At 34.1% G+C, this 70551-nt stretch overlaps 8 protein-coding genes and 5 long non-coding RNA genes across 13 annotated transcripts in view; 6 read left to right on the forward strand and 7 right to left on the reverse strand.

Moving 5' to 3' along the window:
• Nucleotides 1-829, forward strand: part of Der-2 (Derlin 2) — a 1856-nt gene extending 1027 nt beyond the window's left edge. The window contains exons 3-5 of the mRNA XM_075298493.1: nucleotides 1-77; nucleotides 147-310; nucleotides 380-829. The exon at nucleotides 1-77 is cut by the window's left edge and continues 280 nt beyond it. Coding sequence (XP_075154608.1) covers nucleotides 1-77; nucleotides 147-310; nucleotides 380-566 — 428 coding nt within the window. The 3' untranslated portion in view covers nucleotides 567-829. The remainder of the gene's footprint in view (nucleotides 78-146; nucleotides 311-379) is intronic.
• A 2292-nt stretch (nucleotides 830-3121) lies between these two features.
• On the reverse strand, nucleotides 3122-7981 carry LOC142228155 (protein phosphatase PTC7 homolog). The gene is made up of 5 exons (XM_075298492.1): nucleotides 7303-7981; nucleotides 6933-7112; nucleotides 4365-4681; nucleotides 4162-4300; nucleotides 3122-4100 (listed from the first exon to the last, which is right to left on the reverse strand). Exons 1-5 carry the CDS (start codon nucleotides 7535-7537, stop codon nucleotides 4051-4053), a joined length of 921 nt encoding a protein of 306 aa, XP_075154607.1. The 5' UTR covers nucleotides 7538-7981; the 3' UTR covers nucleotides 3122-4050.
• A 404-nt stretch (nucleotides 7982-8385) lies between these two features.
• On the forward strand, nucleotides 8386-10468 carry LOC142228153 (uncharacterized). Its single transcript, XR_012720083.1, has 5 exons — nucleotides 8386-8703; nucleotides 8768-8873; nucleotides 8939-9464; nucleotides 9530-9893; nucleotides 9958-10468. It is a non-coding gene; the product is annotated as an uncharacterized LOC142228153 (long non-coding RNA).
• Nucleotides 10469-11528: 1060 nt separating this feature from the next.
• LOC142228154 (uncharacterized) lies at nucleotides 11529-12074 on the reverse strand. Its single transcript, XR_012720084.1, has 2 exons — nucleotides 11799-12074; nucleotides 11529-11731 (listed from the first exon to the last, which is right to left on the reverse strand). It is a non-coding gene; the product is annotated as an uncharacterized LOC142228154 (long non-coding RNA).
• A 4080-nt stretch (nucleotides 12075-16154) lies between these two features.
• Taf5 (TATA-box binding protein associated factor 5) lies at nucleotides 16155-18598 on the forward strand. Its single transcript, XM_075298494.1, has one exon. It carries the CDS (start codon nucleotides 16456-16458, stop codon nucleotides 18511-18513), a length of 2058 nt encoding a protein of 685 aa, XP_075154609.1. The 5' UTR covers nucleotides 16155-16455; the 3' UTR covers nucleotides 18514-18598.
• Nucleotides 18599-18958: 360 nt separating this feature from the next.
• On the reverse strand, nucleotides 18959-20996 carry St4 (Sulfotransferase 4). The gene is made up of 5 exons (XM_075298496.1): nucleotides 20846-20996; nucleotides 20553-20787; nucleotides 20287-20491; nucleotides 19533-19662; nucleotides 18959-19480 (listed from the first exon to the last, which is right to left on the reverse strand). Exons 1-5 carry the CDS (start codon nucleotides 20934-20936, stop codon nucleotides 19104-19106), a joined length of 1038 nt encoding a protein of 345 aa, XP_075154611.1. The 5' UTR covers nucleotides 20937-20996; the 3' UTR covers nucleotides 18959-19103.
• Nucleotides 20997-21086: 90 nt separating this feature from the next.
• On the reverse strand, nucleotides 21087-23412 carry gkt (tyrosyl-DNA phosphodiesterase glaikit). Its single transcript, XM_075298495.1, has 6 exons — nucleotides 23249-23412; nucleotides 22756-23175; nucleotides 22601-22703; nucleotides 22146-22535; nucleotides 21401-21992; nucleotides 21087-21344 (listed from the first exon to the last, which is right to left on the reverse strand). The coding sequence occupies exons 1-6, from the start codon at nucleotides 23331-23333 to the stop codon at nucleotides 21213-21215; spliced, it is 1722 nt and encodes a 573-aa protein (XP_075154610.1). The 5' UTR covers nucleotides 23334-23412; the 3' UTR covers nucleotides 21087-21212.
• Nucleotides 23413-25533: 2121 nt separating this feature from the next.
• Nucleotides 25534-26028, reverse strand: LOC142231706 (uncharacterized). The gene is made up of 2 exons (XR_012720876.1): nucleotides 25805-26028; nucleotides 25534-25747 (listed from the first exon to the last, which is right to left on the reverse strand). It is a non-coding gene; the product is annotated as an uncharacterized LOC142231706 (long non-coding RNA).
• Nucleotides 26029-31319: 5291 nt separating this feature from the next.
• Vamp7 (Vesicle-associated membrane protein 7) lies at nucleotides 31320-35150 on the forward strand. Its single transcript, XM_075298509.1, has 5 exons — nucleotides 31320-31539; nucleotides 31823-32038; nucleotides 32101-32329; nucleotides 32401-32468; nucleotides 34725-35150. The coding sequence occupies exons 2-5, from the start codon at nucleotides 31835-31837 to the stop codon at nucleotides 34875-34877; spliced, it is 654 nt and encodes a 217-aa protein (XP_075154624.1). The 5' UTR covers nucleotides 31320-31539; nucleotides 31823-31834; the 3' UTR covers nucleotides 34878-35150.
• LOC142228164 (uncharacterized) lies at nucleotides 32475-33131 on the forward strand. The gene is made up of 2 exons (XR_012720085.1): nucleotides 32475-32822; nucleotides 32891-33131. It is a non-coding gene; the product is annotated as an uncharacterized LOC142228164 (long non-coding RNA).
• Marc (Mitochondrial amidoxime reducing component) lies at nucleotides 34958-36624 on the reverse strand. The gene is made up of 4 exons (XM_075298508.1): nucleotides 36418-36624; nucleotides 35747-36357; nucleotides 35399-35685; nucleotides 34958-35331 (listed from the first exon to the last, which is right to left on the reverse strand). The coding sequence occupies exons 1-4, from the start codon at nucleotides 36422-36424 to the stop codon at nucleotides 35217-35219; spliced, it is 1020 nt and encodes a 339-aa protein (XP_075154623.1). The 5' UTR covers nucleotides 36425-36624; the 3' UTR covers nucleotides 34958-35216.
• Nucleotides 36625-48770: 12146 nt separating this feature from the next.
• LOC142230418 (mitochondrial amidoxime reducing component 2-like) lies at nucleotides 48771-50104 on the reverse strand. The gene is made up of 3 exons (XM_075301063.1): nucleotides 49403-50104; nucleotides 49049-49341; nucleotides 48771-49000 (listed from the first exon to the last, which is right to left on the reverse strand). The coding sequence occupies exons 1-3, from the start codon at nucleotides 49976-49978 to the stop codon at nucleotides 48886-48888; spliced, it is 984 nt and encodes a 327-aa protein (XP_075157178.1). The 5' UTR covers nucleotides 49979-50104; the 3' UTR covers nucleotides 48771-48885.
• A 6015-nt stretch (nucleotides 50105-56119) lies between these two features.
• LOC142228109 (uncharacterized) lies at nucleotides 56120-56516 on the forward strand. The gene is made up of 2 exons (XR_012720070.1): nucleotides 56120-56219; nucleotides 56295-56516. It is a non-coding gene; the product is annotated as an uncharacterized LOC142228109 (long non-coding RNA).
• Nucleotides 56517-70551: the final 14035 nt, after the last annotated feature.

The following is a 70551-nucleotide window of genomic DNA, read 5'->3' on the forward strand; positions in this document are numbered from 1 at the left end:
CATTAATGTTGGTGTATGTATGGTCTCGGAGAAACCCTTTAGTTCGCATGAATTTCTTCGGCGTTATGAACTTTCAGGTGACCAACTAGACATCCACATAACTCGCGGTATAAAGCTAATAACAATACATTTTTGTGTAATTTTAGGCTCCTTATTTGCCGTGGGTGCTTCTGTGCTGTTCAATGATATTGGGGAACACTATTTGGGTGGATATAATTGGTATGGGTGTTGGTCACATATATTATTTTCTAGAAGACGTGTTTCCATCACAACCAAACGGCTACAAATTTATAAAAACACCAAATTTCTTGTATGTTATAACAGTATTTGTTTTCATAAATTTATATATTTTACTGAAGCAAAACTTTATCCATTACAGGAAAGTACTTTTCAATGAACATATTGATAGGAACTATCAGCCACTACCAGAAGATCGTCCAGGAGGATTTAATTGGGGAGGAGATGAAGGTCAGCCACTTAGGCCGGAAAATAATGATGGCAATGCAGAACAAAATGCTGACGAAAATAACGATTTAAGAGCACCCAGGCCAGACCAGAACCAGTAGAATTTGAGAAAACAAAACCCGCCGTGTCTTTACGCTGTACATCATGAAATAATCCAAAGTCGTGCGAAGATGTATGCCCTTTTCAAAAACGAAAAGTTCTATCGGTGCATATTGATTAAATACTAATTAGTTTCGCAATATTTTTATTGGCCATCATTGCAGACTTGTTGCAAGAGAAAAGTAGTAGGGGGAAGGTCAAAATAGTTATGTAAATATTTAAGATTTATGGCACAATAATAAAACTTTTTTATTTAAACCAAAAATTATTTTCCAGGATAAGAGTAGATATTAGAGCTCGACTGAAGTGGATATTTTTGACCGAAGATCATGTTCGGCAACAAGGGTAATATTCGGCCGAAGACGATTTCTTTGTAAACTATATTTGAATTTGTTTCGAGAGATTTCCTTACACATTACCATAATTTATTGAAAGGAATAAACATTGCAGTTCATGTATGATACTGCGGTTGCAGGACTAAATATTCAAAATTAGATCATTTGGCTCGTTCGTTATATATCTGTAAACTCAATTAAAATAGTTTTAAAATTTGCATCTCTTGAGACTTTTGCATGTACAGTAAAATCGAGGTTAATAATGTATTTACCTATTGTTATCTTTTTGAGAAAATACTTTTAGCTTTCAAGACATAATTATTATATATCGACTAGTTTAAGAATATATCGCTACGCTATTAGTTGTATATATGGAAACCAATATTTTTAAAATAATTTTTTTATTGTTGCTGTTTTTTGATTTCAGCTTAAAACCATGCATTGACTAAACAACAAGTGTAGCTTAACCAACAGAGGAAAAAAATGTTTGTCCAATTTATTTGGGCAAAGCCCTATAGACTGCAAGATGGTTGGATGGACGCACGTTTCGGAATTACCACATTCCTCATCAGCATCCTCTACTTGCAGCAAAACTATCAACCAATTATCAGAATAAATTCAGGCAGTTCATTACACCCAACAATGAACCACACTTGAACCTTCCCAAAAAAGGTTTTGCATGATAGCCGGCTTATGCCGAAATAAATTTGTACTAACATATCTCTTTTCATATGCCACTGTCAAATCATCGATTTGTTGTAGTTGGCTGGGTTTATTTTGAGCGTGCTTCCTCTTTTTTCCTTCGTTTTGTTTTGTTATTGTTGGTTTTGTTCTTTAAGCATTGTTGTTGTTTTTTGATTTCAGCTTAAAACCATGCATTGACTAAACTACAAGTGTAGCTTAACCAACAGAGGAAAATAATGTTTGTCCAATTTATTTGGGCAAAGCCCTATAGACTGCAAGATGGTTGGATGGACGCACGTTTCGGAATTACCAATATTTTTTTTACAACTAGCTGCATCTGTCTTGACACCAACGTTAACAAATTGAAAATCGGCGGTTATTCAGCCTCATCACGAAGAAGGTCCATTACGAATCGATTTTAGCCGAATGCCGATTCTTCGGTCGAGTTCTGATAAATATACCAATTCTATCATCATAATATTTAATTCCGCAGGTACAGGCACTCGAAGATATTGAAACAAGTCATGAATGTAAAAACGCCCGTTCATATTTTTCGGTTTGCTAGTGCCACCCCTGCGTGATGCAAAAAAACGAACTTCCATGCAATTATTACTCAAGTAATAATGTTCTACAAGCATTTATTATTGTTTGATCAAATGTCTAACTCAGGGTAGATTACTTATTAGTTAAACCTTTTTGTTTCTACTACTTGAATTATATCGTCTTGTGTATTAGGAATGGGGGCCGTTTAGTGATTTGTATTTATTTATTTCTAAGGAATTAAATTTAATTTTTTTAGCTTGAGGTTACGATTTATTATTACTGTGTAATACGACATTTAGACCACTAGGTCTTTGTGTTATATTGAACGAATAAAAATATAATTCTTTCGGTTGTGTTCTTGGTCTCATCTCAAGTTTTCGAACACAAAATGTAAATAAAAAGTGTATCTTGCCGTATCTACTAGTCTGCAAAAATAGCCCTCTGTGCAGCGATGAGAAGAACGACGTTGTGAAGAAGAAATAAGGAGATCGTAGCCCAATTCGATCAATTTAACCGCTGCGAAGTGTGATTCGTATAATACAGAGCTGTGATCGTTTACCCTTCTGAAGTTAATTGGTGTGGAACACACCTTGTTTCTCAGGGAAACCCATGGTTATCGAACAGCCTTCGCATTCTTCGGAGTGCGTTCTTTGGGGGGGTCTCCTACTTCGAAACGGTATTTCAATATGAGATCATTGATTTTTAACCACCGTGGAGGTTCCCGCTTCCCAGCACCTGAAGTTGCTCATCAAAACCCGATGGCCGATTACGTGAAATCTCATTAAACCAATGTTTTATAGTACCATCGAAGAAGAAGATAAGACGCCATCCCTCTCTTAGATAATTTACATTCTCAGATTGAATCATTTCCCTTTACGTTGTAATAAAATTTTCAATAAAATAATTATATAATAGTACTACTTTGTAGTTTTCTTTTAATTTAGTGGCTAAACTCGAGCCTAGTACCCACCTCATCGAAATAAAAGATCGTTACGTTTTTCGTATAATTATTTAGTTTTACATTTATTTCCATTATTTGGTTTATAATTAGCCAATACTTCGCGTCCAATTGACACATGGCGGCGCAAAACCATGTTAATAAATCCGGGATAGAATAATAATTTCAGTCCAAATTGATCGGGTCATTATTTATTATTAACTATAATTTTATAAACATTCCTAAGACTTACTTTATAATGCATTCACTCATTTAAATTAGTAGATATTTTCGGTAATTGCAATATGTTTCTTAATCCCAAATTAATATTTGACTATCCGCACTCGCAACTTCATATATAATGAATTTTTGGAGTAATAGCACATCTCTAGAGTTAGTTGTTTGTTGATTTAAAATAGAAACATTATAACTTCGTTAGGCCGTGTTACCACTCGCGAATACCTCTACATTAATTGATTTATTTATTTCAGCACCTGTCGGCCATATTCCATTCCATACCCTCGTGTGTTGCATATATCAATATGTATTAAAAAACGTGAAAACGCAATTAGATGTATGTATAAATTATTATAATTTTGACGAGTATGATTCTAAGAAAATGACAGGACAAGAGGATAAAAATAACAATCCGACTTAATCAAAGACCTGAGGAATTGCTCTAACACAAACAAGAATTAAGTAAAAAAGATGAAAATATGATAATAAAATATGAATGATGGAGGCAAAATGAACAAAGAGAATGCATTGATAGGACCTATTGACTATTGTGACTAATATTAGGAGAAAACGATACAGATTTATCTACGCTTAACCTAAAGGGCGCAGAAAACTAAAAATTATTGTTAAAGAAAAAGGCCCGCATTATCGCACGCATATTAGTTACTTGCTTTCAGGTATTTTTTAGATCATAGAGCCAGTGGGTTTTTGTAAACTTAAAATAAAATAGTATAACATAAAGTTGTTTATCTACATTGCTACAGTTGCGAGTACCACAGTTATGTCGTCAGGTTTTCCACCTAGAATAGATAAATGACGTTGTTATTTGTCCAAATAATTTATGGAGCTAGATTAATGTACCTGTTGCGTTGATATTATTACGTCTGGCATTTATTGCGAAAGGTGATATGAATTCACTGTCAAATGACAATGAGCGAGCCATCAGCGCCAGCGAGTTGGCAGTCATCTGTAATTTGACAGGATCTGTTACACCTTCAACCTGAAAATAGTTACATAAGAAATATAATGATTGTTAGCCAATGAAGGTCTTAAATAACACCAACCTCTTTTAAAACATCCAGCAATAGAGTTTCGGGTACATTATCGAATACGCCATCAGTGGCAACTAAAATAACATCGCCCTCCTTTACAGGGAAACTCAAAGTATCTGCCGCATCTGGGCTGTCACTTAAAACATTATGATCGTGGCCCGGTGGTGGTAAGGACAGCTGGAAGGGTGTATTAAAATAGTGCTGCTGCTCTTCTGACTTGTGAATAATTTCGCCTTTTCGGACTACTATGAATCCACTGTCTCCAATGTTAGCTGTATAAACAGTGCTGTTCTCCCTATTTAGCACAAGAACGCAAGCCGTACTGCTTCCTTTAGAAAAAAAGAATTCATCAATAAGGACTTTGCAGATAGCCTTAATAAACATATATAAAATTATTTTGTTCACATTTCGTTCTCTTTTCTAATTGTTTTAAAGGCCTGTATTTTTGAAAAATTTTAAAACTTATTACTTAGGTTAGGTATAGTGGCAGTCAGGCTCACTTAGACTATTCAGTCCATTGTGATACCACAGTGGTGATCTTCTCTCTTATCACTGAGGTGGGATAATACACCGCTGAAAAACTTTTTGGTGTTTGGTCGAAACTGGGTTCGAACCCACGACCCTGTGTATGCAAGGCGGGCATGCTAACCATTGCAGCACAGTGGCTCCCAACTTAGCTTGACTTAACTTGAAAAATTGATACATGATAATCTCTCATCTTTTCTAAATAATTCGAGTTTCTTGAATGATTACCAGTTTGGTTTTCGTAGGGGTTGTGGAACAGAGGAGGCTGCTGTCAACGTTCAAAATTGCATATGTAGTGGATTGGATCAAGGTAATAGTGGTATTGCTGGTGTTTTTTATGACCTCAGTAAAGCATTTGATCTTATCGATCACAATGTTTTGACCCAAAAAGTGAACTTTTGCGGTGTTCGCGGTCGCGAACTCTCGTTAATGATGAGCTACTTAGAAAACAGGACGCAATATGTTCAGATTAATGAGCAAAAGAGTATAGGAAGGAGTTTGAGATATGGTGTGCCTCAGGGCAGTATTCTAGGACCGCTTCTCTTTTTGATTTATATAAACGACATTGGGAGACTGCAACTTTTTGGCAAGATGTTTTTATATGCGGATGATATTTGTATTCTATATCCATACAAACACGAAACTGCACTTAGGCCCCTCATTGAAAGAGATGCGTCCTTAATTATTGAATACGCAAGGATAAATATATTATTTATTAACCCAATAAAAACTAAATTGATAAGGTTTCGACCTAGATGTCGTTTCAACAATGATTTTAGCATTTTTGTTGATGGGAACGAAATTAGGGAAGTGAGTTCGGTACGATATTTAGGCTTACACTTTCAAAGTACTCTCATTTGGAATAGACACATAGAGTATGTCAAGTCTAAGATTGCTCCAGCGGTTGGAATTTTGTACAAGTTCAGACACAGATTTGATAAACGAACTAAACTTTTGGTTTATCAGGCATTAATACAAAGTCATTTGAATTACTTAGCCATTTGTTATGCATGCAAGAGATCTACGGAACTTAGAAGTTTGCAAACGATGCAGAATAAGGCTTTAAAGTCTGTGGGAAATCTACCTTTGAGGTACTCTTCTGTATCATTATATAGTGAAGTGTTTCCCAATATATTGCCCATTTTCGGAATTCATAGCTTTCAATTGTATGTATATGTTTATAAATGTCTTCATTCAATAGGACACCATACAATCTCGTTTATGCCTAACTACCACATATTCAATACTCGTAACAGAAGCCATTTAAGAGTAGCGTTTTGCAGAAGTGAAACCACCAAACAAAGAATTGAGTATTCCGGAAAGTCAATTTTAATGCTTTGCCTTGCAATATAAAGTCCATCTCAAGCTTATCTCTTTTTAAAATGAGAATAAAAGATTTTTTGTTAACAAAAGTTGATGAGCTCCTAATATAATTATTTATTGAGTTTTATATATAAATTGTACTTTTGTATATATCTAAATTAATATTTAGTCATATAATTCATTCAATAACAAGAAATATTTCAATATAAAAAGTATATAAATATGTTGCCAATGAGCCTCTAAAATGACATATGGCGCTGAGGCCAATTTTTATTAGATAATGAAATATTATAACGTTTTCATAAATAAATAAAAAAAACAACTTTTAGGCTATAGGCCTAAGGTTTGTTCGGTAAGTTTTAAGTTTAAATGAAAGTTTGGCTCGCACATTTTTGTGTTCATATTTATAAAACAATTATCAGCTTTTATTTACTAATCGACTCTTATTTTATAAATCAAAACGTTCGTCCCTATCTTAAAACAAAAAATATGATAGGCTCACGCGTTTCGAAATCAATTATTTACAGAAATAGACTGTATCATTTGATTTATAAACTCCCGTGTAGACGTTTAATAAGCCTATGACTATTCAATGTTAATTGAATAGTATATAGGCTTATTCATGTTATTATATGCTTTAAAATGAAAACGTATAGGTATTCTTATACAATATATCTGTTGTTTTCTTGTTTATGGCATACTATAAATGTAGAGTAGAATATTTATACGCACCTAGTATTGGTTTCTTTTGCTCCAATAATTCGCAGTAGCTATATGCTAGGAGATTAACTGGCCTTTGCGGGTTAAAGTTGACACAGTGAACGAGGCGTTCGCATGTCTTCATGAGGAAGGAAGAAAATTCGCCAGGATCTATGCCATAACTTCGCCATCCACCTACACCATCAGCAACACCTTAAATGAGTTAAATGTTTAAAGTAGCAATTATCCCAGAGTTAAGGAAATGTCAAAATTAGTTCAATAGTGCATGTTGCACACACATGTTACATACACACATGTTAAAAATTACTTGTGTGTATCCATATTACAGAATGATGCTGCACAGACATGCCAAAGAAAAACTTCCCACGTGCATTGGACTCACCTAGAACATCAGATGTCGCAGTGGAGGTCTTAAACCAGGAATCCTCCCCATATTTTCCTGGCTTATATTTGGAAGTGAGGAAATCTTTTGGAAATCCACATACCACGGAAACAAAATGCGGTCTTGTTTTAGTAGGCCCTGCAGATGCTGCATTGGATGCTGACTCCAATAATGTAGAAAATCCATTGCGCAATGCCCGCGATATTACCCTTGAAGTCCAGCTGAGTGAATGCATTGTTGGGTTGGTTTGTGTGTATCTGTTCACTTAGTGGCACGCACTACTAAGTTGCATGAATAATGGAGGTTCCTAAGGGTTTTTCATCAAAACTGTGCCACAGTGTATTGTTAAAAAAAATTAAAAGAAATCGATTGGAAATCCACTATTTTTGCGTTTTACGGTTTATTTTTATCGCGAGATTCTCTTTGACGGATCTAATTGATTTTACGTCAAAGTCACAAGGTAAACGAAGATGATGAGGAAAAAGAGAGGAATGGAATTTTTCGTTATTCGTTCTGGTATCTTCGGGGTAATATTACACTAAATTTACAAGTCCTGTAATCCTCCAATATTTTACATCTTTTTTATATAATCAATCGAACACAATGTCGTAGTAATTTCTATTCGGGAGAAAGATATAAATTTTCTTCTTAACCACTCATCAGAGATGGGAAATGTGAATTTACAAATTCTACGAACTAATGGCTACCAGTGTTTCCGTTGTACGCCTTAATTCGTATTTTACAATCTTTCAGGTCAACACACAATGAACACGCTGCTTAATTCTTCGCTAATTTCTAATTGAAACGTTCATAATTTATGAGTGTGCGTTGATAAAAAATTGGCAAAAGTGCGAAATAGCTTCGAAATCTGTTGTGAAAATAGTGCCATGCGTAGAGGCAAATTGCGGGCACAATCAGCACTGCCGACAAAAGAGAGTGCTACGATTGCCTTGATTGCTCCTTTGAAATCTTTTCTGCCCGCTGAAAAGATGTTGGCCACACTATAAGTTGTCGAACCGTGTTGAAATACTTCGTTTTCAATCAAATTAGCATACAATTACCCAATAAACACAGGATGAGCGTTTTTCAAATGCAACAATTTTTCAGTTTGAGGGTAAATATAATTTTCAACATAAATTCAACTTGACTTGAAATAGCTCATCTGCAATACATCTTCAAATTGTTTGCGAATTACTTCCAATTTGCCAAAATGTTGACGAAATCTTTGAAAAGGTGTTGAAGATGATATGAGAAAACTTTGACAAAACACTACCCTAAAATGCAACGAAAAAACCATGTGGTTTTCAATACTTATTTGTGCAACGAAGTTCGTGGTCAATTGCAAGAAATAAAAAAAAATGGAAAATTTTAGACAAATAACCAAATAGTATATAAAAATAGGTAAGTGAAAATAAAAAATGAAATAAAACTTTAAGGAAGTCACTAAATGTATATCTCTTTGCAGAAAACTAAAATTATGGATTATACGTTCTTGAAAACATTAAAAAGCTGACCAATGAAAAAAAGGTGGACAATTAACTGGAACTGCTTCAAATAGTTTATAATAATTGGTACGTCAATACGAAAAATTAAATCAACACTTTAAAGAAGTCACTAAATTTAAATCTCTTTGCAGAAAACTATAATCTTTGGATGCTACATTCTTGCAAACAATAAGAAGCTGACCAATGAAAATTGAGTAGCTTATCGACAAGAAAAAGTTTCCAGAAACATTACAAGTGCAACCAATTAAAATTGTTAAAAACAACAAATTGTTGAAATCAACAACTTCTTGATGAAAATGTGCATCACATCGTCAGTTTAATTCATATGCTATTATCAGTTTAAAATGGATAGTTTGTGAATTCCTTCTGCTGAAAATCAATTCTCACACGCGGTCCAGTACGTTCCTAATTTCAAATTGCTCGCATGTTAATAAAAGGAAGGAACCAAAAGGAAGGAAATCGAATTATAAATGCAAAAGTGTTTACTAATAATGTTTAAGATATTTAAAGTTTTGTTGTTTGTTTTTTTTTTTGTTCTTATTTGTTGACGAAAAAACCACATGGTTTTCAATACTACTTTGGACAACAAAGTTCGTGGAAGAAATAAAAAAATGTGGAAATTTTTTAATAATCAATTGAAATTGCTTATAATAATTGGTAAGTAAAATTAAAACACGAAATGAAAACTTTAAGGAAGTCACTAAAATCAAATCTCTTTGCAGACAACTAAAATATTTGGATGCTGATTCTTGGACACATTAAGAGACTGGCCGATGAAAAATGATAGTGGCATATCGAGAAGAGAAAGTTTCCATAAATCAAAGTGCAACCAAAAACACGTGGTATTTATTCTTTTCCATATCAACAACTACTGGATGATAATTCGCATCACATCGATAGTTTAATTTACATCGCATCATCGGTTTAATTTGTTATTTTGTGAATTGAAATTGCTGGAAATTTATTCCAATTATCTAGTCATCAAGTTCCTGAAAATTGCCAGTATTTTAATAACAACAATTTTGTAAAACCAACGTTCTTGAGGAAAACACGAAGTACGTGGTCAGTTGGAAGAAATACAAATTGGTAAGTCAAAATAAAAAGTGAAATGAAAACATAATGGAAATCACAAAACTCGATTGTTTTGCAGAAAACTAAAATAATTGGATGGTATATTCTTGGAAGATGTTGGCCGATGAAAAACCGATGAAGGGAACAACAAAGAAAAGTTTTCAGAAAACTTACAAGGTGCAACCAATTAAAACAAAGTGCAACAATTCCTATATCAAGAACTTCTGGATGAAAATGTGCATTACATCAATTTACATCCCGTCATCAGTTTGATATTTTATGATTTCCTCTTGCTGGAATCTATTCTAACACACAAGCCAGCAAGTTCCTCGATAGTAATTATTTCAAATTGCCAGGATATTAATTAATAGTTATTTGACACCAACATTATGGAGGAAATGGAATTATACATGTAAAAATGTTTAAGATATTTAAAGTTGTATTCATAGTTTTATTTATTAATACGTTTAATAAGATAATTACATTTTGATTGGTATTATATTATTATTTTTATATATTATTAATGTTATTTTTAAGATTATTATATTTGTTAACGAAAAAAATAATAAAATTTACAAAATCTCTAGAAATTTAGTATTGACTTTCAGTTAGAACTAGGATTGACTTTCATACAAATTGTGGTTTGAAAGTATTCGCAACAATGCTATTTTTTTATTTTTATCACATTGAAAACTGTTTGAGAAATTATTGAGTAGCGATGCATTTCAATTTGAGGATTACAATTGAGAAGTTATTGCTATTGTGTTGAATTTTACTGTTGAGGGTAATGTCTGTTTTTTGTTGAGAACGCGATTTTCTCAACAATTTCTCAACTTGAATATTACCCTAATCCTTTGAAAAAATGTTTGAAAAATTATTGAATTTTAGTATTTTTCAAACGTTTGTGTTTATTGGGTAGAGTTTAAAAATATCAGTTTGTTCTGGAAAAAGCTTTTATTGTCAGTCAATGAAAAATTTTATTTGAATTACATTAAAACTTTTTCTTTTTTCAATTCTTTCTAATTTGGAGCGTTTCATTTTGCTATTACAAGATGTACTGGGCGACGCAAAAGAATCTCGCGGTATACCCCAATTCAGAGGGGAAGGATTTGATGATTTGCAGTTCCGTCTGAAAATTCACCTGGACTCGCAAAACTTATTGGATGTTCTAACCGGCATACCTCCAAGTGATGCAGCTGTCTTAACGGAATTCAGGAAGAAGGATAAGAAAGCAATGGACCGAATCGTAAGCATTGTCCATTCGGATTGTTTAAGCTTCATTCGCGATAAAGAAAGTGCCAAGAATATGTGGGGCAGTCTTCTATATGAATGACGTTTTATACACTCCAGATCTGAGAGATAATTTATTATCTGTCCGAAAACTAGGTTAGGTTACCCTGCCAACATTTTTTGAATTTGGGGGCGCTTCTGAGAATCCCCAGTACGTCGAAAACAATCATATACGATATCAAAAACTCGTCGGAAAAGCGCCGTCACTATTGAGAAGTTGTACCACGCCAAGTTACTACAAAAAGGTTTCGCATGAGTGCAATTATTAGGTGCCTTTATAGATCAATTTAGAACGACGCCAATAAGAGACCCTCCAAACAATCAGAAAAAGCACATTTTAAGATAGTGGTAAAAGAATCATTGTGGTCGAGTAAAACACGTTTGTTTAGATATTTATTAATTTGATTAATCATTTACAAATTCTTAAAAATATAACATTTATACCACTATCACATCACATTTAACATAATTTTTTGCATTAATGATGATGTAGAGTTACAAGTAGCGAGTTACATGTTGCAGCGTCTATCAGCCAGTGTTTTTATTCGATGGAGGCAGCGTGTCTGTAAAATATTTGAAAAACAATCACTTTATTCCATTTGGAAAATCAAAAATTGTTCACCAATATACCTTTCACAATTTTAAGCGTAAAATCTATGTTTTCAGAACTTTATTTTCGTTTTTATTTAAATAAAGTATAACAAGCTGGTTGCGCTTGGCGTTTCACAAAAAATAAAATGGCTTTTGTAAAAGTAGTGATGGCAAAATACTTTCATGTACATTTTGTACTTTTTGATATGCTTCCCCCATCACAGTTCGCGATGGTTGTGGTGACATTTACGAGTCTGTGGTAGCGATGAGGATGAAATGGAACTTTGAAATGCTGGCAGGGTTAGGTTATGGGCAGCCCGATGTATCAGGCTCACTTAGACTATTCGGTCCATTGTGATACCACATTGGTGAACTTCTCTCTTATCACTGAGTGCTGCCCGATTCCAAAACATTTCACCGTTCACACAGGGTTGAGAAAAATAAAAGAGCTTTCTTGAAAAACTGTTAAATATAATTATCTAAATTTACAAAAAAGTCCAAACGTTCAACAATACAACAACACTACACATACACAAAATGTCAACTTAAGTGACCTGTCATTTCAGTTTGACTTTCTAAATATCATGGGGTGTACACACGTTTGCTCGTGACTTTACCTTTAATTAATATGCCTTGCATGGAAACTAGAAATTCATATATATGCAACGTATGTCCAAATAATTACCGCGAGCGCAAAGGGAAAAAATTTTATGTTATTTTCACATGTCCATTTTCTTAAAAGCCTTTGTTTATTCCCAAGGCCAAGGCATATTAATTAAAGGTAAAGTCACGAGCAAACGTGTGTACACCCCATGATATTTAGAAAGTGAAACTAAAATGACAGGTCACTTAAGTTGACATTTTGTGTATGTATAGCAGGGATGGAAAATACAATTTTTAAGAAAGTACAAAAAAGGTATTTTTTGAGCGGAAAGGTACTTTTTACTAAATTTCAACAAAAAATTCACTGGAAGATTATTGTCAAGAGACTGAATTTTAAAGAAAATAAAATTTTGAAAAAAATTTTCTATATAAATAAAATTTTGCAAAAATTTTCTATAGCCGGCTATCATACAAAAACCTTTTTTTTCGGAAGGTTCAAGGCATATTAAAGAGGTAAAGTCATGCAATCAGGTGACTAATATCGACATTCATCTTGTCAAAGACTTTGTTTACGTTTAGTAGGTTTGTTTACATTCTTTGTGTACATAAATATTGTTTTTATTTACATTGTGTTACAATACAACAACACTACACATACACAAAATGTCAACTTAAGTGACCTGTCATTTTAGTTTGACTTTCTAAATATCATGGGGTGTACACACGCTTGCTCGTGACTTTACCTTTAATTAATATGCCTTGCGGAAGGTTCAAGTGTGGTTTATTGTTGGGTTTAATGAACTGCCTGAATTTATTCTTATAATTGGTTGATAGTTTTGCTGCAAGTAGGGGATGCTGATGAGGAATGTGGTAATTCCGAAACGTGCGTCCATCCAACCATCTTGCAGTCTAGAGGGCTTTGCCCAAATAAATTTGACAAACATTCTTTTCCTCTGTTGGTTAAGCTACGCTTGTAGTTTAGTCAATGTATGGTTTTAAGCTGCAATAAAAAAACAACAACAATGCTTAAAGAACAAAACCAACAATAACAAAACAAAACGAAGGGAAATAAAATTTTGCAAAAAAAAATTCTATAGAAAAAAAATGTGCAAAATTTTTTCTATAGAAATAAAGTTTTGCAAAAATTTCCTATAGAAATAACATTTTTACAAAATTTTGACAAAATTATCTATAAAAATAAAATTTTGCAAAAATTCTATATAGAAATAAAATTTAGACAACATTTTCTACCGAAATAAAAAATGGAGAATATAGAATCGCATTCTTTTTTCGACTAAAACATTCTTGAAGTTCAATAAAATCCTGTTTTTGACTATATCTTTCACAAAATCGAGATTTTCTTCCCACATGAACATGTCTGTTTTGCCATATTTGTAAAAGACTATTAGCAAATAAAGTTGATAAAGACTTTCTCAAAATATTAAAATATTTTGTCAAAGCTATTGTACCATAAATCTGATATCGACTCAAAAATGTCTACACAAAAGGTACTAAATCATTAGCGGGGGTACTGCGGTACTGACCGGGGTGAAAAAGTATTGAAAAAAGTACTTTAGTACTGCATTTTCCATCCCTGATGTGTAGTGTTGTTGTATTGTAACACAATGTAAATAAAAGCAATATTTATGAACACAAAGAATGTAAACAAACCTACTAAACGTAAACAAAAGCTTTGGCAAGATGAATGTCGATATTAGTCACCTGATTGCACGACTTTACCTGTTTAATATGCCTTGGTTTATTCCTTTTTTTCTATGAAACTTATTTTAATATTTTGACATATCCCTGCCAGCATTTCAAAGTTCCATTTCATCTTCATCGCTACCACAGACTCGTAAATGTCACTACAACCATCCTACTGTGATGGGGGGCAGCATATCATAAAGTACAAAATGTACTTCATACATGTATTTTGCCATCACTACTTTTACAAAAGCCATTTTATTTTTTGTGAAACGCCAAGCGCAACCAGCTTGTTATATTTTATTTAAATAAAAACGAAAATAAAGTTCTGAAAACATAGATTTTACGCTTAAAATTGTGAAAGGTATATTGGTGAACAATTTTTGATTTTCCAAATGGAATAAAGTGATTGTTTTTCAAATATTTTACAGACACGCTGCCTCCATCGAATAAAAACACTGGCTGATAGACGCTGCAACATGTAACTCGCTACTTGTAACTCTACATCATCATTAATGCAAAAAATTATGTTAAATGTGATGTGATAGTGGTATAAATGTTATATTCTTAAGAATTTGTAAATGATTAATCAAATTAATAAATATCTAAACAAACGTGTTTTACTCGACCACAATGATTCTTTTACCACTATCTTAAAATGTGCTTTTTCTGATTGTTTGGAGGGTCTCTTATTGGCGTCGTTCTAAATTGATCTATAAAGGCACCTAATAATTGCACTCATGCGAAACCTTTTTGTAGTAACTTGGCGTGGTACAACTTCTCAATAGTGACGGCGCTTTTCCGACGAGTTTTTGATATCGTATATGATTGTTTTCGACGTACTGGGGATTCTCAGAAGCGCCCCCAAATTCAAAAAATGTTGGCAGGGATATTTTGAATAGGGTATGTTATTCGGGGTATATTCCAAATTAGGTGGGTTTACATTCTAAAATTGACGTGTTTTGGAGGAAAACTTGTGTTTTGAACTTGTTTTTATAATATGGCGAAAACAACTCGTTTTGAAGTGCTTATAAAGGGAAAACATTTCAAACCCAAAAACATGCTTGGTGAGAACGCCGTATTAGAGTTTAAAAATATCAGTTTGTTCTGGAAAAAGCTTTTATTGTCAGTCATTGAAAAATTTTATTCGAATTACATTAAAACTTTTTCTTATCAATTCTTTCTAATTTGGAGCGTTTCATTTTGCTATTACAAGAAACCGCATAATCGATACTGCTTCTTGTTGATGTGATCGATAACACATTTGTCAATTATTTAGTCATCGCCGACAATTCGTATCGATTGACCACATTATAAGATTCTTTATAAACACAGACATTCCGTCCGGAAAAACTTATGGTCTGTAAGACGCATTAGTCCGCACTTCGTGCCATATCCCAGATATTGAACTTTTATTATATCCCTTTATGTCTTTGTACATAACTTATAGAGTGGCCAATATCTGGATTTTGTATTCAATTTTAACGATGAATCGCATTGTTATGCGCCGTCATGATTAAATTTTATGGTGTTTTCTTTTCTGAAAAAAGTGCTTTGCCTTCATTTTGTCTGTACAGAATGCGCATTTTTAAAATGTTACCAGAAAACTAAAAAAATTCTATCATTTTAGCGGGCAGAAAAGAATTCAAAGAAGGAAACAGGGCAATCGCAGCACTCTCGTTTGTTGGCAGTGCTGAAAATGCCCGTAATTTGCCTCTATGCGTGGCGCTATTTTCACAACAGAATTCGAAGCCTTTTCGCACTTTTGCCTGTTTTTTTAGAAAAGAACCTAAAGAGTACATTTTTCGGGCAAAATGCAAAAAAATTGTGCATTTTTTACAAGAAAAGAAAACGCCATTAGTATCAGCCTCTGCTGAAAAAAATTGGTAATTCTCTCTCTGTGTTGGATTTAAGAAAGTACTTGTCCCTGTGTCTATTGGGCAGATTCGCATTGATTTGTTGTAATTTGCAACGTCGCCGGCCCTGACATTTTGAACGGCGCAATTTTTACGATGCCGGTCCCGATATATGTCTTGAGTACATATGATCGTCTAAGGGAGGTGGTTGTATTAAGGTAAGCGGGGGGCTTCTTTACTTCTTCTTCTTCATCATATAATTTAACAGCACCGAGAGAGGTCAACTTCGGAATTTACTAAAATATAAATATAAAATATTTTACGAAATTATGGAATATTCAAGCTTTCAATTCATCAACTAGCTGCAATTTTGTGAAAGAGCTCTTGTAACCTTTTATGACATTGAACGACGGCAGAGACACACAATACTCATCAAAAATCACATCCAGTGCCACCATCGAAAACGAAAAATAATAAACAAAGTAATTTAGTTATTTTCTCCTGTGTTTGAAGTTATTTATAAACATAGAACCATGAGCGCAAATGGTACCGAATCACCTCCCACCAGTATGGATGACACTAAAAAACCTCCAGCGGATAAGCGCGATTTATTAGTTTTGTTAAAGTTGATCAAGAAATACAATCTAAAGCAGACGGAGGAGCTTTTATGCCAAGAGGCAAATATTAGGCGTGATGAACTGGAAGAAGTGGATGATAAGGAAATCACCTCTATATTGACTTCAGCCCTGGGAGATAGTGCCGAAGCCACAAGTGGTGAAACTAAGCAAGATCAAGCCGGGAGCGATCCGGAATTGTATGACGCTGCTTTTGGAGATTTGCGCAACTTTGTCGATGAATCGTTGGATATCTACAAACACGAATTATTCATGGTCTTATACCCAATACTTGTACAGATATACTTTAAATTGGTTTCTGGAGGCTATGCGAAGTCGGCTCGAGCATTTGTGGAGAAATACGGTCCTGATTTGGATTACTATTACCGGGAAGACTTGCAAAACTTGTTACTCATAACCAAAAAGAGTGAAATGGAAAATAATGATTGGGTGACATCAATAGAGTCGGATAAGTTTCTTATCAGAATGTCCAGAGATGCCCACTCGCTTTTTAAGAGGCATATACAAGATAGAAAACAAGAGTTGATAGCAGATATAGTTTTGAAGTATATCAATTTTGATACATATGAGGGGACTGCACGCAGTAAAGTTCAATGTGATGCTACGAGTGGTTCCCTAATTGGTGAAGCTCGACGTCAAGACAACAAGATTCGCGTGTACTATGGGTTACTGAAAGAAGTCGATTTTCAATCATTAACGACTCCGGCACCGGCCGCCGTCGAAGAAGAGGATGACAACGATCCTGATGCACCCGACAAGCCAAAAAAGAAAAAACCCAAAAAAGATCCGTTGTTTTCAAAGAAATCTAAATCAGATCCAAATGCTCCTTCCATGGATCGAATACCACTACCAGAGCTAAAAGATGCAGATAAATTAGAAAAGTTAAAGGCACTTCGAGAAGCATCGAAGAGAGTTCCTCTCAATAAGGATTCTCTACCCTCTGTTTGTTTGTACACTATTTTAAATTCTCATAACAGCGTTACATGTGCAGAGATATCAGAGGATTCATATATGATGGCAGTCGGTTTTACAGATTCCAGTGTAAAAGTTTGGTCTTTGACGCCGTCTAAGCTAAGAGAAATGAAATCGGCGGAACAATTGAAGGACATCGATAAAGACGCGGAGGATGTTTTGGTGCGCATGATGGATGACCGCACAGGAGAATCAGCACGCACTTTCTATGGACATAGTGGTCCGGTATATCGGTGTGCTTTCGCTCCAGAAAAAAACATGTTGTTGTCATGCTCTGAGGATACCACTATTCGTTTGTGGTCGTTACACACATGGACTTGCATTGTAGTTTTCAAAGGCCATTTGTTTCCTGTATGGGATGTACGCTTTTCTCCCCATGGTTATTACTTTGCATCTTGCTCTTATGACAAAACCGCACGCCTTTGGGCGACAGATTCAAATCAACCCCTTCGGATATTCACAGGGCATCTTTCTGATGTTGATTGTGTGCAATTCCATCCAAATTCAAATTACATTGCAAGTGGTTCCAGTGACCGCACTGTAAGACTTTGGGATGTTCTAACAGGTCAATTGGTTCGGTTAATGACAGGTCACAAAGGTTCAATATATGCTCTAGCATTCTCCACATGCGGTCGATATTTAGCATCGGGTTCCTCGGATCATAACGTCTTAGTTTGGGACTTGTCACACGGCCAGCTGGTCACTTCACTTATAAAGCACACGGGATCCATACACACAATGTGTTTCAGTAGAGATGGAACAATTCTTGCCGTTGGAGGTTTAGACTGTTATCTCACTTTATGGGACTTCTCCAAATTAAGTGAAGATTATATAAGTCAAAATTCAAATGCTTCACACAATCCAGAAATCGACGAAGGTGACCACTACCTGCTCAGAGCTTTCCCCACAAAATCAACGCCATTTACCACCCTTCATTTTACAAGGAGGAATTTATTACTTGCCGTTGGTACATTCAAAGCGTAACTGATATCAATTTGTTCACCTTACTAAATAAATTTCAAATAATTAAGAACTGTACAATAAAAAACCCATTCGATACCACTTACAACTATATTTGATAGAAAAGGAAAAGTGTAAATTAGTAACAGAAACTATCAACCCATAGACGGTGTTAGTCCAAACTTATTGTATCCGATTTTTACTATACAAAATAGAAGAACTCAAAATTGCAATAATCTGAAAAATCATCAAAATACGATGTTACATTAGAAGATGGATGTAACACGGTAAATTAAACATTTGGTATAGTGTCAACCTAAAGAAGCAACCACACTGTGCATCCATATAGATTCATTCTATTAGTCTAAATTAATTTTCATGTCATATTTAATGTATAGATGTTGTACGAGCTGATGCTCAGCATTCAGCATTTGTTTGATGTTATTTCCTAATATGAGAAAATGATTGATTTTCAGACTACACCGTAGTACACTGTGCTTTATTAATACATTTCTACACAATTCCATTTTGATATTTTATAAACTCAACGGACACCCATAAAAAAAATAGTTCATATATAAAAAGATTATCAAGTAGACATCGTTATATTTGGATTAGATTTCATTTTCTGCTATCCATTTTGTAGCTCTTTCTAATAGTCCAGGTACAGCCCGAAATTCTGATTTTGCACCGATTCCACCATATCGTACAAATCCTTCTTTACTCTTATTCAAAATACCAACGTCTTCCATTTCTTTTCCGTTTACTGACACATTTGAACGAAAGTTCTTTATATTAAGATGATCCAACATATTTTGCATATTTATCGGGTCTATCCGAATTTCTAAGAAATCACAAACTTTTTGAATAGCACTGCTAAGGTTCAACGTCATTTCTTCATATTGGAGATACAAGAAATTGTTGTCATTTTGATAGCTCTGCATATGATTGATAGCTTCGCGTATATGGCTATAATACGGCATCCATGGGCCTGGGGGAAAGTGTGAATTAAGGATTTATTTTCGAAAATGGATTCAACTCACTTAATCCTTGTTCGAAGTAATTCCAATAACGCTCAAAATCACCAACATATCCCTGTGTACGGTATAAACGATTTAGATAATAGTAAGAAACTGCTACATCCATTGGATTCCGACGGGCTACGTAAATTATCTTGATGGAAAACATACAAAAAAATATATGTATTTTTGTAATTATATTGGGAATTGTCTTCTAGAACCCTCGAAGTGTACTCTAAATCAATTTCAAATTTAGGTATCTTCCTAAAAAATCGATTTCAATAAAACTGTCATCGAACACATCAACATGGAATTCACATACTCGCGCTATAACTAAAACTTTATAGATAGAGGATGTAGGGGAATACATTTGGTACAGACAATGAAAAAAGGTACTCCGAATACACATTTATTTTAGGACATACATTAGATATTTATATTATTAAATTATATAAATGGTTCAAAAACTTGCAACTAAGACCGCGTACATATGAATCTAATTGTTGAGCCGATTTGCCCTTTACGAGCGAACCTGAACGAAAATCAAATTACTGTCCGTTTGTGTCAGGGACATAGTGCAGGAAATTTTGCACCCTTCTTGTTCTTCTTGTAGCAGCAGCTTGGAGAAGCTGAGGATACAATACTCAACTTCATATTGATTTCGAGCCGGCTTCAATGACGCCAATCATGTTAATGGTTGTTTTAACCCAATTTTATGCAGGCCGTCTTACTTTTTAAATATTAACACATCTTTTGTAAAACTTTGCTTTAGACTTACTTTGCATTTCTTTGCCATTACACTAGGTGGTAATAAAGATATGGGGAAATGGGTTTTAATGAAACGTCGTTTTGTTTCTGGTATTGCCGATAGTAGTTCATATCCAGGGGTTGAAATTAATTCTATAAAATCTTGATATTCTTTATGACCAGCATTTTCCTTGAGAAATTCTTTCTTCACTTCGGGATGGACAAACAAACTAAATCTGCAATACAATTAGAATCTTTCCATAATAAAAAATGTGATAATCTCAAATCTGAACATACTCAAAGAAAGGAAATCGCTGAGTTAATGGGATCCTTCTTGCTGTATCAAAATCAAATTTATTTGCAACTAACCAAACGAGCTCCTGCGTCCATGTTGTTCCGGAACGAGGGAATGTTACAATCCAAACATCATCTTTTCTTGCTTTAAAGTTGTGAAACTTTTCAGCTTCCATTTTGTATTTGTAGGGAAAAAAGTATTTTTCAGGTCCAACTTGAACAAATCCAGTTCTTTCTCCTAAAAGGATTTGGCTTATGTAGTAACATAAATTTTACCCAACTATCATTTTATTCACCTTGGAAATATTGCAAAAGTTCATTGGTCGTATCCTCATCAACAACATTTATTTCATAAGGAAATTCCAATGAATTTGCGAAGTAAGTCATCGCGAAAGATTAATTTAAGAGCACAGATAAACCCTCGTTCTTTCCTTTTTAGTCTTTCAGCAACTATTACTACTAACTAGATATACTGCTATTTATAACAAAGATCAAGTACATACATACACGTTGTTGTAACTCCAGAAATACATGCCATTTATAACCAGTTTCTTGCACTTTCTTTTTATTAAAGTAATCACATTATGTTATTTGTTAATTGGTAATAGCATTGTATGAAGAAGACAGTGTATTCGCCGAAAGTAGGAAGACTAGACATAAACTTTACATGTGCAAGTAGTCCATTAAAAACGGTTTGTCATCAATGCTATAAGGTGATAGTGGAACATCATATGGTAAGGGAAATGGTGGTATGCCATCTCTTGGTGATCCAAGGGGGAAAGTGTCTTCACCAATCTGGAAAGATATGTGTTGATTTCTCACTTAGATTTATATACAATATTTGTACTTACCACAAATCTGGGCAGAAACAGAACACCCACCTCGTAGTTGGCTATTCGAAGGCAGGCCTGAATGTTAGCATTTTTATTAAATGAGCCCCAAGCAGCTTTAGAGAGATTGGCCGATGTGAGCAAAAACCAATATATAGATTTGTCATCCAAATTATATCGCGTATATGATTTTATGTGTGGCATTGCTTGCGAACGATAGCGCAGCTTTGAAGTCCATTGATGCAGATAAGGCTTTAGCCAAGGCTGTTTGTCGTTTGTATTTTTACTGTACGGCAAACATCCGCCTCCTAACAGGCCGTCGTGACTGTTATTAACATTGGAATAGCTGGGATATATCATCTTAAATGCTGGAAATTTGCGAATTCCTAAAGGGGTACAATCGCGCCGTAAACTGTTGATGAAATCATTTTGAATCCAGGCCTGAACATTCACACCAAGGCTACCTATACTCGAGCTTTGGCATACAATTGGAATAGAATCATCAACTGGAGCGCAATGTTTTTGCAGTATACTGCTCACACGAGCATGTCCCCATGGATGGCCGCGGGGGCCTTCCCGATGTCCACCTGGGACGGAACCAATGAAGAACACACTATAGATAGTAATACAATGTTTTAGTGAGTATTTGTCTTTAAGAAGTTTTGTATTATATGACCTTTAAATTACTACATATTAAAATAATTAGTAATTTCATAGGTACAATTTTCAAATCTAGAAAAGTTTAATAAAAATAAGCAAATCTTACTTTATTGCACTGAAATCGGTCTTACGAATTCTTGCAATCCATGGCTGTAACTCTGCACATTTGTATTCAACCAAATATAACATCAAATCTTGGCGAAAATTGGTGGGACTTTCACCTGCGGTGGTGTCTGCACTTTCTGGTAAAGGCGTGAGGCGGGGACTAATCCATAGGCCCTGTGTACGGTTATGCCAATCATCTTCGTAAAGATTGGCAGTGGAAACTACAACTCGCATGGAACCATCTTTGTAGCCAAGTAACATCATTTTTGTGTGCGAAGTAGAGAATGGCGTTGACATTTTGACTTTTACTGCCGTAACTTTGGGTTTATGCTTTGATATATTTTGCAATTCGGGTGTATCATCTCCATACAAAACGAGCAGTGGTGTATCGCTGAAGAATTGAGTTCGTTATAGAAATCCCGAATACAAAATATAAGTATATAAGGACAAACTTACAGAATTCCCGCAAAATAGTAATGACCAAGAAGCCAACCAATATCCACCATAAAGTTTATTTGAACGGAAGATTCAATAACACCCAGACTTTCGTCGAGTATTTCTTAAGATTATCTGTTAGTAATATCCAATTGTAATTATTTTATAGCAATTACCTTGAAATGTTATTGACAATGGCTCCGTATGCGTTGGTTTTGAGTCTGTAATTGCGGTTAGAAAAAAATTGTACGGGGCTGCTGATTCCAGCTTTTTTGCCATCATTCCCTTTTGTACCACAACCGGAACATAATCTCTAATGTCTCGTGTGATTTTCTGTTTTTTAGCTAAATTGGAATTGATATCATGACCGGTAGATGTTGACGGCTTTGGAGAGGTGTCCCTTTTCTTTTCGTATTTCGGCAACTCTTTGTCACGACCTTGGGGATTCTCCTGTCTTTTAGCGGACGGATCTTTTGGGAAAAGGGTTTCCATCAGTTTCAATTGCTGAGAAATAATTTCGGCATTCTTCACTAACTCATTTGGTATTTTATACTCTTTCGTGGTAGCATCTAGACCCTGCTTATATATTCGATCCACTATCAGATGAAAGATAAGCACATTTCATTAGAAACAATTAGGAACCAACAACTCATGTATGATTGTATTTACAGTGAGGATGAGAGAATTCCTTGAAGTGAATAGGATTCCTTCGATAACACTTTTCACCATACGGACATATTTTTAAATCCGACATATTGAGATTGGCAAATTCAAAATTTAAAACACAGAGTAAACTAGTTGCTTCTTCTTCTTTTTCGACACATATGTCGCTTCCAGTGTACACTTTTTCGTTTCCAAGACGGGATACACAAAGTCATGATAAAACAACAGGTACTACATCACAGTCAGTTGAGTACATCCAACTGTCAAAAACATGTCTTGTTACTATTGGTTACATTTTACATTCCACAGGTTACTATTGTCAAAAACATGTCTGGTTACTACTGGTTACATAGGTAACTATTGGTTGCATAGGTTGCTATTGGTAACTAACATTAAAATATAAACAAACAAATTGAAAATATTTAATATCTTTTTTTTACTAATGCTATGTTCCCACTGGCTCGTTTTCCTCATTCGTTTTTCCAAAACATTTCGCCGTTCACACCGAGTTGAGATGTTTAATTTGACAGTTAAGCTGAGTACTATGTTCAGTTTTCAAGCTGAAAACCAGCTTGTTTTCACGGTTACTTTTTTAAATTAACTAATTTAGAAATATAAAATTATTTGCAACCAATTCCTTGGATCTTTTCCATCCATAATTTGCAGAGACTTGATAAAAATGTTATCGTCTTCATATATATTTTTGCACTTTTAATTTAGTGTTTTGGTGAAAAACTCGAACATCCCTGCCAGCATTTAAAAGTTCCATTTCATCCACATCGCTCCCACAGACTCGTAAGTGACACTGAAACAATCGCCAACTGTGATAGTATTTTGCCATCACTATTCGCATGAAAGTATTTTGCCATCACTATTGTTATGCGCTTTACAGACTATCAGTTATTCCGGACGACAGTGCTCGTGTCGAACATATCCCATATATTGTGCACATTATAAGTTAAGTCCGAAGGCATAATCGATACTGCTGCATGTTTATGGGATCGATAACACATTTACCGATTATTTAGTCATCGCCGACAAGTCGTATCGATCCAACACGCTGTAAGATTCTTTACAAACACCAGTGTTGCCAGGTGATTCTTGATTCTTCCCCCCAAATCTTAAGTAAAAAACCCCTAAATTGGTCTAGACGTTTTTCAAAAACCCCCCAAAAAATTATAAATGTAAACAGTTCAAAAAGGTGTCCCAAATTTCGTTAAAAATCCTGCAGTAATACACTATACAAATTAAATTTAACACAAATATATATATACTGAAAGAATTTCTTTTCTTTTGATGTAAATAAAAATTTCACAAATTCGGGTTTATTTGTCTAAAATTTCGTTCCTGAGGGAAGTAATTTTTCTATGGGTATTATAATACAAAATGTATATCAATATAAAAAGCTGACAAAACAATATAATTCAATGTATAAATCGTTCAAATCAAATTAATTAAAACAACGGCTTATAAAGTATAAATAATAGAAATAAAAACTAAACAAAAATTAAAGTTCAGTAAATATATACATTATTCGGCAAAATTGTAGGCTTGAAATTATGAGACCAATAATTTAATTTTACAATACCATTTCTTAATTTGTTTTTAATTGTATCAAATATTAAAAATTTCCCTTCAACAGATGCGTTTAAAACAGAATGTCATTTCATACTTGCTTGTATTTAAGAACATGGGTTGACTTCCCTCATTTTTTTTCTCAAAATTCATGCCAGAATTGTTCCAAATTTTGTTTAGAATTGCTCCACTTTATAAGGTCTAAAATAATTTTTTACCCCCAAAAATCCCCCCCAAATAAATGTTACCCCTAAAAATCCCCCTAAACGTGTAAAAAACCCCTAAATTTGGGGGGAAACCCCCAACCTGGCAACACTGACAAACACCGACATTCCGTCCGGAATAACTGATAGTCTGTAAGGCGCATTACAAGAGCCATTTTATATTTTGTGAAACACCGAGCGCAACTAGCTTCTTATAATTTATTAAAATAAAAAGGATAATGAAGTGCTGAAAATATACCCTGCCAACATTTTTTGAATTTGGGGACTCTTTTGAGAATCCCCACTACGTCGAAAACAATCATATACGACATCAAAAACTCGTCGGAAAAGCGCCGTCACTATTGAGAAGTTGTACCACGCCAAGTTACTACAAAAATGTTTCGCATGAGTGCAATTATTAGGTGCCTTTATAGACCAATTTAGAACGACGCCAATAAGGGACCCTCCAAACAATCAGAAAAAGTGCATTTTAAGATAGTTGTAAAAGAATCATTGTGGTCGAGTAAAACACGTTTGTTTAGATATTTATTAATTTGATTAAACATTTACAAATTCTTAAAAATATAACATTTATACCACTATCACATTACATTTAACATAATTTTTGGCATTAATGATGATGTTGAGTTACAAGTAGAGAGTTACATGTTGCTGCGTCTATCAACCAGTGTTTTTATTCCATGGAGACAGCGTGTCTGTAAAATATCTGAAAAACAATCACTTTATTCCATTTGGAAAATCACCAAATTGTTCACCAATATACCTTTCACAATTTTAAGCGTATAATCTATGTTTTCAGAACTTTATTTTCGTTTTTATTTAATTAAAATATAACAAGCTGGTTGCGCTTGGCGTTTCACAAAAAAAATGGCTTTTTTAACAGTAGGGATGGCAAATTACTTGCATGTACTTTTTGATGTACCTTTTCATGATGGTTGAAGTGACATTTACGAGTCTGTGGTAACGATGAGGTTGAAATGGAACTTTGAAATGCTGGCAGGGTAGTTATTTCGCTTAAAATTGTGAAAGGTATATTCCCTGCCAGCATTTCAAAGTTCCATTTCATCCTCATCGCTACCAAAGACTCGTAAATGTCACCACAACCATCGCGAACTGTGATGGGGGAAGCATATCAAAAAGTACAAAATGTATATGAAAGTATTTTGCCATCACTACTGTTAGAAGAGCCATTTTATTTTTTGTGAAACGCCAAGCGCAACCAGCTTGTTATATTTTATTTAAATAAAAACGAAAATAAAGTTCTGAAAACATAGATATTACGCTTAGGGCCAGTTTCTCAATGTCTTGTTATTATTTATCGTGTCGATAAAACAGCTGATCCCATACAAAAATTTTACTAACCGGAGGTCTATCCACCGGTTAAAATTAATCGGAGGATGAGAAACTGGCCATTAAAATTGTGAAAGGTATATGGTGAACAATTTTCGACTTTCCAAATAGAATAAAGTGATCGTTTTTCAAATTTTTTTTTCCAGGCACGCTGTCTCCATCGAAAATAAACAAACTGGCTGATAGACGCTGCAATATGTAACTTGCTACTTAAAACTCAACATCATTGTTTTATTAATGCAAAAAATTATGTTAAATGTGATTAGATAAACCGAAAAATGTTATATTTATAAGAAATTATAAATGTTTAATCAAATCAATAGATGTTTATTCACATCGTGTTTTACTTGACCACAATTGTAGAAGTACAATTATCTTAAAATTCACTTTTTCTGATAGTTTGCAGGGGTTCTTATTGGCGTCCTTCGAAATTGATCTAAATAGGCACCTAATAATTGTACTGATGAGTAACATTTTCGTAGTAACTTGGCGTGGTACAACTTCTCAATAGTGACGGCGCTTTTCCGACGAGTTTTTGATGTCGTATATGATTTTTTTCGATGTAGTGGGGATTCTCAGAAGCGCCCCCAAATTCAAAAAATGTTGGAAGGGATTGGTGAACAATTTTTGACTTTCCAAATGGAATAAAGTGATAGTTTTTCAAATATTTTTCCAGTCACGCTGCCTCCATTGGGAATAAAAGAACTGGCTGATAGACGCTACAAGATGTAACTTGCAACTCAACATCAATCTTTTATTAATGCACAAAAATATGTTAAATGTGATGTGATAGTCGTATAAATATTATATTTATGAGAATTTATAAATGTTTAATAAAATTAATAAACATCTAAAAAATCGTGCTTTACTTGACCACGATGATTCTTTTACAACTATCTTAAAATGCACTTTGTCTGATTGTTTGAAGGGGCTCTTATTGGCGTCCTTCTAAATGTATCCAGAAGGGCACCTAACAATTGCACTCATGCGATACTTTTTTGTAGTAACTTGGCGTGGTACAACTTCTCAATAGTGACGGCGCTTTTCCGAGGAGTTTTGGATATCGTATACGACTGTTTTCGACGTAGTGGGGATTCTCAGAAGCGCCCCTAGCAATCTAGCAATTAATTAAATTAAATTAAATTAATTAAAATAGTTTTACAACTGTAATTGCATCTTCATTTTGAGGTAAAACCTGGCAAGGATTTTTTTTAATTTGGGAAGTAAAAGTCACTGGGAGCTAAATCAGGAGAATAAGGTGGGTGATCAAGCAACTCGTACTTTAATTCGTTGATTTTAGTCATTGTCCGCTGGTGCGTTGTCTTGATGAAAAATTATTGTTTGTGTTGTAAAGGCCGGTACTCTGTTCGGTTTTCGCGTTGAAACTCCATACAAAACCAAAAAATGCGAAAAATTTGCGAAATTTTTTCCATTTGTGATACTTTGTTTTTCGTGTTGAAAAACTGACGTTTATAGCACGGCGCCATTTGCAATGTGAATTAAGAAATAATTTATTTATTAAAAACTGTTTGTGCGGGTTTATAAATCAAACACGGACCATATTTTTGTTCCGAAACTATACAAGGATCAAAGGAATAGCAGATCAATTGCCCAAGGAAAAATAAAATGTTATTTTGTAAAAACAAGCAACACCACCAACTTAATCCAATATCGCTCCCTGTAAAATAGCGCTCCAAGCTACCTAAAAAAACGCCGCTTTCTATGTGCGAAATAATGGTTTCCATAAAAATTTTTCGCAGAATGAACATAGTACCGGCCTTAAGCCAGGACGTTTTTCTCGAATTTGAACATTTAATTGATCCAAAAGGTTGCAATAGTACTCTGAATTTATTGTTTTACCCTTTTGCAGATAGTCAATCAATAAAATATCCCCCAACATTTTTTGAATTTGGGGGCGCTTCTGAGAATCCCCACTACGTCGAAAACAATCATATACGACATTTTTTGCTTTGGCTACAATTTCTGTTGCTGTTTTTGAATGTCCACTACGTGATTCATCTTCAATGCTTGTACAACCATGTTTAAATTCAGCAACCCAATTTTTTACTGTTGCATATGAAGGAACACTTTCACCTAACACCTAACATATTCTACTAAAACCACAGTATAGGGGATGTTGAAAGTGATTTTGTTGAAATCCTCTACGAGCCAGCTGATATTTGACTATTGCAAATCTACTGGGATCTACCCTGTAGCCCCTTCAAACAATCAGAAAAAGTTAATTTGACGGTGTTTCTGAGAATCCCCACCACGTCGACAACAATCGTATACGACATCCAAAACTCGTCGGAAAAGCGCCGTCACTATTGAGAAGTTGTACCACACCAAGTTACTACAAAAAGGTATCGAGTGAGTGCAATTATTAGGTGCCTTTTTTTAATAAATTTAGAACGACGCCAATAAGAGCCCCTTCAAACAATCAGAAAAAGTTAATTTGACGGTGTTTCTGAGAATCCCCACCACGTCGACAACAATCGTATACGACATCCCATATATTGTGCACCCTATAAGTTAACCCAATAAACACAAACGTTTGAAAAATGCTAAATTTCTACAATTTTTCTAACATTTTTTCAAAGGATTAGGGTAATATTCAAGTTGAGAAATTGTTGAGAAAATCGCGTTCTCAACAAAAAACAGACATTACCCTCAACAGTGAAATTCAACACATTAGCAATAATATCTCAAGTGTTACCCTCATATTGAAATGCATCGCTACTCAATAACTTGTCAAACAATTTTCGATGCGAGTCAAATTCAAAATTAACATCGCAAATACTTTTCAACCTAAATTTGTATGAATGATATCCCCACTTCAAATTGAAAGTCAAAGCCAAAATTCTATGAATTTTGTATAATTTATTCATTTTTATCAAAATAAAATATATAATAATACACTACACTGCATAATACACTACAATACCAATTGATAAATAATAATCTTATTAAACATATCAACAAATAAGAACAAAAAAAAACAAACAACAAAACTTTAAATATCTTAAACATTATTAGTAAACACTTTTGCATTGATAATTCGATTTCCTTCCTTTTGGTGTCATAAAACAGCATTAAAATTTATTAACATGGGGGCAATTTGAAATTAGGAACGTACTGGACCGCGTGTTAGAATTGATTTCCAGCAGAAGGAATTCACAAAATATCCATTTTAAACTGATAATAGCCCTGCCAGCATTTCAAAGTTCCATTTCATCTTCATCGCTACCACAGACTCGTAAATGTCACTACAACCATCCTACTGTGATGGGGGACAGCGTATCATAAAGTACAAAATGTACTTCATACATGTATTTTGCCATCACTACTTTTACAAAAGCCATTTTATTTTTTGTGAAACGCCAAGCGCAACTAGCTTGTTATATTTTATTTAAGTAAAAACGAAAATAAAGTTCTGAAAACAGATTTTACGCTTAAAATTGTGAAAGGTGTGGTGAACAATTTTTGATTTTCCAAATGGAATAAAGTGATTGTTTTTCAAATATTTTACAGACACGCTGCCTCCATCGGAAAAAAACACTGGCTGATAGACGCTGCAACATGTAACTCGCTACTTGTAACTCTACATCATCATTAATGCAAAAAATTATGTTAAATGTGATGTGATAGTGGTATAAATGTTATATTTTTAAGAATTTGTTAATGATTAATCAAATTAATAAATATCTAAACAAACGTGTTTTACTCGACCACAATGATTCTTTTACCACTATCTTAAAATGTGCTTTTTCTGATTGTTTGGAGGGTCTCTTATTGGCGTCGTTCTAAATTGATCTATAAAGGCACCTAATAATTGCACTCATGCGAAACCTTTTTGTAGTAACTTGGCGTGGTACAACTTCTCAATAGTGACGGCGCTTTTCCGACGAGTTTTTGATATCGTATATGATTGTTTTCGACGTACAGGGGATTCTCAGAAGCGCCCCCAAATTCAAAAAATGTTGGCAGGGAGCATATGAATTAAACTGACGATGTGATGCACATTTTCATCCAGAAGTTGTTGATTTCAACAATTTGTTGTTTTTAAAAATTTTAATTGGTTGCACTTGTAATGTTTCTGGAAACTTTTTCTTGTCGATAAGCCACTCATTTTTCATTGGTCAGCTTCTTAATGTTTGCAAGAATGTAGCATCCAAAGATTTTAGTTTTTTGCAAAGAGATTTAAATTTAGTGACTTCTCTAAAGTGTTGATTTATTTTTCATGACGTACCAATTATGATAAACTATTTGAAGCAGTTCCAGTTAATTGTCCACCATTTTTTCATCGGTCAGCTTTTTAATGTTTTTAGGAACGTAGTATCCATAATTTTAGTTTTCGGCAAAGAGATATACATTTAGTGACTTCCTTAAAGTTTTATCTCATTTTTTATTTTCACTTACCTATTTTTATAAACTATTTGGTTAGTTGTCTAAAATTTTCCATTCTTTTTATTTCTTGCAATTGACCACGAACTTCGTTGCACAAATAAGTATTGAAAACCACATGGTTTTTTCGTTGCATTTTAGGGTAGTGTTTTGTCAAAGTTTTCTCATATTATCTTCAACACCTTTTCAAAGATTTCGTCAACATTTTGGCAAATTGGAAGTAATTCTCAAACAATTTGAAGATGTATTGAAGATGAGCAAGTCAAGTTGAATTTATGTTGAAAATTATATTTACCCTCAAACTGAAAAGTTGTTGTATTTGAAAAACGCTCATCCTGTGTTTATTGGGAAGTCACTGAAAGATTCTTTACAAACACCGACATTCCGTCCGGAAAAACTGATAGTCTGTAAAGCGCATTACACTCTATCAGTTATTCCGGTACGTAAACTTCTCTATTTAGTTGAATCCATTGAACGATAGCGTAGCTTTTTGGTACGAATCATTCTTAATTACCATCCCTGTTGACAGTTTGTGATAAAATTTACATTGTGTTTGTGTTGCAGAACGAAAACCCAAAAACAACAAAGCAATGCAAATTGTTTTAAAATTTGTGCATTTGGAGTCACTGATTGATTTTTAAATTAAATAAATTTGTCTTTGCTTTCGCATGTAGTAAATTTGTCTTGATTCTTAATCGTTCTTATTGTCCGCAAGGAAAGTGCAGAGAATTGATTGCTCAGTTGGTGAGTAATTTTGTTTGTTTGTGGTTGTACCACATATGCATTAACGATTAATTTGACTGCAATAGTGCATTTAATGAGCTGAAATATATACAATTAGTAAAGTCGCTAAGCCTAGTATCCCTAGTATATATATGTATCCCTAGTATTTTTTTGTATTTTGCGTACGCTAACATTGGTTATTATTACGATTTCAAATGAAGTGAAATCTGATCCACATATTTTTTTTATTGTGGGTGCGGCAACAATAGAATGCAGTATTATCTTTGTTTTCTTTTTTTTGTAGCCTTAGTTCATCATGCCTATCTTGTATTCCGTAATATCCCGCGGTGTCACCGTACTGGCGAAATATGCTGAATGCGTTGGAAATTTCGCGGAAGTAACAGACCAGATTATATCCAAAATAACATTGGACAACCACAAGTTGACGTACTCCCACGGCGACTATCTGATCCATTATGTTTGTGAAAATAAGCTGATCTATATGTGTATAACAGACAGTGTATGTTGCGAAATCCATTTTTAAATTCCGATTTTTGATAGAATTATTTCCACTCGTTACAGGAGTTCGAACGAGCTCGTGCTTTCCTTTTTCTGGCTGATATTAAGCAGAAGTTTATCCAAACCTATGGCCTACAGGTGGCAACTGCCATAGCGTATGCTATGAATACAGAGTTCTCGAAAGTTCTTGCTCAGCAAATGACATTTTTTAGTCAGTCAATGGAAGTAGATGCGATTTCCAGGGTTCATGGGCAAATAGATGAATTGAAGGACATTGTTGTTAAAAATATAGGTATATTTTGGCTTAGCTTTAAATTTGATATATTATTGCTTAATGATACTTTGTTTATAATCACATTGCAGACAATCTCAGAGATCGTGGAGAAAAACTTGAACTACTCGTTAATAAAACCGAAAATCTTAGCAATAATGTAAGTAAATTAGTATATTTATTTAATTTAAATGTCTTTGCTACATTTCACTTTACTCCATTATTGTGTTTTAGCGATGACACAAATTCGACTTTATTTGACACAAACATATTATGAGGGAAAACTTCTCATATCATCTCAAACAATTCTTCATCCCATTGTCAAACGACCTCCAAATAGCCGAGTTTCAATACCATGCCATTTGATATTGAGCACTTAGAAGTGTCGCCAGAACTTCTAATTGCTTGGCCCAACGTTGAATAAACTGTTGGTGCTTTTTGACAGAGTCGGAGACATAGCTAGGGGACTAGCATACCACAAATGCCAACGAACCCTCATGAATTCCGAATCATAGTGAGTAAAGCTGTACTCAGTGATAAGAAATGAAAAAAAATCACTCATACGTTTGTCCTAACATTTAGTTTCTTTATATATTACTAGCTGGTCGGGTTTGGTTCATTTTATGAGCAGCCCGTCATTTTAGGCTTAAGGTGAGTAATAGGCTCGGTTTTTTGACAAAAAACTAAATTAAAAGTGCAAAAATGTATATGAAGACGATTACATTTTTATCAAGTCTTGTGAAATTATGAGTGGGAAAGATCCAATGTGAAACACTTAATGTTTCTAAATTAATTGATTAAAAAAGTAAGCTGGTTTTCAGCTAGTACTTAACATAGTACTTACCTTTACATAGACAATTCAGTCCATTGCGATACCAGGTTGTGAATTTCTCTGTAATCAATGAAGGATGCTTGATTTTAGGTTAAGCTGAATGACCAGTAAAGCTGATAACATTTTGAGTATTTCAGTCCTCTAAAAAATCTCTAATTGATGGTTCCCACTGCGGGTCACATCATTCGCATAATGAACATCACCATGACTATAATGGTATGCCACGATGCAGCTGATATGCATAAGCACATAGCAACATTTTTCTTCCGATTGGATTGATTAATCAATGGCTTTCTTATTCTCATTTTTTTATGCGGCCACTTCCTCGTGTTTTTCCCAAATTTATTTCAATAATACAAATAATGGAAAAAGTGAAAAAGATGGTGTTACCGTCACCTCATATTTGTAAATTGAAGGCTGTTTTTTCATATAGCATTCATAACGCACAATTTGAATTTTACTCGTATTAAAGGGACAGAACTCCAGACATTTAAATTACAATTTATTAAAAGGCCAGAACTCCCGATATTGCATTTACAAATCTGTGGTGTGTCCACTTACAATATTGCCGAAAAATATCCAGCAAAAACAAACACACAAAATTTCTTTAAAATCATTTGAGACGTTATCTCGTTTAGGCGCTTTGTAATACTTATTATGTCTGCTTATAGAAATGTCATTCATTCTTTCTTTAATTATTGGGGTGTAATTTCATTTTATTTTTGGGCCTTGCTTGCTTTCATAATATTTCAAATATTTCAAATCAAAATGGATCTTATATTATCATTACAATTTTAATACGAGCTTATTCGAAATTAAATATAAGGAATTGCTTGATTATGAATGTATTGGAAAGAAAGCGCCAGATACCAATCCCACAAGCCTAACATATGTTTCTTTGCTGGCAAATGCAACTTTCCATAGTCTGATAGATGATTTAATTTGAATCTTATACGTTAATTTTCTAAGGAAATTACATATAAGAATTATTCCATTTTTTAAGATTTTGATTTGTTTTTTAAGCGGTTTTATATATTTTAAATAGACCCTATTTTTCTGTCTGTTTTCATTACTTAGTTATATATTGTTGGGGATCATTTTTCTGGGGTCCATTTTCATATTGCCCATACATTAAAAGGAAATGGTCCAACTCATTAACTGTGAATAATTTAGTTTTTTTTTAATTTATTTAAAAAATAATTGAGAAATAAAGTTATTTTTGCACAATTGGTTCCGAATGTGTTAAATTTTTGGTAAGGTTTCTGCAATTTTATAGAGTATAAAAAGTTTTTTTTTGCACAATTGGTTCCGAATTTGTAAATTTTTTGGGAAGGTTTCTGCTATTTTATAGAGTATATCGTAATAAATGTTTTTTTTTTTTATATATTATATATTTTATATATATTTACCTATTAAATTCAATAAATTGTAATTCTTAATGCAATGTACATGGACATTAAATATGTTAAATTCTACCATTTTGTGTGAAACTGAAAATTGATTAAAATTTTAAAATAAAGACTAGTCTTTTTTTAATATTTTCTAAATAATTTCTTTTAACAATATAATAATTGTATTTTTCAGTCCGTTGCATTCCGCAAAGCATCTCGAAATCTCGCTCGCCAAATGTTTTGGAAAAACGTACGTCTATACGTGGTTGTAGGACTCATACTAATCTTTGTGGTATACGTAATTGGCAGTATGGCTTGTGGAGGATTGGATTGGCACTCCTGTTAAATCGGAACTCTCTTTTGCCTTGCTGTGGTTGAAGTGGAAAGACGAATTACACCTACATATACAGTTATAAAACGTATTAGTTATGATTAAGTTTTTTTTTTATTTTTATTCAAAGTATTGGTTATTGATATTCATATCTCATTATTTAATAGCAGTTACGTCGGTAAAAAAATAAATGTTTGTATTATATATATAATATTAATAATAACAAAGCTTGAATTAGCTTTCAAAATTATCATTCAATCAGAGTAATAAAAATTCATGTGAAATGTTTTCAAACAGTATGAATAAAACAGTTATAAAAAGGTTGGAACATTCCAATTTCTTTGGGCAATTGCTTTATGGCTGCGAATCTTCAACATAAACGACATCATTAGGTTTTATTTGGCCCACACGACGCACACCTAAATGCACACCCATTGCAGGACTGCTGTAGTTTTTGAACATCCGAAAGCTTTGCGAGTATAAAAATGAAAAGTTATTAATTTTGGTTCACGTTGCACGAATAATTTGGTGTTCACCTTTTCAGTGTCTTCAATGGGTCTCCATTGGGATCCCTTTCTCCTGTTTCTACATTGATGTTGGGGAAAATACAACGAGTACAAGGAGCTACAACTCGAAAGACTGCATCTTCTCCTATGCGTATCCATTGCCATTTATCTTCAGCATATGGTTCATATTTATCCATACGCAAATGGAAATTGCCACGGAACTGAAGAGGATCAATGGGTTTGTTGACACGATCTATAAGATCTTCCACGGAAGCCAAATTCATCAACATATATGACGTGGCATCGCCGAAAGTGCCCTTTTGAATGTAGAAAAAAAAACTGAACTAAGAGAAAATGAACTTTTAATCATTGTTATACCGAATCTTCCTGTTTCATGAAGGGTTCCTTCGTTAATCGGCTATTAATGGATCTGACAGGAATTGGATAAGGATAGTAGACTAGTAGCAGTCCGGAATCCTTCCCCAGTATAAAACGCGAAAACCACTTGTCATACTTTTCACCACATAACATGGCATCAATTTTTGTACCCCAAACTGATGTGTGGACATCTTTGCCGGGTGCTTCGTCATTCAACTTGGAAAAGTCTAACTCTAACGGCTCCATTCCATCGGCTATAATGCATAACTTGGATTGCCCAATCAATTTAACCTGTACTAAAACTAATTTTGGATACACCCGTGCTGTTATCATTTCATTTTGGTCGTTTATCAACATCAATGCACGATCAGTAATGCCACCAAAACGTAAACCCAGAACCTCTGCAGACCAAGTACCATCCTTATCGGACACTTGTAATGGGGCACAAGATTTGACGGGAAATAAGTTGATTTTATCTAGTGTGCCCACTCGGCGCCATTTCGAAGGCATAACATCTTTCTTAAAGTATCTATAATAGAAGTAAGACAAGACACCTGCTGCCATGGTACAGGCTCCAACCCCAATGTATAAAGCCCTGTTTGAGGTGAAATCTTAAAAAATTACCATTACATTACTGAATATTTATGCGCAGATCATACGGATAGACCTACTTGACATTTTTGCTCCAAATAAGATAAGCGATGTCTCCGTATACAGCCAATTTGCAGATAATAATGAACACAACTGAGAAAACCTGCTCTGCTATCTCGAATTCTGTTTGCACTTTGAATGTGTGTCCCATATGAAATGTAGAAAAACTTAAATCTATAATTATTAATACATTTATATTTTTCGCAAACTTGAGCGCAGCTTTTATGTGTTATGATAACGTACAGGTTTTACACTCAAAGAAATTTGTTCTTTTATTTTTCGGCGTTCGGTTCCCCAGCGTTAACTGAATGAGAAATTTAGAATCTGAACTGCTTGTATTTGATACACAAATAATAACTGAGATTGAGTTATGGGTCTCCCAAAGGGGCAAAACATTCAATTCTGACCATAATATTTGAGAAAAGTTTCAGTGTCACTGACGTATTCCATTTTAGTAAATTAATACATCGAATATTCCCTAACGATTGGGCCTAAAGGAATTCAAGGTGTACTTGTTTTATATTATGATGCAATATACACAATATGATATAGGGGGTGGGAAATATTTACATATGTACATTCATAATTTCATTAAAACTAAATATTTTTACTGAATTGAAACTAATAGACATATTGTGTAACGAAAGGTTGAAAGATTAGTCTTCTAAAACAATTGACTTATATATGAAACATTCATTGAATATTTTTCGAGATATATGTACGTATACCTAAGCAAAAACTCTCATTGTAAAACAATATTGGACGTAATACGGATGAAAATCGGTAAGCAATTACTTTTAAATCGAAATCTAGTTTACTTGCTCAAGGACAGCATTATCAAGAGTGAAGTCGTAATCGTGGATGAGATGCAGTAGGTAACGGATTTAAGCACATCTCATATAAGAAAATTATGAATATAAAAGAGTTATTAAACACACCGTACCCTCGTTTTCTTACGAACAATAATTGCCTATACAGACTATCAGTTATTCCGGACGACAGTGCTCGTGTCGAACATATCCCATATATTGTGCACATTATAAGCTAAGTCCGAAGGCATAATCGATACTGCTGCATGTTTATGGGATCGATAACACATTTACCGATTATGTAGCCATCGCCGACAAGTCGTATCGATCCGACACAATGTAAGATTCTTTACAAAAGGTAGGTACTATGTTCGGTTTCCGAAGCGAAATCCCATACAAAACCAAAAATGCGAAAAACTACCGAAATATTTTTCATTTGTGGTACTTTGTTTTTTTTCGAGTTGAAAAACTGACATAAAGTGCATAGTCCCTAATTAGTTCGGCTTTAAATTTTTCCATATGTTGAGATTAGTTAGTTTCAAAACATGGCGCCATTTGTAATGTGAATTAAGAAATAATTGATTTATTCAAATGATTTGTGTTAAATTAGAATACAAAAGTGGTTCGCGTTGTTATTTAAAAATGCAATTCGATTGACGAAATAAAAATAACGGAGTGCTATATGTATATAACATATATAACAGCATCTGGTTCTGTAGCCGTTTCTGCCACAGTAGCATCTGCCCTCACATCCCTGACACCCACAATTGCAGCCACTACATCAGCTACAGTGAACAACTCCAACATAGCACCCTCAACGCCTGCCACGACCACAGTGGCTGTGACCGCAAATATTGTATTGCAACAACCAAATACAACGGCCGCCCAAGTAGTGAGTGGTCCCATTGGGATGGCAGCAAATACTCCAACATTAGCCACTATTACTAATTCTTCAAATGCAATATCGACTGTTGCTGCCGTTAGTAATACAAATGCAATACTAATGCAATGGTGGTTTCACAATCATCCACAATAGTATCACCAGCAGCTGGATCGAATATTGTTGTTCCCACCACTACAATGGCTTTAGCAGGAGCTACCGTGGGACTTAAGTCTGTTCCAGATATTACAATGACATTGAACCGTATAAATACGGCAGAGAATGAAGTTGATGTGGAGGAATGTTTACCAGGTGATGTTGTTAAATTGGATTTTGCTGGCGAAGAAGTGGCTGGGTGAAATTTTACCCCTAAGGAATGTCTTCTAGGAGTTTCCAATCGGCGACCGGTGCCCGTTGGAAACTCCGCCTATTACAACAGTACCATCATCGCTTCAGCCATCAGCAACAATAGCATTCCATCAGCGTCATATTGTAGAGATACAACCAGGCCACCATTTATCATCATCCCCTGCTAATTTAGAATTGACTAATGTAGAAGTAGAAGAAGCTAATTGTCATAATACTGCAGATGTAATCGATGAAGATTTCTTTTTTAAAATATGCTTAAAAACGATTTCGTCTTATCTCTGTAAACCCAGTGCTTCTACATTCAACACCCATTTTTTACAAAGAAATGAATTGTATTTTTTTTATTATTTTACCGCTCCTCGTAATTGCTCCCTTTTCTATTTGTTAAGCGAGCTCGTTTTTTGTGTGTAAGAGGCGTAAATGAATGAGAACTGAACAAAAGAAATGTTAATGCAATTGTAATTTTTAATGGAAACAACATGAAAGCTAAATATGAGAAATGATAATTAAAAATTTTTAAATATAACAATATTAATGAAAGAAAGCTGATAATCCAGAAAAGAAAACATTGTGTTCTAGGGTCTTTAATTAGTGTATAAATGTACAAATTAATAAAAACTCATAATAAAATTATAATCGAACTTGTCTTATTTTTATATACCGGGGTATAGGTAATTGGGTGGTCTTATACGTTTTATACTTTTTAATATAAAATTAGTAAATTTTTCTGAACAAAGTTATATCCAAAATAAATGTTTATAGTAAATAATTAAATAATTTTTATTTAAATAGCAAAATAATTTTCTTGTATTCATCATTTGTCCAAAATGATTGCGATAGGCTGGAATGAAACGATTTAATTTCGTTGTGGCTTTTAAATTTCAGTTAGCGGCATTCTTGCATTTTATCAATTCAAAACACTGGTTGAATTTCATAACGTGACTGAAATAGTTATTGGAACTTATACATTGGGAGAGTATAACATCCTTCAGTAAACCAGCCAATTGCTTCTCAATGTATTAATTTCAGTCAACGAAGAGTCTGGTATAGAACACTAACATCCCTTTGTGACGAAATATAAGTCGGAAACAGTGACTTTGGCTTAGGAACTACCCTTGAACTTGAGTTATGGGCTTAAGTTGGTTGTTCCCCCCGATGTAACAATATTGGCAAATGAAATGGCGTTATTATCCTTTGTGGGAACTGTGGTGGTGACCACTGGAGTTGAAATTGCTAGTGAGGCGGCAACAGCATGTGCATAAGTACACTCTTGTCCACTGTTAATGCAATGCGATTATGTAGATATTGTGGACACCAACGAATTAAGTTTGTTGCTGAACGAATTATGAACCCATTGCTGCGGATGATGTAAAAAATTGCATAACACCGGAATTATATGTTTTTTTGATGTGCGTTACAAATTGACGGTATCCATTTGGAAAAGCTGAAGAAGACAATGTACCACATGTTGTAAAAGCTGTTGCAGAATGTGGTAAGACACCAGGAGTAGAGCGGCTGGAGCTTTATTCTTAACAATTATTAGTGTCCAGTGCTGTATGAGATTTTTTAGCAAAACAATCCAAAAACTGGTAGAAAAACACTTTTCAAAACAATTATCATGAATGCGTGTATGTAAACAATCAGCTGCTGCGTATGTATAAGTAAAAATAGTATGACATTTGGCGATGTTGTCAATTAAATTGCAGAGAAATAAACGCGGAATAGCTCCAAAATAGCTGTTTTCTTCGTTCGAAATGTATTGTCAACACTCTCATTTTTCAACGCGAAAGAATGGTTAAGTGAAGTTTTTTTCGTGCCAACAAACATAGTACCCACCTAAACACCGACATTCCGTCCGGAATAACTGATATTCTGTAAAGCGCATAAGACAATGTATTTGCGAGAAATAACCCAAGCAAATTTCCCTTGTCCATGTCCCTACTAAAGAATGTTAAAATCAGTTTAGTATATTTTGGTATTTACTTCTGCTATCTGTATAGCTCTCTGCATTTATATTGTATTCGAGTACCGAGTACTTGAATGTAGGAGAGATGGGATTTTGTGCTGGAATTGCTCACTCATCTCCCGTCGAGAACGCAAAATTGGTAACAGAACTGTAGACTACATAGCTGGTCCGTTTCTCCCACAAAAAATTTCAGTTCAGGGTTCATTTTTTCGTGAAGGTAGATACTATGTTGGGTTTTCGAGATGAAAATCATTTTATTTCCGCTTATAGGTAAGTACTATGCTCACTTTTCGAGTTGAAAATGTCTCGGTTAAAGGTAAGTACTATGTTCGCTTTTCGCGTTGAAATTTTCGTGGTTACTTTTTTAAAACAGTTCAATATAAAGCAGACAAATTAACACAATTGATGCGTAGTTTCTTGTTCCTCTAGATCTCGGCAAGACTGTACAGGAAAAGGTTTGTTTTCATTTATAATTTTGATTATTTAAGGAAAAGTAATCGCGAAAATAAAGTGGTTTTCAACTCGAAAACCGAACATAGTACCTACCCTAATTTATTAAAACAGTTCAATATAAACCCTGTCAACATTTTTTGAATTTGGGGGCGCTTCTGAGAATCCCCACTACGTCGAAAACTGTCGTACACGATATCCAAAACTCCTCGGAAAAGCGCCGTCACTATTGAGAAGTTGTACCACGCCAAGTTACTACAAAAAAGTATCGCATGAGTGCAATTATTAGGTGCCCTTCTGGATACATTTAGAAGGACGCCAATAAAAGCCCCTTCAAACAATCAGACAAAGCGCATTTTAAGATAGTTGTAAAAGAATCATTGTGGTCAAGTAAAACACGATTGTTTAGATGTTTATCAATTTTATTAAACATTTATAAATTCTCATAAACATAACATTTATACGACTATCACTCCACATTTAACATATTTTTATGCATTAACGGCCGGTACTGTGTTCATTCTTGCGAAAAACTTTTATAGAAACCATTATTTCGCACATAGAAAGCGGTGTTTATTTAGGTAACTTGGAGCGCTATTTTACAGGGAGCGATATTGAATTAAGTTGGTGGTTGCTGCTTGTTATTACAAAATAAACATTTTATTTTCCTTGGGCAATTGATCTGCTACTCCTTTGATCATTTGTATAGTTTCGGAACAAAAATATAATCCGTGTTTGTGTTATAAACCCACACAAATAGTTTTAATAAATAAATTATTTCTTAATTCACATTGCAAATGGCGCCATGCTATAAACGTCAGTTTTTCAACTCGAAAAAACAAAGTACCACAAATGGAAAAATTTCGCTAGTTTTTCGCATTTTTTAATTTTGTATGGAGTTTCAACGCGAAAACCGAACAGAGTACCGGCCTTAAGGCCGGTATGCACCTCTAGCGAAATTTTCGGTAGCAAAAATTTATTTAAGTCTACAACAAATTGAAGTCTACAACAAATTGAACGCGAACCGTCTCCGAAGCGTGGAAAGACTCAAAAGTCCGCTGTCAAAGTAATGGCCTCTGTTTTTTGGGATGCGCATGGAATAATTTTTATCGATTACCTTGAGAAGGGACAACCCATCAACAGTGACTATTGTATGGCATTATTGGAGCGTTTGAAGATCGGATGAAATTTGCTTCTCTTAGAGGCTCCGCAAGCCAAATTGGAGGATCGGTTTATATGGGGGCTTTATACAATTATTGACCGATGAGGACCAATTTTTGCATAGTTGTTAGAGACCATATACTAACACCATGTACCAAATTACAGCCGGATCGGATGAAATTTGCTTTTCTAAGAGGCTCTGAAAGCCAAATCGGGGGATCGGTTTATATGGGGGCTATATATAATTATGGACAGATGCGGACCAATTTTTGAATGGTTGTTAGAGACCATATACTAACACATAGTACCAAATTTCAGCCGGATCGGAAAAAATTTGCTTCTCTTAGAGGGTCTGCAAGCCAAATTTGGGGGTCCGTTTATATGGGGGCTATACGTAAAAGTGGGCCGATATGGCCCATTTCCAATACCATCCGATCTACATCAATAACAACTACTTGCGCCAAGTTTCAAGTCGATAGCTTGTTTCGTTCGGAAGTTAGCGTGATTTCAACAGACGGACGGACGGACGAACATGCTCAGATCGACTCAGAATTTCACCACGACCCATAATATATACTTTATGGGGTCTTAGAGCAATATTTCGATGTGTTACAAACGGAATGACAAAGCTAATATACCCTATCCTATGGTGGAGGGTATAAAAAGTGTTGTTCCACCAAGACAACGCACCGTGCCACAAGTCATTGAGAACGACGGCAAAAATTCATGAATTGGGCTTCGAATGGCTTCCCCACCCACCGTATTCTCTAGATCTGCCCCCAGCGACTTTTTCTTGTTCTCAGACTTCAAAAGGATGCTCGCAGGGAAAAAATTTGGCTGCAATGAAGATGTGATCGTCGAAACTGAGGCCTATTTTGAGGCAAAACCGAAGGAGTACTATCAAAATGGTATCAACAAATTGGAAGGTCGTTATAATCGTTGTATCGCTCTTGAAGGGAACTATGTTGAATAATAAAAACGAATTTTGACAAAAAATGTGTTTTTCTTTGTTAGACCGAGGACTTATCAGCCAACCTGTTACTTCTAGGTAATTTGTGAATTCTTATTGTCAAAATGTAATGCAGTTGGCTGTCAGTGGCCAACTGCAAGGCGGGTATGCTAACCATTGCACCACGGTGGCTCCGGTGGAACTAAACTTTGTTTTTATAAATTTTACTGTTAAATTTTTCACTATTTCCGCCTTTTTTATTTTACTGTCCCAACTCTAAAAAGAGTATAGTGCCCTTTCGTTATTTTTATGAAGATTCCTATTTTCCACCGTTTTTTTAATTTCATTTGCCTGAATTTTTTGACTTACTCCTCTTACGTTCCGATTTCTTTTAACGAACCAAGAAACAAATTGTGCCCAAAATGGTAAACAAAACATATGTCCGTCCACACATACATAAAATGCTGCTCTCAAGGCGAAAACACACGCTGTTTTTTTCAAATGTCTATTCTCTTGGCTCCGAATACTCATTATAATATTCAAATTAAATAACATTTAGACTTAAGCATATCAAATTTTTGGCCTTATCATAAAACAGTTTTCCGAAACAACATACACGGTTGAAAAAGACTGTTTTTCATATGTTTGGCTATAAACATTATATGTTTGGAACACAAATTTTTAAACACAATATTTTTGAGTGCAAGCATATAATGTTCATAAACTAGCATAACATGTTTGGGACATATATGTTAATATGTTAGAACATATTATGTTTGGGACATAAAATGTTTGTAAATATAATATGCTTGAATGCAAACATATATTAATTTAGAAATAGCCTATAAACATATATGTGTTTAGTAGCTTGGAGCGCTATTTAACAGGGAGCGATATTGAATTAAGTTGGTGGTTGTTGCTTGTTATTACAAAATTAACATTTTATTTTTCCTTGGGCAATTGATCAGCTACTTCTTTGATCCTTACAAACTGTGTGGTCCGCTGTTCGAATCCCCGTCCGGCAAAAGGTAAAATTAAAATAAAATAAAAAATCATAAAATTGAATAATTTCTTCTACAATGTTTGTATTACAGAAAAAGGTGCTAAGAATTAAAAAATCTCGTGGAAGTGAGAAAGATGTCGGGGAATATACAATTGGTCAGAAACAAAATTTTGAGCATTCAGGTCGAAAACCTATGTTGTTAGCACCTATATTACCTGTTTATTTTCATAATTCATTATGATTGTAAATATATAAATAAATAAATAAAATTTTGAGCACAATATTGTTTGGGAGAATTTTTTTAAGCATATAATATTTTTGGGTGCAAAATGCTTCCAAACATATTATATGGTCACATAATAACATATTGTTTTTTGGAAGACAACATTATTGAATTTGGATGCAAAAATACGAAATGTTTGGAACTTAGACTACCCAAACATATATTGTTTAGACCAATATGCTTTCAAACATATTATATATTGGTAGAGATCAAACATATACATGTTTGGGCAATACCCAAAAATGTATATGCTTGAAGCAAAATATGTTTGGGAGTATATGTTACAGAAGCGATTTTTTGTGAGGGTGTACAAGCGGTTTCACAGATATTGCTCTTTTTTGATTCTATAGCTGTGTTATGTTGATATCTTTCCTCAGCCCTCCCGGTTTCCATCTCTATTTCTCTCTATACGCTCTCTCTGTCGCCCCCTGAATAAAATATCACAACATATATATGTTTACTCGAAATTTGTAAATTTATGTATGTTTACATTCACACATATTATTTTTATGAAACATTCATGCCCCAAACATAGTATATTCTAACATATTAACATATGTGTTCGTTTAGGAACAATACACCTTTGCACTTAAATATATTGTGTTTAAAAATTGTGCCCGAAACACATTTTGTTTATATCGGAACATATGAAAAACATATTTTTCGAACAGTGCACCCTCAAAAAAAAATTGCTTCTCTAATATACATATGTTCAAAATATATTATTCGATATTGCCGAAACATTATTATGTTTGTTTTATGTGAACATATTATACCCAGCAAAAAAAAAATTGGAAGTTCTTCTCAAGGCACAACTTTAAAAGAACTTCTAAAAATGCCCTCCCAAAAATGTTCTTTATTTTAACTGCACAGGAAGTTCATTTGAGTCAATTCTTTTTTTAACACGCTTATTTCATATTTTTAATGGGAAATGTATTTTTTGTTTTTTCAAATAGATTAAAAACAGATTAAGAATCAATAAAATGGTACAAATTATTTAAATTTAGCCGAAAAATATTTTTGAAAATATTTGATGACAAACGTTCCAGAAAAGAGTTATAATGCATTAAAAATCATAAAAAATTTTAAAAATTATTTATTTGTCCAAATATCACAAAATTTCTTAATTCACATCCAAAACACTGAATTCGCCTCACACCTTAAAAAGTGATGCAAATTCAGTGCAGCGGCTGTTGAAATGGTGGACATCCGTCCTATGACAAGCCCATGTTAAATTCATCGCTTCTGCGTCAATTTGACACAACTTCCGGATATAAAAAGAACATTTGCACTACTTTTTTGGCGACGCTTTTTTTGCTGGGATGTTTTGAAGCATTTTGAGCCCAAAAATATTATATGCTTGGAAGAATTTTCTCCCTAAGAAGATAGTGCTTAAAAAAAATTTATTTCTGACTAATCGCATATTCCCCACACCTTTCCACGAGGTTTTTTAGTTCTAGCATCTTTTTCTGTAATACAAACAATGATGAAGAAATTATTCAATTTTATAAATTTGTTAAATTTTACCTTTCGCCTGGGCGGAGAATCGAATCGAGGACCATTCAGTTTGTAAGCCAACACACTATACACACATTTAAGTATCACTCGATCTGGACAGAATTTGATAGACTTCTACAAAATCTACACACAGAAAACAGTTTGGTTGAAATTCCATTATAGCTGCAAAATCGTTCGTTCTTATAATACATTTTCAATTGAGTCCCTAAATATTCGGTATTTGCAATAAGTATACTTTTCCTTAGAAAGAATGAAAGTGCTTTGCGTGTCAACCAACAGTATTGGTCTAGAATAAATCATTTCCCCAATGATTATCACAACTGGCATGAAGTAGTTGTTTAAAACTAATATTCGGTAATGAGCACCGACTATTGATGATGGAAAGCCCGGCAGTTTATCTGCTTTATATTGAACTGTAAAGTAACCGCGAATATTTCATCTCGAAAAGCGAACATAGTACTTACATTTAGCTGGTATTCTTCTTTGAAAATATCTAGATTTTGATGTAAGTCCCTATTTTATTCAATAGCAAAAATGAATACTCAAATATTTTGTACTTAGAATAACATGTACTAATATACATATATTTAAATAAAATTAAATATAGTATATAACTGGGAAGAAATTGATTTTAAATTCGGTAATGAGTATTATTAATGTTGGGCAACACAACCGAATGATGAAGGTAGCCATAACCGATGTCGTCGGCAAACCCAACCAACACATATGTCGTATTAGTTGTGTCGACCGAATCAGTCGGGTGGCACGGCTGCCAACTGATAGTAGCTGCAACTGCCAAAAGGAGGTTGGCAATAAATTCGGTTGTCACAACCTATCTGTATTCTCTGTGTATAGACTCAAAATTTAAGTCGGCTAATGTACTAGGGTGGAATACAATGTTAGTAACAAAAATATGGGAAACATTTAAATCTGAAGCAATTTTAAGGAAACTTCGCAAAAGTTTATTTATGATTTATCGCTCGATATATATGTATTAGAAGTTTAGGAAACTTAGAGTAATTTTTACAACTTTTCGACCAAGCAGTGGCGATTTTGCAAGAAAAATTTTGGTATTTTGACCATTTTTGTCGAAATCAGAAAAACATATATATGGGAGCTATATCTAAATCTGAACCGATTTCAACCAAATTTAGCACGCATAGCTACAATGCTAATTCTAAAAAAAATTGGCTTCTGGGACCATATTAGTCCATATCGGGCGAAATATATATGGGAGCTATATCTAAATCTGAACCGATTTCTTCCAAAATCAATAGGGTTCTATTCTTAGGCAAAACACATACTTGTGCCAAATTTGAAGTCGATTGGACTAAAACTGCGACCTAGACTTTGACTACAAAAATGTGTTCACGGACAGACGGACATGGCTATATCGACTCAGGAGCCCACCCTGAGCATTTTTGCCAAAGACACCATGTGTCTATCTCGTCTCCTTCTGGGTGTTGCAAACATATGCACTAACTTATAATACCCTGTTCCACAGTGTGGCGCAGGGTATGAAAATTCCGAAAAGATGTTCGACATTAGATATTACTATATTAAATTTTTACAATGAAACTTCGAAATGTAGGTTAGGTTAGGTCAAAGTGGCAGCCCGATTAAATTTCAGGCTCACTTAGACTATTCAGCCCATTGTGATACCACATTTAACTAAAAGTACCTATTACATATGGGCACTTCTAGTCGTAACCACTGAACCTTCTCTATTATTTACTTTTGTGGAACCAACCAGATTGCTCCAAAAACATTAACAAACTGCTTAAGTTAACGTTTTCCAGGTCAGCCAGTAAATGTAGATTTTAAATATTTGCAGTCAGAAAAAAACAGTACTTGATATAAACGAAATGGACTGATTCTTTGGATCAAATATTATTTTTTACTGCAAAAAGAAAAATTTTGTAACAAAAAATGTTTTTTGCCTTTAAGGCCGGCATCGCGCTTACTTTCCTTTAATAATTCATTTTAAGAAAAATAAATCAATTGTTGCATTGGATCAATCCCACCAAGTTATAATACAATTTGCCTAAAAGTTATTATGCTTTTACATATTCGAGTTTTTCGCTAAAATTATTTTTAGCTTAATGCCCGCTTTTAGTTTTGAAAGTGTTCGTCAACTCCTATGGACTACATATTAGTAAAGAGTGCCTTTCCGTTATTTTTTATGAAGGTGCCTTTGTAATGTTTATATATTTCCCACTGTTTTTGTCTACTCTCTTGGTTCCGAATGTATATTTTTTTTACTGCGAATACTAATTTTAATATTCAAATGAAATAATATTTAAACTTAAGCATATCAAATTTTTTGCGAAACCTTATTAACATGCCAAGCGCATAGCCAAAACAAATGATAATCATAAAACAGTTTTCCGTAAAACATACCAGCAGTTTCACAGAAATTGCGCTTTTTTGATTGATATCTTTCGTCAACCCTCCCTGTCTTTTTCCACAAAATATATATGTTTACTCGAAATTTGTAAAGTTATATATGTTTACATTCAAACATAATATTTTTATGAAACATTCTTGTACCAAACATAATATATTCTAACATATTAACATATGTGTCCCAAACATTTAATGCTAGTGTGGGAATATTACATTTTTGCTCTTAAATATATTGTGTTTAAAAAATTCTGCCGAAACACATTTTATTTACATCAGAAATAAAAAACATATTTTTCTAACAGTGCATAAGATTCGGCCTGGCCGAACTTACGGCTGTAGATACTTGTTTTTATTTAAGATGTTGAAGCAACCTCTATCGATTTGTAAGCAGCAAATCCAATATACGGTTGGGAGGACAAAACAATACAGGTCACTCCACCGAACGTCTGTGATTTTGGAATGGGTATAAATGTCGGTTGCCACAGGAAATATATGGTCGTTTCAACTTCTAGGGTAGTTGTCGCAACAACGAATATCGGTCAAATCTGTGAGCGTCAGTATAAATAGAAAAATACTGCATTTTTATTATGTTTGAATTAAAATTTAACAAACGACATAAAGTGTTTTATTTGTAAATAATATTTTTACATTATTTAATTTTCCCTTAATGCAATTGAATGAAAATTTATTTAGCTTATTTATTTGCAACAATTGCGTACACATTATCGTTTTGTTCGATGGAACCTTCCTTAAAAATGGTGTAGTAGGCACCCATAGTGGGTTCTTTGGAGTTATGAACCAACCTGTAACTAAAGAGATATTGTTAGAATGTTCAAATAGCATATCATACAACCTACCTCTTTAGAGTCTTCAGTGGTTCAAAATGAGGATTGTGTTTACATGTATGTATATCAACATTCGGAGATATGCATCGCACACATGGTGCCTTGTATTGGAAAATGCAGGCTTCTTCCGTATCTCCGATTTTCAACCATTGCCAATTGTCTTCGTCGTATGGCTTGACATTGTCGCCACAGTTCAGTAATAAGTTTCCCCGAAACTGCAAATGATGAACTTTTGTTGTATGTGCTAATCGGCTGTTCAAGTCGTTCACCGATTTATCGTTCATTATCATGATTGCATTGAAATCCTGAAATGATCAAAAATAACATAGAGTATGACACTATCGGAATTTTCGCCATGTCACATACACTCTTATCTTTGCCAAACATATTCAGTTCTATTTCGGGTTCTAAGGCTATATAGAGTTTCAATCCAATGTCTCGTTGCAATATTAAGTTGGAGAACCATTTGTGATGTATGGGATCGCACTCAATCAAGCGCATTGTGAATCCATTTCGCTTCTTTTCTAGGATTGGTTTATCTTCAGTGACATGATACAAGTCCAAAGACAAGGCTTCCCTATTGGGAGCATGTATGACGAGTGAGGATTCATTAAGAATTTCAGTTGTAATCGCAAGCATAGATGGAAAGGTACCAGAAAAAGCTGGTTCATCCGACTCGTTCAACAAAACGAAAGACCGATCTCGAATCCCATGTACACTAATACCAAACTTTTCACACTTTGCTTTTGGAATAACAAGGGAACCCGCCGATTGAATGGGATATAAAGCCATCTCCTTAACCGTACCAATATGCTCCCAATTGGGATTACTTGGAAGAATTTTTCCATGTTGTCTTTGACGTCTTCTATATATTAGAAATACCACAGATATGGTCACTAAGCCAACCGTGGCTACTATACATGCTGTTGGCCGATAGCCCATGTTTCTTGTTTGCTGCCTGCGCCTGTACTAATTTATCAGCAATTGAATCGTTATACCGTTATCGCTGTCAAAACAGTGGCAATTTTGATAAGTAGATCTCGGTTATATTCGATTACGCTTATTGTGTGATCTGAAGAACATGTCACACAGACATTAAGTTATTCGTTTATCACTGCTAAGGCGAAATTGTCTTCTTCTTCTTTATTTAGTTTTTCGTCATTCAGATATTAGAAATCGTACACAGAAGAAAATATTACAAAAATATTTCCAATTCCGTAATCAGAGAAATTTGTTAATAGTCACGATCACAGACGTAAATAATACACTTGATTAAAAAATTAATTGATTTGTTTGGGGCTTGCGATTAATGTTCACACTAAGCAATAGGAACCCCACCATACCACACTAAGCCCTACTTCGGCTTTGCTGGAGGGTGAATGTACGACACTCCTCAACCAGTCCACGCTGAAAGCTGACCAGAAACGAGCCTACACCATCAAAAAAAAAACCGCTTCTGTAACATATTCCCCAAACACATTTTGCTTCAAGCATATATATTTTCAGGAATGGTCCAAACAAGTTAGTTTCATACTCGAACCAAACGCGTATACGACAAGTATTGACATATCATTAAAATGCAAATAAAAATAAATTAAGTGCACGAAATAAATTTCCATACAGGGGAAAATGTAATTTTTTTGTTGTAGCCTAAAATTTAACATTGTTTCATTAAGAAAATTAAGTTTTTCATTTAAAAAATAAAAACGAAAAATAAATAAAAAATTACAAACATGTATGGAACTAACATGGTAAATGCAACATTTGGTATGACGCAAGCCAATTTCCTATCTTCCTCAAGTTTATTGTCTTTGGTTTTTCACACCGAGTCTACTGTTATGTTGTTGTGTCGCTGTAACTTTTAAACAACATTACAATACAGGTATTCGAGGCGACGATGGTCGTCGTTGCTCGCCTGTCTTGTTGTTTACTTGTGCCAGCAGTCTAATGAAACAGTTTTGTTATGTTTACAACTTAAATGCATTTCATTCTCTTTTAATTTTCAAAACAGCCTAAGTTATTTTCGCCAATAAAGGATTGCTGTAATCTTTGAATTTAACAACGAAAACAACGGCTGGCGCCCACAAAACAACAATATATGAGAAATATCTCGCTACACATATGTATATGTCCCAAACATATTATGCTAGTTTATGAACATTATATGCTTGCACTTAAAAATATTGTATTACAAAATTTGAATTCCAAACATATAATGTTTACATCCAAACATATGAAAAACAGTCTTTTTCGTCCGTGTAAATAGTTAACAACTAACTAACCCCATACTTTGCCTGCATATTCGGTATATGTGGCAATTCGGTCTCTTTTCCCAAATCTAGCTGTACAGAAACAAGTCAGTTTTAAACTATTTTCTTTATTCCAAGTACACGCTAAAAAATCGCTTCTGTAACATATTCCCCAAACACATTCTGCTTTAAGCATATATATTTTCAGGATTGTTCCAAACAAAATGTTGTTCGTATTGTTCAAACATATTATGTTTTACCTTAGGCTTAAACTAGTAGAAACAATTTTTAATGAATTTTTTTTGTGTATATACATATTTTAAGGCGCCAATTGGTTACATCCATTCTTTTAGTTGCAGCATACTCTCTAGGTCTCTCTTTCTAAACACATATATGTTTATAGGCTACTTCTAAATTAATGTATGTTTGCATCCAAACATAATATATTTACAAAAATTGTATGTCTCAAACATAATATGTTCTAACATATTAACATATATGTCCCAAACATGTTATGCTAGTCTATGAACATTACATGATTGCACTTAAAAAATATGTGTTAACAAATTTGAGTTCCAAACATATAATTTTTACATGAAAAACAGTCTTTTTCGTCCGTGTATGTTTAAAAAGTGTACGAACTGATAAGTCCCCTGTCTGACACATAGATGGCGTCGCTAGTATTAAATGCATATTATTTTTATATAGTACCAACCTTCAAATGATTCGTGTCAAAATTTGACGTCTGTAAGTCAATTAGTTTGTGAGATAGAGCGTCTTTTGTGAAGCAACTTTTGTTATTGTGAAAAAAAAAAATGGAAACAAAAGCAATTTCGTGTTTTGATAAAATACTGTTTTCTGAAGGGAAAACATACGGTGGAAGCAAAAACTTGGCTTGATAATGAGTTTCCGGACTCTGCCCCAAGGAAATCAACAATATTGATTGGTATGCAAAATTCAATCGTGGTGAAATGAGCACGGTGGACGGTGGATGGTGAACACCCGAAAGAGGTGGTTACCGACGAAAACATCAAAAAAAAATCCACAAAATGATTTTGAATGACCGTTGATCGAGATAGCGGAAGCCTTAAAGATATCAAAGGAACGTGTTGGTCATATCATTCATCAATATTTGGATATGCGGAAGCTCTGTGCAAAATGGTTGCCGCGCGAGCTCACATTTGACCAAAAACAACAACGTGTTGATGATTCTGAGCGGTGTTTGCAGCTGTTAACTCGTAATACACCCGAGTTTTTCCGTCGATATGTGGTAATGGATGAAACATGGCTCCATCACTACACTCCTGAGTGCAATCGACAGTCAGCTGAGTGGACAGCGACCGGTGAATCGTCTCGGAGCGTGGAAAGACTCAAAAGTCCGCTGGCAAAGTAATGGCCTCTGTTTTTTGGGATGCGCATGGAATAATTTTTATCGATTATCTTGAGAAGGGAAAAACCATCAACAGTGACTATTATATGGCGTTATTGGAGCGTTTGAAGGTCGAAATCGCGGCAAAACGGCCCCATATGAAGAAGAAAAAAGTGTTGTTCCACCAAGACAACGCACCGTGCCACAAGTCATTGAGAACGATGGCAAAAATTCATGAATTGAGCTTCGAATTGCTTCTCCACCCACCGTATTCTCCAGATCTGGCACCAGCGACTTTTTCTTGTTCTCAGACCTTAAAAGGATGCTCGCAGGGAAAAAATTTGGCTGCAATGAAGAGGTGATCACCGAAACAGGCCAATTTTGAGGCAAAACCGAAGGAGTACTACTACTTCTAAATGATTTTACATCTTTACTCGCCGTTCGGATTCTGCTTCAAATCTACAGATCAGCATAAAGTTAGTGGCATAATGGTTCAAGTATTTTTTTTAATAAACAGATGCATTGCAGTTCGTATACACTCATAGAAAAAAGTCTGCAAAAAACAGCAGTCGATGTATTTAAGAACCAAAAGTAGTTTTTGGTATATTTTTGCACTGTAATATACTTACAAGCTCCTAAATACGATCAGCAAACATTTTGTTTGCTGTTATGCCTCAATTCGATAAATATTCAGATTTTTGGTCAAATACTATAGATATTCATAAAGTATTGTGTTAATTATGTTAGGATAGTTCCTAAGTTGACATTTTTATTTGTTTTAGCCAAAATAAAACATGTTTTAGTGTAATCGAGCTTAAAAATAGCAGGAAATATTTGCTATTTCAGCAAACACTGACTGCTGTCCCTTTTTCAGCAGATTTTCTGCTGTCCCTATTAACAAATTTGTTTGGGTATAGCAATTGTGAGTGAGAATGAGAAGGTTGTGAATTGAAATGTACACATGTGTGAGTATATTTCCGGTCGCGCAGTCCAACGCGCTTCCGTTATGAACACAACCACAATCAGCTAAAAGCATTTACGACATTTGCACGGTTTCACTCACACGTCCAGTGATGATTTTGTTGTCTGTCATCATGGCTATCAACACATGTTGGGGAATTTTAATGTCACTTTAATGCGAAGCGGAAATACCATGAAATTGCTTTACTCTTGAAATTGACTTTCATTGATTGGTTTGGGACTGGTCAACATATACTTCATGTGCATATTTCGAATGGGGAAATCTGTTGGTATCCTGTCGATGATGATGCATGTCAACATAGTGATGAACAAGAAAAATGCGAATTCACTAAATCCTTAAGCTAAAAATATCAATTGGAATGCAGGTTGTAAGGCTCCGAATGGTCATTTTGATGACGAAAGTCACTGTAATGTATCATTGCGAAAATTGGGAACTTGAAAGAACAAAACTAACGATTCATGTGTAGAATCGTATTCGGTCATACCTTTCACAGTTGCATATGTACTTAGATTGACAACAACAACATCTGTTATTATGACGGTGGGGAGCGTCATCCGGTGTTATACAGAAATAGTTTGTTTTCTACGGAAATGCAACAGACTAACGTGTTCATGCACTCCGTTCATTCTAAAATAGACGCATTTCTGGTACGCTTGTATAGAAAAACACAAAGAGCGAAGGGTAAGAAGTGTGCTTGTTGTACTTATACAGGGACAAATGTCAGAGAGAAGTTCACCATACGGATAAAAAAAGTATGCTTTTCATATGTTCCGTTGTAAAAATATATGTGTTTCGGGGCGGACATGGACAAATGTCAGAGCACAGAAAAAAAAGTGTCTTGTAAATTTAAGGACCATTTTGACTTCCACATAGTTCAACAAATTTACTGTAATATAGTTAATTTTTCGTAACCACAACGAAAATTAACTTAGCTAAAGGAAAACTTATAAAAAATCAGTAAATGTTTTTTAGTTCACTAACTACGAAATGGGAAGGATTTTTCCTTAAATAAATTTCCAACACAGTAGTTAATGCATCGTTAATTCTATTATAAAAATACATGGGCAATATAAAAATCTTACTACGAAATGTAGACAATTTACTAAGAAAAAATTTTGTATGGAAAAAAATTTTTGTAGTAAAAATTAACTTAACGACATTACCGATTCGTATGATGGCTACCTACAGATTATTTCCCTTTTTATTATAAGTTGGAGTGTTTTTCCTCACATTGAAAATTGTAGATAAAGTAGAATAAAAAGTAGTTAATATAATCCTTGCCGGGTGTATATCATTTTTTATAGATTCCTCATAGATTTGGTATATATTTTACCTTAACTTATAGATAGAATTCAAACTAATCAATAAACGTGCTACTGGAAAATGTGAGTGCATCATGTGAGGGAGTTTTTAAGAGACATTTTGTGTATATCTCGTATGATTGTTTGTGTTTGTTATTGCGTCATTTATGCTGTTGTTGGTTGTTTTGATTCTAGAGACAATGGAATGTTCCTTGTGCGTTGTTGGTAGCTTTTGTGGTGAGAGTTGTTTTCTTGCAATAGCGAGATCAGAAAGGGATCGTGTGTGTGTGTGGAGTTGTTTTTCTTTACGGAGTTGTTTTTCTTTATGGCTATTTGTGTCTTTGAGTTTTATTGTTGCATTCAGTTATGTAGATGCATTTATGAAGTGCACACGTGGTTTTAATTTTGCAAAATTGTACGTGAGGTATTGGTGATTATTAATGAAAATACATTTATTTCGAAACATTTTATAAACTGAGAAGTGAATGATGTGATGTTAGAGTAATCAGAAACGCTTTTTATTGATAAAAAACAAATAACAGATTAAGGAACTGTATATTTCTGTTAATATTTTAAAATTAGTGCGGATTTTTAATTGATTTACATAAAAAATATACAACATGAGTGGTAATAGGATGATCTATATTTATTCTACATCTGGATCACAGGTTGGAGATGCAAACATGTTTTTGAATCTATATTTTTTATGTTACAGCAATTCCTACAGGTGAGTACTAAGTTCGAGTTTAGACGCTAAAAATAAAAATAAATTACTAAGAAAAGTGTAAAATTGTACGTCTTCCGATACAAATTTAAATATAACTTGATGGAGAATAGCCCAAACCAAGTTTTTTATAAAGATTATTTTTTATAATGGATTATTAAAGAAAACGTATCATGAAAATTGCGATTTTAGCCTCTAAACTCGAACTTAATATCCACCTTAAATACTAAATGCTATACTGACAATTGGAAATTATGTTTAATTTTTTTTTTCATTTTTTATTTCAAATATATTCTGAGAATAATTTCAAAAACGTCCCATTAGTCCATGGATATGATTTCAATAATGTACCAACTGGATGGATTTTTCAATGTGGTAAGTTTTCTATAAACGGTATTTTGTCCGTTTTTAATAAAACTAAAATTTATATTAATTAAAAAATATTATTTTCACTTGCAGGTAAACAGGTCTTGTAATGGTATTTTTTTGAATATTATTACTGTTTAATGCTAATTAAGCTGATATCCTTATTGGCTCTAGGAAACACTCTTGAAAACCGTAAGTTAAAAATCAATATGAACGATAGAATTTGATAATATTTTTCTTATATTTTGTATAACTTTGCAATTTCAGATGCTTATAAGACAAATCCGCCCAACAAAAGTTAGCCAAAATCGATGAAATTGGACAATTCAATATATCTTTCATCTGGATAGAAAACATGGAAATTTAAATTAATTAGTTTAGTCCTAATAACGTAGAATATTACTCTTTTGAAGAAGCAATTACTAACTACCGACAAGTAACTGCATCCAACGTACTAATAAAAATATTTCCTTTATTGTATATCATAAACCATAGTTTTGTGTAATATAATAATAATTTTTTGGAATAAAATACTGGTGGTTATAGAAAATTGACTTGTTTTGTACGAAAAATTTATTAGTTGTATACAGACTTGTTGTACCTTTGATTCCTCAATTTCTCTACTTTTTTGAAAATTATACCGACAAACAGTTTATTTCAAACCAATTTCTTAATACAGGTTTCCCAAAAAATTGTTCATTTTTCCGGATAGCAGGAATATTTTGAATGAGTTTAACTATATTCTTCCGACAGCATAGTAATAATGAACTAAAATACGATGCAATACATGAACTAATTTATAAGAAAATCATGAACTTATCTAGATGAAAAAAATCTTTGGCGCCACTAACTAACACAATGTAGTAATCAGAAAATATATGAGCACTCAACTCAACTCAAGCAAACAGCAAAAATATATGAAAATCCTCACTCAAAAAACAGTAAACCCAACTGGAAGGAAAATTTTGGTAAATATTATAAATATCTGCTTAATTTCAGAAAATTTTAACTAAACTGTATTACAAACGCAGGTGTCACATGGATTTCACAAAGAAAGTAAATACTCTTTGACAAACATATTTGTTGTTTTGATTTCAGCTTAAAACCATACGTCGACTAAACTACAAGAGCAGCTTAACCAAAAGAGGAAAGGTATATTTGTCAAATTTATTTGGGCGAAACCCTTTAGACTGCAATATGGTTGGCCGTTTCGGAATTACCACATTTCTCATCAGCATTTGCAGCAAAACTATCATTCAATTATCAGAATAAATTCGAAAATTCAAGAAAATTTGTTAGACAAAATTAGTTTTTTGCACTTGTTAACGAAAATTTCGATGTTTGAAGGAAAAAAATGGAGTGAAAAAGTGCACAAATGTCTTTATTATCATACGAAGTTCATGTTGGGAGCATTATTGGTAAAATTTAAAAATTTTGAGCATTATTGGTAAAATTTACAAATTTTAAGAAATTCTGCATTATTTTGTGGGAGACAAGAATTTAGTAAATCTTTATTCTTTATTTCTGTACAATTTTTTCCCGTTTAGTTTATTAAACTAACGTGCACAAAAAACAAGTAAGTAAAGTCTAAAGTCGGGCGGAGCCGACTATATTATAGCCTTCACCACTATGTAGACAAACATTTGTGTTACCATCTCAACTACGTCAAATTTGCTGGGAGCTATATAAAGGTTTGCATTTCCAGATACAAATACTTTTAATGAAGAACATTTTTTGTACTTCTACAAAAACTCTAGAATTAAAATTTAAATCGGCTAACGCCTTGGGATGAAACACAATGTTAGTAAAAAAACAAGTAAGGAAAGTCTAAAGTCGGGCGGGGCCGACTATATTATACCCTGCACCACTTTGTAGATCTAAATTTTCGATACCATATTACATCCGTCAAATGTGTTGGGTGCTATATATAAAGGTTTGTCCCAAATACATACATTTAAATATCACTCGATCTGGACAGAATTTGACAGACTTCTACAAAATCTATAGACTCAAAATTTAAGTCGGCTAATGCACTAGGGTGGAACACAATATTAGTAAAAAAATATGTGAAACATTTAAATCTGAAGCAATTTTAAGGAAACTTCGCAAAAGTTTATTTATGATTTATCGCTCGATATATATGTATTAGAAGTTTAGGAAAATTAGAGTCATTTTTACAACTTTTCGACTAAGCAGTGGCGATTTAACAAGGAAAATGTTGGTATTTTGACCATTTTTGTCGAAATCAGAAAAACATATATATGGGAGCTATATCTAAATCTGAACCGATGTCAACCAAATTTGGCACGCATAGCTGCAATGCTTATTCTACTCCCTGTGCAAAATTTCAACTAAATCGGAGTTAAAAACTGGCCTCTGTGGTCATATGAGTGTAAATCGGGCGAAAGCTATATATGGGAGATATATCCAAATCTGAACCGATTTGGCTTATATTTTGCAAGTTTTCGAGACTCATAAAATATTCGGATGTACGGAATTTGAGGAAGATCTGTTGATATGCACGCCAATTATGACCAGATCGGTGAAAAATATATATGGCAGCTATATCTAAATCTGAACCGATTTTTTCCAAAATCAATAGGGATCGTCTCTGAGCCGAAACAAGACTCTATACCAAATTTTAGGACAATCGGACTAAAACTGTGAGCTGTACTTTGCACACAAAAATACATCAACAGACAGACAGACGGACATCGCTAAATCGACTCAGAATTTAATTCTAAGCCGATCCGTATACTAAAAGGTTGGTCTATGATTACTCCTTCTTGGCGTTACATACAAATGCACAAACTTAATATACCCTCTACCACAGTAGTGGTGAAGGGTATAAATATGCGAAATATGAAGCGAGAGAAATTTTAAAGGCGATACATATGTATTCGAGATATAGGACAATTTTAGTAATATTTACAATTTTTGCTACTCATCAGTGGCGATTTTACAAGGATATTGGTTAGATCTTGCCAAGATATGTGGTCAAGTGTGGGTTGTGATATATTATTTGGTCAAGTTGGGCGACTTGGAGCCTTATTTAAAACTCAACCGTTCTGAGCAAATTCTGGCATTACAGTGTGTAGGATATGACTAAGATATTGGGAAATCATCACAGAATTTTGTGTAAAGGGGGAAATCATCACAGAATTTTTGTAAAGTGTGGGAATTTTGGCCACATTTGTATAAACCGGAAAAACGAATATATGGCTTTATCTAAATCTAAACCAAATTAGATCAAACTTGACACACTTAAATATCATATTAAATATATTCTCTGTGGAAACTATCCAGTCAATTGGAACAAAATCCCATTGAAAATGGGTCTAAAATATGAAACGGTTTACCATATTTCCCCAACTCTGGTGTACGTGGGAGCTATATATATTCTGAACCTATTTTGACTACATTTGACATGCATAGTTAGAATAATAATTGTGCAATCTCTGGAAAAATTTCACGTAAAGGGGAGTATAATTTTGGACCCCGTGGTCACTTTCAATATTATAGGTGGTTATTAGCACTAACACAACATAAAATCATTCTTTTGCATCCCTTTATCGCGGTGGCTCCCCTAAATTAAATTAAAAAAATATCCTTTTACTCAAAATTAGGTTTTCTACATTAGGTTTACGACTTGTGGGACATATGGTACGTATTGTAGCGTCGCAAACGTATGTCGCAAAAGCCACAGTTTGCGACATACCAACCCTGAAATTGTATAAGACAATTTTGGACATAAGCTCGCTGAAAATTTTAGCCAAATGCGAAAAGTATATATATGGGAGCTATATATAATCTGAACCGATTTTGACTAAATTTGACATGTATAGTTAGAATAATAATTCTGCTATCTATGCGAAATTTCACGTAAATGTGAGTATACACCGAAAAAACAGTGAACTCACCAGTAAGAAAACATTTAATTACTTTTTTTATATTTTTAGAAAATTTTAACTAAACAGTATTACAAACGCTGACATCACGCCGATATCACAAAAATAAGTAAATATTTTTCGACAAATTCAAGAAAATTTATTACACATAATTATTTTTTCCACTTACTAAAGAAAATATTGTAGTTTGAGAGAAAAAATTGGAGTTCAAAATTGCAAGAATGTTTTTAGTGACATGCGAAGTTCATGATGGACGATTTTGTAGTAAAATTTACAAATTTAGAGAAATAATGAACTATTTGGTGAGAAGTACGAATTTAGTACATCTTTTTACTTCATTTGTGTATAATTTTCTCCCGTTTTTTATTTCATTTAACTGACGTACGCAAAAAATTATTAGAGTAAATGAAATTTCCTCCATATATAATAATTCCATGAACTACAACAAAGTTAAATTGGATTTAGTGAAATAGAGAGTTCACTTTTTTTGAGTGTAACTTTGGCCCCCCTGGTCATATGAGTGCATATCGGACGGAAGATATATATGGGAGCCATATCTAAATCTGGACCGATTTCAACCAAATTTGGCACAATTACCGATACTACTAAACGTACTCCTTGTGCGAAATTTGAAGCAAATCACGGCAAAACCCTGGATTTTAAGGCCATATAAGTTCAAATCGGACGAAAGATATAAATGGGAGCTATATCTAAATCTGAATCGATTTTGACCATATTTGGCACATATAATGGTATCGTTAAAAGTACCGCTTGCGCAAAATTTGAAGTAAGTCAGGGCAAAACTCTTGCTTTTGAGACCATATAAGTCCAAATCGGGCGAAAGATATATATGTGAGCTATATCTAAATCTGAACCGATTTTAACAAAATTTGACATGCTTAACGACACTATTAAACGTACCCCTTGTGCAAAGTTTGAAGCAAATCACGGCAAAACTCTGGCTTTTGTGGCCATATAAGTTCAAATCGGACGAAAGATATATATGGGAGCTATATCTAAATTTGAACCGATTTTAATTAAATTTACCAAGCCTTGGTAGAATGTCAATTCTACCCTCTGTGCAAAATTTCACGAAGATCGGTAGTAAACATTGGCCTCTGTAGTCATATGTGTCTAAATCGGACGAAAGATATATATGGGAGCTTTATCTAAATCTGAACAGATTTGGCTGATATTTTGCAAGATTTTCGAGATTCATAAAATATTTGAATGTACAGTATTTCAAGAAAATCGGTTGATAAACACACTAACTATGACCAAATCGGGGATAATTATATATGGCAGCTATATCTAAATCTGAACCGATTTTTTTCCAAAACCAATAGCGATTGTCTCTGTCCCAAGAAACGGCCCTATGCCAAATTTGAGGACGATCGGACTTAAATTGCGAGCTGTACTTTGTGCACAAAATTACATATACACACAGACGGACGGACAGACAGATAGACGGACATCGCTAAATCGACTCAGAATTTAATTCTAAGCCGATCGGTATACTAAAAGATGGGTCTATGACCAATATTTCTTGGCGTTACATACAAATGCACAAACTTATTATACCCTGTACCACAGTAGTGGTGAAGGGTATAATGACGAAAGCAACAAAATAAAAACGATGTATAACATAATTTTTTTTTTAATTATACCCTAAACCACATAGTGTCCAGGGTATAATAAGTTTGATCGGCCAAAAAATGTGCCTACCAGAAATATTGATTTTAGACCCCATAAAATATATACCGATCGACTCAGAATCACCTCCTGAGTCGATCTAGCGCTTGGTGTCCGTCCGTCCGTCTGTCCATGTATTTGTTGTTCACAGGATTCCGGTCGCAATTATTAACCGATTTGGATGAAATTTGGTACAGGGAGGTTTTTGGGCACAAGGACGAACGCTATTGAATTTGGAAGAAATCGGAGCAAATTTAGATATAGCTCCCATATATATGTATCGCCCGATTTCGACAAATGGGGTCACGTTGTGCTTTTTTTCAAACGGATCGTCACCAAATTTGGCAAAAGGTAATCTTTTCCATCGCCCTTCAAGTCTGCAAAATTTCATCCAAATCGGTTCAGATTTAGATATAGCTCTCATATATATGTATCGCCCGATTTTCCCAAATTTGGCCACAAAACCTTTATTTATCAACCGATCTTACTCAAAGTTGGCTAAATATAATCTTCTAAAGCACTAACTACATATGCAAAAAATCATCGAAATCGGTTCAGATTTAGCTATAGCTCCCATATATATGTACCGCCCGATTTTTCTAAATTTGGCCATAAAGCCCTTATTTATCCACCGATCTCACCAAAATTTGAGATCGGTGGATATAGCACTATATATATGTGGATATGGTGGATATAGCACTGTGGTGGATATAGCACTAACTATATGTGGTGGATATAGCACTAACTATATGTGCAAAAAATCATCGAAATCGGTTCAGATTTATATATAGCTACCATATATATGTATAGCCCAATTTTCCCAAATTTAGCCGTAGAACCCTTATTTATTAACCGATCTTACTGAAAGTTGGCTGGATCCAGTCCTCTATAGTACTAACTATATGTGCAAAGTTTCATCGAAATCGGTTCAGATGTAGATATAGCTCCCATATATGTATCACCCGATTTTGAAAAATTCGCCCCTAATAACCTTATGTTTGACCATACAGGCCTCATTTCTTAACTGATCTTACTCAAATCTTGCACAAGGTAACCTTTTGTGGTATTAATCAAACCTGCAAAATATTATGCAAATTGGTTCAGATTTAGATATAGCTTCCATATATATGTATCGCTCGATTTTCCCAAATTTGGCCATAGTACTCTTATTTATTAACCAAATTTCAAATTTCAAATTTTGATGTACTAGTCGATCGTACTTATAGGAACTTGTAGCTCTTACATAAGAATATTGCTCGATTTTTACAAATTTGTATTTATTGCCCACACTAATTTAACGGTTTTCTCTTTTTTAATAATGGGCTCAATATTAATGGCATACTAACTCCGTAGGTGCAATATCAACACAGCCAGTGTTGCTAGAAGTAGGGGAAATTCCCTATATGTAGTTTTTTCTAATATTTAGCGTCTTGTAGGGACGTAGGGCCACAATGTAGGACATTTTCACTCAACACAATTTGTAATAATTTTTACATTTTGGTGGCTCTAGGGGAGGAAATTAGAAGCCGGCTTGATCTTTAACAATGTGTGGTAAATTTTATTCCTGTAGAAAATTTTGTCAATATTTTATTTCTATAGAACATTTTGTCAAAATTGTATTTCTATAGAAATTTTTTTCAAAATATTATTTCTATAAAAAATTTTCTCAAAATTGTATTTCTGTGGAATTTTTTCTCAAAATTTTATTTCTATAGAATTTATTGTCAAAATGTTATTTCTATAGAAAAATTTCTCACAAAAATTTGTTTATAGAAACTTTTTCCAACATTTTATTTTTATAGAGATTTAACAAAAAAGATTACTAATTTGGGTAGAATTCTACCAACTGTGGCAACCGTGGTGGTAATACAAATCTATATTCTAAGTTATATACGTTGCATATTCATGTTTTAAGATAATAAAGTACTTAGAGCCATTTTTGCTTTGTAAAATTTTTTAAATTTAACGAAAAATATAGTAGGAAAAATTGTTTGGGAATGTATGGGAAAGTAGGGAACTTTTTTGTCCTTGTAGGGTAAACCGAACATTTTCCGTGGCAACATTGACTATGAGCTATAGTCAGATTGACACAAAGCACCCATAGACATGTACCCCTTAATTTTCTTAAATATGCAACTGCGGTTTATCTCCCAGACCTATATGATACCCCACAAATGGTTATGATTACTAATTCTGTAATGGTGGTTTAGGGTATAATATAGTCGGCCCCGCCCGACTTTCTACTTTACTTACTTGTTTAGAAGAACATTTGATAAAAAAATGCCGCTGGTGTGATTTGAAATAGCGTTATTTATTTTTTCATTCATAATAATAAAGAACATCTCAGGAAGTAGTTAGAATAGACATTGTGATGCATAGTGTTCAACGGCGTTCTGGTATGGTGGAAAAAAGGCCTAGTTTAACTCCAGGTGGAAGCGAAGAAGTTTTTCAATTTGTAAAAATTAGATAAGAAGATAATAAAAGTGTAACAAAAAAATACTGAACATTTTTGGTTTTTTTTTTTATTTTTTTTTAAATTTCTTCATCCAAACGAACTTCCAAGGTACAACGAACTTCCAAGGCAAACTAACTGATGTTGTTTATCTTAACTTTATTTACTAAGGTGAATCATAAGCTTTTACTACGGAAATTGGAGTTTATGGGTTTCAGTGATATGTTTTTAAAATGGCTTCGCTCTTACTTGACTGGTAGAACACAGAAAGTTAAATTTCGTGATACGCTTTCTAGAGACATTGCTGTATATTCAGGAGTACCGCAGGGAAGCCACATTGGACCGATTCTTTTCAACCTGTTTATAAATGATTTACCAGAATCGGTGCAACGTTTTAATGTACGCAGATGACGTTAAAATTTTTCATTCTTTTAACGATATACTGGTCAAACTATTTTACAAGAAGATCTAGACAGATTATTTCAGTGGTGCAAGGTGAATCTGATGGAGCTGAACATATCGAAATGTAAATATATGTCATTATTTAGAATAAAACTGTTGCACTCATGCTATGTCTTGAACGATCGTAAACTTGAATCTGTCAATTCTATACTAGACCTTGGAGTCACATTGGACCCACGATTGGATTTTCGACGACATATCTCATTAACCATTAACAAAGCATATGGAACTCTTGGTTTCATCAAAAGGTGGAGCAAGGAGTTCACTGATCCGGTTGTAACAAAACTGTTATATATTTCGTTTGTGCGCTGTATACTTGAATATGCATCTGTTATTTGGGATCCTGTTTATGCGATACACTCCAATTCAATAGAATCGGTTCAGAAACAATTTTTTTTGTTCTGTCTTCGCAGATGTGCGTGGAATTCTAGTAACCTTCCTAGTTATGAATACAGGCTGAATATAATCAAACTCCCAACTTTAAAGAGTCGCCGTACAATGTACTAAATATAAGTTTCTTGTCTAATTTTATTCACGGACGAACGGATTGTGTCTATATTCTGAATCGGATCCTTGTGAATGTTCCTCTGAGGCCGTCACGGAACTACCAGCTGCTCAAAATCCCTTGTTCAAATTATGAGAATAATAACCCAATACTTCGTCTGTTCTCCCAATTCAATGACCTATCTGAAAATCATACCACACTTAAGCGTAAAGTAATACTATTTTTAAATGCATAATGTTATTTGTAAATATGTATTTATAGAATTAGTCTGTAAGGATTTATTTAATCTATAGACTTAACAAACAAAAAAAAACTTCTAAAACAATGCAAATCCTTTGCAAAAATGGAGTACTTCCTTTCTATGACAAGCCCATGTAAAAGTAATTGCAGATGATCCACGTTTGCACTTTATTGGGGATCCAAACTACTTTATCGGAATCTCCTTTTTTGCTGGGTAAATTTAAAATTACACTAAATTGCACATTACAATGACAAACATTGGCAAGGTGTACTCGAAGTAGTTATATTCAGAAAAGCTACAATAGTAGGTAATTTTTTAGGGGAATATAATTGTAACCTTGTAGTCTAGATTTTTCTCCAAAAGGACTCTAATGGGCCAATTATCTCTATTGCTGTAGGGTATCACTTTGTCAGTAATATTTAGAAAACAATGCAATACTTCTTACTTCAATTAAAATGTTTTACTTGTTGCAAGGGCAGTGAATAGTACGAGTGCATAATCAAGCTAAATCAAATTTATTTCATTTCGTAACTGTTATAAAATATATGTACGGTGGAAGTCAATTAGATGCGCTCTAATTCATCCCGTAAACATGCAACAAAGACAGCGAACCCCAATTCATGCCAAAATAAACTGCTGCGGAAACGGAACTCACTCTCTTTCTCTTCTATCTCTCTTTCACATCTATCTTTGTTTCCCTATAATGGTAGCACATAAAACGAATAGTCTTTAACAAAAAGCAAAATGAAAAGTACAATATGTACTAGCAGGCATTTTCTTTTCCCTTTTGCATCAAGGATGATGGTGCCTGGCATACACAAAATACAATGCAATGCAATGCAATGCAACATTACTGCATGATCGTAGCTGGAATTATGGTTTGATTTTTATGGCACTCGTTACATTTCTTATTGCCATAATATTTTCAAGTTATTAAAAAGTACAATTTGAACAACTGCATAAAAGGCACGAACAAACCTCATTTTCGTTATTTTGGATTTTCTTTAACAATTCAGTTGTACATCAGTTTGCCCTTAATAAGAATAAACTTTTTATGGGCCATGTACTATGTTTGCAAGTTAACATTGGCTAACAAAAGTTGTCCCTCGTTTCGAGATTATTGTGTTAGAGGGGTTTATTTCATATCACAAACTACATTGGCCACGGTCGGAATGGTCCATGGAACTATTGATATTAAAAATTGCCCAGGGCTAATCTATGTAGGTGGTCTTATAAGTACTTAGTATCATCCCTTTGTTAGAGTAATACACTCAAAAAAGTGAACTCTGTATGTCACTAAAGACAATTTAATTATATTTCAGTTCATGAATTTATTATGGTTTGAGAAATTTTCCTTGACTTTAATAATTTTTGCGTACGTTAGTTAAATTAAATAAAACAGAGGACAAAATTATCCAAGAATGAAGTATAATGATTTAATGAATTCGCATCTCCCACAAATTTTTTTTTCCGGTCGCAATAATAAACCGATTTTGATGCAATTTGGTACAGAGAGTTTCTTGAGCACAAGGACGAACGCTGTTGAGTTTGGAAGAAATCGGATCAAATTTAGATATAGCTCCCATATATATGTATCGCCTGATTTCGACAAATAGGGTCACGTTGTGCTTTTTTTTCAAACGGATCGTTACCAAATTTGGCAAAAGGTAATCTTTTTCATCGCCCTTCAAGTCTGCAAAATTTGATCCAAATCGGTTCAGATTTAGATATAGCTCTCATATATATGTATCGCCCGATTTTCCCAAATTTGGCTACAAACCTTTATTTATCAACCGATCTTACTCAAAGTTGGCTAAATGTAATCTTCTATAGCACTAACTATATGTGCAAAAAATCATCGAAATCGGTTCAGATTTAGCTATAGCTCCCATATATATGTACCGCCCGATTTTTCTAAATTTGGCCATAAAACCCTTATTTATCAACCGATCTTACTCAAATTTGGCTAAATATAGTCTTCTGTAGCACTTACTATCATCGAAATCGGTTCAGATTTAGATATAGCTCCCATATATGTATCGCCCGATTTTGAAAAGTTCGCCCTTATAACCTTATGTTTGACCATACAGGCCTCATTTCTTAACTGATCTTACTCAAATTTTGCACAAGGCAACCTTTTGTGGTATTAATCAATCTCGCAAAATATTATGCAAATTGGCTCAGATTTAGATATAGCTTCCATATATATGCATCGCTCTATTTTCCCAAATTTGGCTATAATACTCTTATTTATTAACGAATGTTACTCAAATTTCAAACTTTGATGTACTAGCCGATCGTATTTATACGTACTTGTAGCTCTTACATAAGAATATTGCTCGATTTTTACAAATTTGGATTTATTACCCACACTAATTGAACGATTTGCTCGTTTTTAGTAATAGGCTCAATATTAGTGGCATACTAACTCCGTATGTTAGGTGCAATTCAACACAGCTAGTGTTGCTAGAAGTAGGGGAAATTCCCTATATATAGGATTTTTCTAATATTTAGCGTCTTGTAGGGACGTAGGGCCACAATGTAGGGACATTGTCACTCAACTTCTTCTTCTTTCTTCTTTATTTTGCATATCCGATATTCGGATGTAAAGCGATCATACAATGTTACATTGTGTTTTTTTTTTCAATTCTCATTTTCTTATAGTAATTGTGTCATCTCTCGATTCTTAGCAGCATGTATTGTATTTGCTTCATCCCTGTATCCTGTCCAATCTTGAATGTTTTTAAGCCAGTACATTTCTCTTCTGCCTCTGCTTCTGCGTCCTTCAATATTACTTTTTAATATAGATTGTACAAATTTGTATTTGTCATTTCTCATTAGATGACCCAAATATGCGACTTTCCTTCTTTTGACCGTGTTTAGTAGATGTCTGTCGGTATGCATTCGTCTCAGAACTTCCTGGTTTGTAGTGTGGGAAGTATAGGGTATCTTCAAGATTCGTCGATAAATCCACATTTCAAATGCCTCAATTTTTTTCTCGTCAGCACTTTTGATGGTCCAGGTCTCCACTGAATACAGTAGTACAGACCATATATAGCATTTGACGAATCGTATTTTCGTTGCGAGATTTAGTTCGTGGTTTGTGAGTGTCTTTTTGTATTTACAAAATGCGTCTCTGGTCATCTCCACGCGGCGCTTAATTTCGTTACTTGTGTTCCATTGGTCGTTTAATAGAACTCCAAGGTATTTAAAGTTTTTGACCCGTTCGACCATTTCACCTTTGGTTTTCAGTATTGTTTCGTTTATACGCTGTTTTCGACTTACAACCATGTATTTTGTCTTTCTGATATTTATTTTGAGGCCATATGATTCACTTGTGTGTGTGAGTTTGTCTAGAAGTTTTTGTAGACCAGATATACTGCTAGCAATGATTGTGGTATCATCTGCATAACGTATGTTATTTATAATTTTGCCTTGCACCTTTATACCAATTCTTTCTCCCTCTAATGATTCCTGAAATATTTTCTGGGAGTAAATATTAAAGAGGAGCGGTGATAATATGCATCCTTGCCTGACTCCTTTAGATATTGAAATTTCCTCTGTCAGTTCACCATTTATTTGAATTCTTGCAGTTTGGTTCCAGTATAGATTTTGGATGCATCGAATTTCTTTTTCATCTATTCCAATATTTTTCAATATTTCAATTAATTTATCATGCTGGACTGTATCGAATGCTTTTTCATAATCTATACAACATATATACACATCTTTCTGAACATCTTTGCATTTTTGTACCAGCACTTGGATTGACAGTAAAGCTTCTCTGGTACCCATACCTTCTTTGAAGCCGAATTGGGATTCTCCCATAGCACTTTCACATTTGGAGTATATTCTCATGTGTATTATTCTTAAAAATATTTTTAAAGTGTGACACATAAGGCTAATAAGCGTGTATTCGCAGCACTTTTTGGCATTAGATTTCTTTGGTATTGCAATAAAGGTTGAATTTAGCCACTCGTTGGGATATTGACCTGTATCGTATATATAATTAAACAGTCGAACAATGAGTGAGATGTTGTTTCCATCTATGAGTTTTAAAATTTCAGAAGGGATTTCGTCAGGACCGGTTGCTTTCTTATCTTTTAGTATTTTAATAGCGTATTCCACTTCAGATTTTGTGATTGGGGTTCCTGTTATGTTGGTACTCCAATTGTGTTCACATCTGGAGCGATGCTCATCGGTAAACAGTTTTTCAATATATTTCTTCCATTGGTTCTTTATTTGTGATGTTTCGAAAATCGGTTGATTGTTCTCATCTATAAGCACTGCAGGTGATATCCTTCTACACACTCCGGAAGCTTCTTTAAGTTTTTTGTGTAAATTGTAGTCATCGTGTATGGACTGCAAATATTCAATTTCTCGGCATTTTTGATTGAGGAGATCATTTTTTGCAGCTCGTATTGCTATGCGTATTTCTTTGTTTATTTCCCAGTAACGTTCAAAGTCAACGTTTTTATACCTGCTTCGTTCCGCACGAAGCTCCATAATTTCTTCTGTCATCCATTCTTCTTGAGTTCTTCTATTATGACTTCTAAGATAACTTCTTGTTACATTAGCCATAGTATCTTTGACGTTGCTCCATATATTCTCTACATCATTTATATCGATGCATTCGAGTTTGTTGTTGATTTGCTCCTTCACCTCGTTTCTGGTTGATGGGTTATTGAGTGCCTCAGTATTTATCCTGTGAGATTTCTTATTTCCTTTCTGGATTCGTGCTATTTTGATTCGCATATTGAGCATCAATAAATTGTGGTCGGATGGTACATCAGCTCTCGGGTATGTAGAGCATTTCGTTACACAGTTTTTAAATCTATTGTTGATGAGTATGTAATCAATCTGATTACGAACGATATTCCTTCTGTTGTCTAGAGGTGATCTCCATGTGTAGAGTCGTGTGGGATGTAATTGGAAAAGTGTGTTGGTTAGGGTCATTTTAAATTCTTGGCAGAATTGAATCAGTCGGTCTCCTCTTTCATTTCTTTCGCCGAGTCCATATCTTCCTGTTACGCCATCTACTTCGTCATTGCCCACTTTGGCATTGAAGTCGCCTTGAATTATTGTTATTTCATGTGATTTCGTCATTTTTAGTAATTGGGATATTTCTTCGTAGAAATGCTCAACCTCGTCGCTGTTTCGATCACATGAAGGAGCATATATTTGTATGATGTTTATATTCAGGGGCTTTGCTGAAATTTTTATCATCATAGACCTTTCTGACATTGGATAAGATCCAATCACAC

Source organism: Haematobia irritans, chromosome 3 (genome assembly GCF_050003625.1).
Source record: "Haematobia irritans isolate KBUSLIRL chromosome 3, ASM5000362v1, whole genome shotgun sequence".
Lineage (NCBI taxonomy): Eukaryota > Metazoa > Arthropoda > Insecta > Diptera > Muscidae > Haematobia > Haematobia irritans.

Excerpts from the sequence above, each read along its gene's own strand:
- LOC142228155 (XM_075298492.1), bottom strand. The coding sequence starts at position 7,537 with ATGCATTCACTCAGCTGGACTTCAAGGGTAATATCGCGGGCATTGCGC. Across the intron at positions 7,113-7,302 it reads TGCGACATCTGATGTTCTAG|GTGTTGCTGATGGTGTAGGT; the intron begins GTGAGTCCAATG and ends AACTCATTTAAG. Across the intron at positions 4,101-4,161 it reads TAATAATATCAACGCAACAG|GTGGAAAACCTGACGACATA; the intron begins GTACATTAATCT and ends TATCTATTCTAG.
- Taf5 (XM_075298494.1), top strand. The coding sequence starts at position 16,456 with ATGAGCGCAAATGGTACCGAATCACCTCCCACCAGTATGGATGACACT.
- St4 (XM_075298496.1), bottom strand. The coding sequence starts at position 20,936 with ATGACTTACTTCGCAAATTCATTGGAATTTCCTTATGAAATAAATGTT. Across the intron at positions 20,492-20,552 it reads CAGCGATTTCCTTTCTTTGA|ATTTAGTTTGTTTGTCCATC; the intron begins GTATGTTCAGAT and ends ATTGTATTGCAG. Across the intron at positions 19,481-19,532 it reads TTACTTCGAACAAGGATTAA|GCCCATGGATGCCGTATTAT; the intron begins GTGAGTTGAATC and ends ACTTTCCCCCAG.
- gkt (XM_075298495.1), bottom strand. The coding sequence starts at position 23,333 with ATGTCGGATTTAAAAATATGTCCGTATGGTGAAAAGTGTTATCGAAGG. Across the intron at positions 22,704-22,755 it reads ATTGTCAATAACATTTCAAG|AAATACTCGACGAAAGTCTG; the intron begins GTAATTGCTATA and ends GATAATCTTAAG. Across the intron at positions 21,993-22,145 it reads ACCGATTTCAGTGCAATAAA|TGTGTTCTTCATTGGTTCCG; the intron begins GTAAGATTTGCT and ends TACTATCTATAG.
- Vamp7 (XM_075298509.1), top strand. The coding sequence starts at position 31,835 with ATGCCTATCTTGTATTCCGTAATATCCCGCGGTGTCACCGTACTGGCG. Across the intron at positions 32,039-32,100 it reads ATATGTGTATAACAGACAGT|GAGTTCGAACGAGCTCGTGC; the intron begins GTATGTTGCGAA and ends CACTCGTTACAG. Across the intron at positions 32,330-32,400 it reads CATTGTTGTTAAAAATATAG|ACAATCTCAGAGATCGTGGA; the intron begins GTATATTTTGGC and ends ATCACATTGCAG.
- Marc (XM_075298508.1), bottom strand. Across the intron at positions 35,686-35,746 it reads TCATGAAACAGGAAGATTCG|GGCACTTTCGGCGATGCCAC; the intron begins GTATAACAATGA and ends TACATTCAAAAG. Across the intron at positions 35,332-35,398 it reads CCATTGAAGACACTGAAAAG|CTTTCGGATGTTCAAAAACT; the intron begins GTGAACACCAAA and ends ATACTCGCAAAG.
- LOC142230418 (XM_075301063.1), bottom strand. The coding sequence starts at position 49,978 with ATGGGCTATCGGCCAACAGCATGTATAGTAGCCACGGTTGGCTTAGTG. Across the intron at positions 49,342-49,402 it reads TGTTTGGCAAAGATAAGAGT|GATTTCAATGCAATCATGAT; the intron begins GTATGTGACATG and ends TGATCATTTCAG. Across the intron at positions 49,001-49,048 it reads CCACTGAAGACTCTAAAGAG|TTACAGGTTGGTTCATAACT; the intron begins GTAGGTTGTATG and ends ATATCTCTTTAG.